The sequence below is a fragment of the Astatotilapia calliptera genome, chromosome 23, assembly GCF_964374335.1.
Source record: "Astatotilapia calliptera chromosome 23, fAstCal68.1, whole genome shotgun sequence".
In the NCBI taxonomy this organism is placed as follows: domain Eukaryota; kingdom Metazoa; phylum Chordata; class Actinopteri; order Cichliformes; family Cichlidae; genus Astatotilapia; species Astatotilapia calliptera.
This window is the reverse complement of record NC_137443.1, coordinates 35,816,283-35,888,371: the sequence shown is the minus strand read 5'-3', so window position 1 is coordinate 35,888,371 and position 72,089 is coordinate 35,816,283. Positions and strand designations below refer to the sequence as shown.

At 40.4% G+C, this 72,089-nt stretch overlaps 1 protein-coding gene and 3 long non-coding RNA genes across 4 annotated transcripts; 1 reads left to right on the top strand and 3 right to left on the bottom strand.

Annotated features, from left to right (window-relative positions):
• Window positions 1-30,186: 30,186 nt before the first annotated feature.
• LOC113016580 (uncharacterized) lies at window positions 30,187-37,799 on the bottom strand. The gene is made up of 2 exons (XR_003271261.2): window positions 30,413-37,799; window positions 30,187-30,330 (listed from the first exon to the last, which is right to left on the bottom strand). It is a non-coding gene; the product is annotated as an uncharacterized LOC113016580 (long non-coding RNA).
• Window positions 37,800-51,627: 13,828 nt separating this feature from the next.
• slitrk1 (SLIT and NTRK like family member 1) lies at window positions 51,628-58,439 on the bottom strand. The gene is made up of 2 exons (XM_026160105.2): window positions 56,870-58,439; window positions 51,628-56,727 (listed from the first exon to the last, which is right to left on the bottom strand). The coding sequence occupies exon 2, from the start codon at window positions 56,665-56,667 to the stop codon at window positions 54,562-54,564; it is 2,106 nt and encodes a 701-aa protein (XP_026015890.2). The 5' UTR covers window positions 56,668-56,727; window positions 56,870-58,439; the 3' UTR covers window positions 51,628-54,561.
• A 3,754-nt stretch (window positions 58,440-62,193) lies between these two features.
• LOC113016459 (uncharacterized) lies at window positions 62,194-68,121 on the top strand. Its single transcript, XR_013905054.1, has 6 exons — window positions 62,194-63,637; window positions 65,946-66,017; window positions 66,184-66,360; window positions 66,550-66,657; window positions 66,776-66,983; window positions 67,173-68,121. It is a non-coding gene; the product is annotated as an uncharacterized LOC113016459 (long non-coding RNA).
• LOC145424097 (uncharacterized) lies at window positions 64,676-65,931 on the bottom strand. Its single transcript, XR_013905055.1, has 2 exons — window positions 65,674-65,931; window positions 64,676-65,291 (listed from the first exon to the last, which is right to left on the bottom strand). It is a non-coding gene; the product is annotated as an uncharacterized LOC145424097 (long non-coding RNA).
• Window positions 68,122-72,089: the final 3,968 nt, after the last annotated feature.

Sequence of the window (72,089 nt, the reverse complement as noted above, 5' to 3'; positions counted from 1 at the left end):
CTAAACAAAGTGTAGCATCAACCGTGATTCAGTAAAGATGTGATCCCACTCCCAACAACTGAGAAAGCCACAGCTATGCTTCTGGGGGAATTCAGAGGAACATGGGAAGTCCAGGTTATGAGATTTTTTTGGTTCTGCTTTGGTCACTCTTGGGGATGTGCTAGTGATGTTGAGAAAGTTGGCCACAATTGTCAGTACCAGCCAGCCAGCCACTCTTAGAGGATGAAGTGTTTCCTTTAAGCTTTGATTCCGAGGCCAGTCCTGGAGGGCTTCTCTGTTCTGCACACATGCAGCCTTACCTCTCTGCTTTCCAGTGCACCTCAGTAAACTGAGAGTAAAGCTGGTTTGTGGGACACCTTATAAGGAGCTGCCAGTACCTGCTGCACATTTCCAGTGTGTTGATCCATCTGGCAGTTAATCACTGATCAATACATGCATGTGGTACATAAACAGATTTTGAGAATCTGTTGTGTTTTCTGATCCTTTTTAAATGCTGTAATTTTTGCAATTACCGTATTTCCCGGACTACAAAGCGCACCTGAATATTAGCCGCACAAGCTAAAATCAGGGGAAAATCCTGTTTTGTACATACATTAGCCGCACCTGACTAAAAGCCGCAGGTGTTTCAATGTTGACTTATCATATGTAAGAGAATATGCACAAAGGGAATTGTCAGGAAAGAGATGGCTGTTTGGAGACACACCCCTTTTATTAATATTTTGAAAAACAAGTTATGGGTACATATTTGCACAACTTTTTTGGTATATGTACAAGTAGCGGTAATTACAAGTACGAAACATGTACTGTGCTTCATAAATGAGTAACAAATGTAGTACATAACAATAACCTACAGCACACCAGAAAAATAGATTCGGACTACCTTTTAGGCTCAGGTGCAGTGACACGGCTTTAACAAGAAGAAAAGTCAGTCATTCACCACCATCTTCCTGCGCACGAAAACCACCAAAGTCCTCTCCTCCAGTGTCGGAAACGAACAGGCTCAGGGTGGCTTCGTCATCCACTCTCAGCTTCTTTCCTTCGTTGTCACTTTCAAAACTAAAGAAATTCTCGTTGTCAGTGTCAGAGTCGAACACCCTCTTAAGGGCCGTGGCGGTGTCCTCCTCTCCATCATGCAGCAGTCCAGCCCTTCGAAATCCGTTGGTGATCGTGGATGTTTTCACACTTTTCCACGCTGTCAGAATCCACCGGTGGAGTTGAGCATAACTTGCTTGTCGCAAGTTTATTGCCGCTTGTCATCCACGCCTCCGGCTGAACGTGTAGCGCTACTTTGAAGTTTGTTTTTCGCGCTACTTGTACGGCACTATGTTGCCTGGCGGACGGACATGTGACCAACATACCACTCTTGAACCCCAATACTGTGAGTCTGATCACATGCCCTTCCGCCAGGCAACGTAGTGCCGTACAACAGTGGAACAAACAAAACAAATCGTCTTACGATATGACAAAAATCATGGACAATCCATAGAAAAGCTGCACCTGACTAAAAGCCGCAGGGTTCAAAGCTTGTGCAAAAAGTAGCGGCTTATAGCCCGACAATTACGGTATATACTTATAACAAAAAAAAAATTACGAGGAAATGTAAATCCAGCTTCCTTGGGTCTCACATAAGGAAGATGTTTCTTCTGAAGTGACTGGGTGGAATAACCTAAGGCTGAAAAATAAGGCCCACATTGAAATCCTGAAACTGTAGTTCACTGAATGACCACTTGAGACTCCCAAAAGTGAGTAAATTCGCCCATATCGAAGTGACCAGCTTTCAGCTGATATAAGCCTGAATACAGTCAGGTATTTTAAAAAAAAAAATCACCTTTGATGTTTTTAGCTAATTCATTCCTTTGTAACAACTAAGCAACTGAAGTTTTTTTGTACCATAAAGTTTGAGGGCAGCTCACCTCTGCTAATTCATGTCACTGAATGGAACTTCTCTGCCATTTGTGTTTTGGTCACTCTCCTCTTTGACTTCTGCTCCCACAACCGAGACCCAGACAAATTCTAGAAAATGAAAGAATGGAATGAAAGACATTTGTCATCTGACTATTGCAAGAACCAACACCCAAGGATAACTTGCTTGTAGATTTGACACATAGGTCTTTGATGCCCCAAGAAGGAGAACAGCCTTACATATTTAACATCAGTATTGGGAACATCTGGCCTCTTATTTTGTGACCCATGTTACCAAGATTCTTTCTAGCCATAGGATGCTATCATTTAACCAAGAATCTGTTAAGATGAATGTACTCCACTAATCACTAATCTGGAGTTAGGAGTAGGATTAGGGTTGGGTTTTGCCATTGTCGTCAGCCACACATACCTAGACTGGTTCGTGACCATCAGGCAACATATATAACACTATATAAAGCTTAACTCTAACCCTAACCAAGAGAATATTGGCTAACTGTTACTAGGTATAAGTCAAAATAACCCCAAAAATATTCTGAACAATATAAATGGCTTGTATTTATATAGCGCTTTATTAGTCCCTAAGGACCCCAAAGCGCTTTACATATCCAGTCATCCACCCATTCACACACTGGTGATGGCAAGCTACATTGTAGCCACAGCCACCCTGGGGCGCACTGACAGAGGCGAGGCTGCCGGACACTGGCGCCACTGGGCCCTCTGACTACCACCAGTAGGTAACGGGTGAAGTGTCTTGCCCAAGGACACAACGACCGAGACTGTCCAAGCTGGGGCTCGAACCGGCAACCTTCCGATTACAAGGCGAACTCCGAACTCTTGAGCCACGATCACCCATATGAAAAAGAGTGGCAGTGAATGATGCTAGCGGAGTTTACAGACTTTCAGACTAAGCATGTCCCCCGCCCCATCCTGCCCTCAGTGTCCTTCGAAGTCATTCTCCCTCTATGAGAAAAGCCATCCCCTCTTGGGCACCTGTATATGTATGTCTCCCATCTGTTTTGTAAAGACAGCTCCCTGCTTCCATATTCCATATTTTGTCATAAAATAAATAGTACCTTTGAATCTGCTTTTCTTTTAAACATGTTTTTTTTTTTTTTGCGTGACTTTAGCTTACTGCAAAGACATAAAACAGAGTATATTGAGGTTATGGTGACTGACAGCTTGCATTTTATCTGCCATTGAGCTCCCCCAGCAGCACAAGTGGAAGCCCCGATATGCACAGTAGCTCCTCAACAGAGACAGTCTTTATAGATTGCTTGCCTCTCACTAGCTGCTGTCAAAATTCCTATATTTTTTATACCTATGCAAGTACAATTTTAGTTCATATTTATTGTGTGAAGACAGTGCATATGCTCCTTAACACACCCAAACATCAGCACTTACAAATATCTTATTTCAATTCTATCACCAATTGAAAGTTAAAACAGCTGAATGTGGAGCAGCAGTGATAAAAAAAAAAGTGAAACTTGAACAAAATAAAAACAAATGAAGTAAACAAACTGGGAGCAATGACACCCTCAGAGAAGCAGATAAGAGGTATGGAAAAAATCCAAATGAAAGACAGTGAGTGTCCTACATTGGCATCTTTGTGCTTTGGCTAGGAAAACAACGTTTCTACTCTGAGCAATGTAACATTTGAAAGCTATTATCTTTGTTGTATAATGATGGTAGATAAAAGAGTGAACCTCTCATAGACTTATCTTTATCTCTTTTCAGTTTGTTTAGACACAGTTTCAGATAAAACTAATTTAGACACAATGTTGTTAGTGATTAGCTGTTTTAGTTGTCTTAATTAGGAACAGCAAAGTTGATGCATTAGTGAAATCCTTGCTGCAGCTTATATGTTTCCTCTTTCAACAATGTGACAGCTTCTGTACCTTTTACACAAGCAATGGCCATGAGAGAAAGTAGGGGGAAAAAGCACTTGATGCCTGTACTGCTATAGATCTGCTAACATTAATGTCTTTTTTAATTACACAAGAGGTAATAAGAAATCTTCCATCTCTATTTCCATGTATGTGGTAATATTCCTTAGAAAAACCAAAAGCACATTACTCCACCTCTATATAAGTAAGTCAAATGTCTTTCTTAAGGGAGGCAGTCTGAACCGATAGGGATATTTATATTCTCTCTGTTGGTGAAATAAAAGGCTAGAAGTAAATACAACTGGAGTTCCAAACACTTCACTCACCCAAATGCCCTCTATTCAAGAGGTTTTGGGGTGGGTTAGAGAGAGGGTGGAGCTCCTGGCTCCCACCTCTGTCCTTGGTGCGTCCATTGATAGCTAGTTATTTTGTTCCCCACTCATCACAAGAGAGCCATGATCACTGTGATTTACTCTTGGCAGGAGACGGAAACTGGCAAACAAAGAAAAACAAAGACATATCAAAGATGTGCAATCATGGTACAGATGCAGCTGGGCATTAGTCAAAACAATAAATTAATAATGGGATTCATAATTAGGAAATTAGACACCACCAAAGCTTTGCTAAATTAGCTAGTTCTGCCATATAAGCTAAAGATAAACTAATGCAGCTATTAGTAAATAATATCTAATGTATGCAGAATTGAAGTATTGTGTTGTGTATGTCAGGGATGTAAACAGTAGAAACATAATCTAAAATGTGGCAGAAACTTAATACAAATGCCAAGCCTTTTATTTTCAGACATTACTCAAATACAGGGAAAATATTTACGGTGAAAGAAAGATATTTGATGTCCACATCAGTTTATTAAAACAAGGTTGATCTCTTTAACTTCAGTCCTTCAAGACCCCTTCACTGTCAATAATCCAAGTGTTGCCAGAAAGGTTATTAGGCAAGCCATATAGCACTTTATACTTGTTTTTTTAAGTAAATATTAAAAAAAGCAATATACTTAGAACATTTTGTGAAAGTACAATATAATTGTAATATGATTTGATTTTTTATGGCTTCAGCCTGACAGGGCTACAGACCAGGTGGCAACACCCTGGAAACTTCTGTTCATGAGGCAAAAATAAACATTCAATGTCCAGTTGTCAAGTGGTTGCTGGGTGCTGAAGCTGTCCTCCACTAAAAGCATTGTAATTCCTTTAGTTGCTAGCAGATTAGGGGGAGTTGTCAAGTTGTCTGCAAACACTTGCTAACTGGTTGTGAAACTTGAAAACATATATACAAATGGGAAATTGAGACTATTGAGTCTAAGTAAAAGTTGCATCTTACTTGCTTTCTTCAGTTTCACTATCAATCAGTTAGTGCTTTAAAATAAGTGATCATCTTCCATGTAAACTAATGGCAGCTGCGGCAACCTGTTAGTAACCAAAACAATTCGACTTGGATTATGACACTAAAAAAGTACGTATACAAACTTTCTATAGCAGTGACATTGAGTTTCACATAGAACATAATCACAAGAAGTGTCATAAATCTGCCATGCGTAGGACATAAATCTTTAACCAAAGAACACCTTTGTAAAATGTTTCTCTAAATGCCCTTTAAATGGATCTTACTCTGCAAATAGTCCTCTCGGGGCATTTTAGTGCTGTTGAAAAATTCTAATGAAATCAAGCTCCCTGTTTCGGACAAACATTAGTCCACAGCAACTAATATTGCTTCATTTATCATGCTGTACCTTTGCAAAGTGTATTTCCTCAAAGTGGTTTCTGCTCCAGTGTTTCATTCAGATGGAGAAAGTGACCAGCTGGGTTACTGGCAGTTTAATGTTGCATGAATTCAGGGGTTCAGTAATGAATGCTTGGCTGAAATGGTCCTGGACAGAAAAAAATTATTGTGACAAATAGACCTTTCCCCATCGTCTGCTGTGACACAGTGACCACTGCAGAGAACAGACTTTTGCCTTTTTTTAATATTATGTTTCCTCTTGGGCATTGGGGGGTGGTGTCACTGTCTCAGGGGGACACACTTCATAGAATCCCAGTGACACGCAAAAGAACTTTTATCTATTTTTGACATTTCTCTTTGTTTCAGTCCTTCAGCATGCCTTTTCTTCCTTTTTCTCTTTCTGTCACTTGCTGTTTATTTCCCGTGTTTTTTCTTTCCGTCTATCCTAGTGTCATCCTGAAATGACTCAGCCACTCAGAGGACCTATCCTTTGTCATTGTTTTCCAGTGTGCCATTTTACTATAGATGTCTGCTTTGAATACGCACTAGCACTGTCAGTAAAAGCTGACAAGCATTCAGTGGTAGCTACGTTACATCGGGGAGACAGCTGTCTGCTGTACAGAATGTATTTCTGTGGATTATTTGCACTTTAAAGTCTTTGGTAGACACGCTTACATATCCTCAGTGGCCTTCCAAGTCGATGGCCCATCCATCAAATATTCTCTTTCACCTTAACGCTACGGGACACTGATAAATGCTAAAAGAAAGGGAAAATGTTAACGTATGATAGCAATGCTTATTCTTTTTATAGATAACAATTCACTTGATGTGGCCAGACCCAGTTGAAATATAAGATTTACATAACATGTAATCATGTGTAAATACAAATACTAGGAATTTAAAGGCTTTTGGTGGTGTTAATAGGAAGGGAGGTGGGTAAGGTAGGTAGTTCAACTGAAATCCCTTAATTACTGGATGGAATGCCATATTCTTGGTTTCTAGAAGGCAAATTCATGTCACTGAGGGTGTCCTAAAATCACCTAACTATGTAACGTAGATAGGTTAGTATGCACATAAGAGATTTTAAAAAAAAGAGAGAATTTTAAAAGCAATCCTAAAATGTACAGGTAGCCAGTGGAGTGAAATTAAAATGGGTGTAATGCGCTCAGACTTTTTTGTTCCAGTTAAAAGGGGTGCTCCAGCATTTTGCACAACCTGCAGATGCCTAATGGATGCATCACTAACCCCACAATAAAATGCGTTGTAATAATCCAGCCTAGATGTAACAAAGGCATGGATTACTGTCTCAAAAAGCTGTTTTGATAAGATGGGCTTTATTTTGGCTAATTGCCTCAAATGAAAAACGCTAGATCTTACAACAGCTCTCACCTGGCTTTCAAGTTTAAGATCTGCCTCCATTTTAACTCCCAGATAAGTGATGATTGGTTCAACATACTGTGCCAGTCAACCAAGATCCATAGTAGTGGTCTCAGAAGTGCCACCAAAAACCATCACTTCCGTTTTCTGCTCATTAAAATGTAAAAAGTTCAAAGCCACCCAGGCCCTTATTTCAACAAGGCATCTGAGCAGAGGATCTACTGAGAAGCCATTTATCTTTTTAAGTGGGAAATAAATCTGGGAGTCATCAGCATAACAGTGGAAAGAAATCCCATGTTTCCTGAAAATAGAGCCAAGGGGTAGGAGATATAGGGAGAGAAGAAGAGGGCCTAAAACTGAACCCTGTGGGACCCCACATTGAAGAGAAGCAGCAGAGGATATGTCTGTGAAGGTTCTCAGTCATCCAGGTCATCGTAGTCAAAGGAGCTTGCAAAGAAAAGCGTCTGGACTTCTTTAAGTTACTTGAAGACGTTTCACCTCTCATCCGAGAAGCTTCTTCAGTTCTAAGGTCAAATGGTGGAGAGTCCCAGATATAAACCTAGTGGGAGTAACTCCCCACAGAGGGACAAAAGGACCCCCTGATGATCCTCTAATCGCCTGAGCCAAGGTGTGAAACTGGGTGTGGGTCCCAATCAGCCAGAGTTTCGGGTGAGTTCATTGTGAAACCTGGCCCCACCTTATCATGCGAATTCCTGAGGTCAGATGGCCCAGGATGTGAGTGGGCGTTAAGGCGTCTGGGAAGGGATCTCAAAACTGGATTATAGATGGCAGAGAGTTGGTGTCGTAAACCCCCGCCTCTGTTCAAAGATGGTCATAGATGGCTTCTTTCACTCCTCTTTCAAACCATCTGTCCTCTCTGTCCAAAATGTGAACATTGGCATCCTCGAAAGAGTGTCCTTTATCCTTAAGATGCAGATGGACTGCTGAGTCTTGTCCTGTGGAGGTGGCTCTTCTGTGTTGTGCTATGCGCTTGTGAAGTGGCTGTTTGGTCTCTCCAATGTAGAGGTCTGGGCATTCCTCACTGCACTGTACAGCATACACCACATTGTTAAGTCTGTGTTTTGGCGTTTTGTCTTTCGGGTGAACCAGAAGGACAGACGCAACAACATTGTCATCCCCTATGTAACCGGTGTATCAGAAAAACTCAGGAGAGTTTTCTCCAAGCATGACATCCCGGTGCATTTCAGACCCAGCAACATGCTCAGACAAAAACTGGTTCACCCGAAAGACAAAACGCCAAAACACAGACTTAACAATGTGGTGTATGCTGTACAGTGCAGCGAGAAATGCCCAGACCTCTACATTGGAGAGACCAAACAGCCACTTCACAAGTGCATGGCACAACACAGAAGCGCCACCTCCACAGGACAAGACTCAGCAGTCCATCTGCATAAAGGACACTCTTTCGAGGATGCCAATGTTCACATTTTGGACAGAGAGGACAGATGGTTTGAAAGAGGAGTGAAAGAAGCCATCTATGTCCACTGTGAGTGACCATCTTTGAACAGAGGCGGGGGGTTTACGACACCAACTCTCTGCCATCTATAATCCAGTTTTGAGATCCCTTCCCAGACGCCTTAACGCCCACTCACATCCTGGGCCATCTGACCTCAGGAATTCGCATGATAAGGTGGGGCCAGGTTTCACAATGAACTCACCCGAAACTCTGGCTGATTGGGACCCACACCCAGTTTCACACCTTGGCTCAGGCGATTAGAGGATCATCAGGGGGTCCTTTTGTCCCTCTGTGGGGGGTTACTCCCACTAGGTTTATATCTGGGATTCTCCACCATTTGACCTTAGAACTGAAGAAGCTTCTCGGATGAGAGGTGAAACGTCTTCAAGTAACTTAAAGAAGTCCAGACGCTTTTCTTTGCAAGCTCCTTTGACCAGCAGAGGATACAAACTCACCAAATCAAATCACTTTTTTTATTATCACATCACATGTGCAGGTACATTGGTACAGCACATGTGAGTGAAATTCTTGTGTGCGAGCTTCACAACCAACAGAGTTGTGCAAAATACAATAATGTAAACAAGCAAAATACAAGAATGGCTACATCTGAAACTAATAAATATATGTACAATATATAATAGTATATGCATTTCTGGATGTGTATACTAAATATTTTTCTACACGTGTGTGTGTGTGTGTGTGTGTGTACACATATTTTACAAATTAAATAGAGTAAACAATAAATAAAATATATAAAAATATACAGAGTTGAGACATGTGCAAAACAGTGGCATTGCTGTACAGTATGGAGTGCATAATGTTAAAGTTCCAGTAGTGAAGGTGAGGTGTCTATGACGTGTTCAGCAGTCTGATGGCCTGGTGGAAAAAGCTGTCTCTCAGTCTGCTGGTACGGGACCGGATGCTGCAGAACCTCCTTCCTGATGGAAGTAGTCTGAACAGTTTATGGCTGGGGTGACTGGAGTCCTTGATGATCCTCCCCGCTTTCCTCAGGCACCGCTTCCTGTAGATGTCTTGGAGGGAGGGAAGCTCACCTCCAATTATCCGTTCAGAGCACCGCACTACTCGCTGGAGAGCTTTGCAGTTGTAGGCGGTGCTGTTGCCATACCAGGTGGTGATGCATCCAGTGAGGATGCTCTCAATGGCACAGTGATAGAAGGTCCTGAGGATGCGAGGGCTCATGCCGAATCTTTTCAGTCTCCTGAGAAAGAAGAGGCGCTGCTGCGCCTTCTTCACTGTTTTGTTTGTGTGTACTGACCACGTAAGATCCTCAGCCAGATGTACACCAAGGAACCGGAAGCTGCTCACTCTCTCCACAGCAGCGCCGCTGATGGTGATGGGGGTGTGTACTTCTCTGCACCTCCGGAAGTCCACTATCAACTCCTTTGTCTTTGCGACGTTGAGGGTGAGATGGTTGTCTTGACACCAGTGGGTCAGGGCGCTGACCTCCTCCCTGTAAGCTGTCTCATCACTGTTGGTGATAAGACCCAGCTGCTCAGTCCTAGATCCTGCAGTTTCCTGTCCAGCTTCGAGGGAACGATGGTATTGAATGCTGAGCTGTAATCTACAAACAGCATTCTCACATACATGTCTCTCTTCTCCAGGTGTGACAGGGCAGTATGTAGTGTCAGGGCTATGGCATCATCAGTGGACCTGTTGTGGCGGTATGCGAACTGTAGAGGGTCCAGTGAGTCGGGTAGTGCAGAGCAGATGAAGTCCCTGACCAGCTTCTCGAAGCATTTGCTTACGATGGGGGTCAGGGCTACAGGTCGCCAGTCGTTCAATGAGGAGATGGTGGAGGATTTGGGTACAGGGACGATGGTGGCCATTTTGAAGCAGGCTGGGACTACAGACAGAGAGAGGGAAAGGTTGAAGATGTGCGTGAACACTCCAGCCAGCTGAGCTGCGCATGACTTGAGGACGCGGCCGGGAATCCTGTCCGGACCAGTAGCTTTGCGTGCGTTCACCTTCCTGAAGCACCTCCCCACATCCTCCTCAGACACAGTGTGCGCACTGACGTCATCCGCGGTGCGCACACTGTCCGGTCTCATGGTGTTCGCTGTGTCGAATCTAGCGTAGAATACGTTTAGATCCTCACACAGAGAAGCCGTGGTCTGCGGTGTGCTGGTTTTCCCTCTAAAGTTTGCGATCGTGTTTAGTCCCTGCCACATACTCCGAGGGTTGTCAGACTGTTGCTCCACCCTGTCCCTGTACTCACGTTTGGCTGCTTTGATCGTCTTCCGGAGTTGGTAATGTGCGTGTTTGTAGTCCGATGTGTTCGCGGAGGCAAAGGCGATGTTTCACAGAGAAAGTTCGCTCTGCCAAATAGGATCTAAACCACTGCAGTGTGGTACTCCTAACATCCACCAACTGCTCTAAATGGGAAATTAAAATGTTATGATCCACTGTATCATAACAGTGGATCATAACTGTTATGATATGGCAGCAGTTAAATCTAAAAGCACGATAATAACAGTCACCTGAGTCAGTTGCTAAAAACACATCATTGAAAACTCTTAAAAGGGCAGATTCGGTACTATATAAAGCTTTAAAACCAGATTGGAAAACTTCTAAAATACCATGTTCTTCTAAAAGGACATTAATTGTTTGTAAACTACCTTTTCAAGAATTTTTGAGATCCTGCCATCAGGCATCGATTCTAGGTGGCATCTTTGCTTTGATCTGTTTTTATGCTTTCTTTTTAAGTGCACATCAATAACACACATCCATCTTTGTAACATTAATTGCCTCCATCCATCTCTTTCACCTAACAGTATTGCCATCGTTGTTCACACCTTGGTTACGATACCTTGATTATTTTAACTCTCTTCTTTTTCGTCTTTCTTTCAAGTCCATGCACTTCAACTGGTCCAGAACTCTGGTGCTCGTATCATCACCAGAACGCTTTCCGTTAGTCACAAGTGTCATTCAGCAGCTCCATCGTCTTCTGGTTAAATATCATATTGATTTCAAGATTCTGTTCTTCACCGTTAAGGCAATCCATAACCTTGCTGCAGTACCGCTCTAAAATTTCTGCATGTCAGCACACCCATTGATACTGTCAGGTCTTCTTCTTCCGCCCTCCAGCTTACAGTATGTCCGTTCCCTAATTTCAAGACCACGGGGTCTAGAGCCATCAGTTGCTCTACTCCTCGCCTTTGGAATTCCCATGCACATCCGTAACACTAACTCTTGTCTTGCCAGGTATTTTTATTTATTCTTATTATTTTTAACTGTTCTGTACAAAGTGACCTTGAGTGTTTTGAAAGGTGCCTGAAAATACAGTCTGTTGACAATTAGCATTTGAGTTTCAGTGAACTGCTATCACGACTCCACTTTACTTACAGTGTTGCTTTACAGAAAATGGTTTTCTCAAGCATTAGCAAGACCTTTTGTAAAACCTTTAAAAAAATCATAAAATTAACTGACTTTGTAAGTGTCCGACATGCCTCCAAAATTACCCTAAACGCTGCTGTTAGTTGCTCTTACTGTGGTATTTAATCAGTCCATATAGTTCCCAGACAATTAAACTTACCCGTATAATTGTCTTTATAGCCCCGTTCTCTGAATGTCAGAAAATTGCCCCCCTCAAGCGTGCAGACTTCCATTAAATTAAACTAAACAATGTCCGGAAATGAATCAATCTGCATATAATATGAATCGTTACTGTGTCATCGTTGATGCTTGACTATTGATCTCACTGTAATTACATTCCCCTCCAACTCCCCTCAGGAGTGAAGACGCACAATTAGAGAGGACAGGTGACAGTGTGAAGCCGTGTAGCTCAATAAAAGACTCCTTCCGCTGGGTAATTAAAAATCATAGCATGCCCAAAATGGGCAAAATCAAGGTCTTTTCTTCTCTTTTCACTTCTTCATCCATAACCCCTGGAGGAAGCAGATAAATGTTTGACTTTATTTGGAGCTAATTGAACAATTTCAGTCGGATAAAAGTGTTGTTTTCCCACCTGCTGTGAAATTGGAATTGTCCTCACAAGTGGTTCTCGTCAGGGTTGGACATTAGCTGCCAACTCACCAAAAGTAACAGAAAGGACCCTGGAGTTTGAGATAAGAGAGATGGGGGAAACAGGAGAGAAGACAACTTGCCTGTAGCACAATTCCACAATGCAAATCTGCAAAATTCAAACCAGTGCGCTGATTAAAGCTTATAAAAGTAACGAGCAAATGGACAGTGGGATAACCCATTTGTGATATGTGTGATTGTTTAATAGTTTGGAATGTTATTCATTGATTTTAGGGTTAACCATTACAGTTCATCAAGCTGTATGATTGACACCAAGCACCGATTTTGTTTAGATAGACCAAATTATGCTAATAGAATTTGCATCGCATCATCACTCCCAATGCACACACCAATTTGCATGATGATCTTTTCAATATTGACTTTTATAATTACTGTGTTACATCCAAGGCTGTGATTGCATGACAGCACGACAAAGGCTGCAAGGAGAAAATGTCAGCGCATTCTCGGTAAACAGAGCAAAGCTTCTGAATTAATGCAGCAACGGATGGAAGGAGAAATCCTTGTCCAAATCTCCCCACTTTTATTCAGTCGTTGTACAGAGTACATCTTCTCCCCACAGTTGGTCCCTTATCTCCCGCGCTCTCTCTCGTTCTTTTTCTTGTCCATCTCTGACATTCGAAGTGAACCAAATAAGCCCCCCTCCGATGTCATGAAAGCAGGAGCAGTAATTTGTGAGGCACCCTCCTTTCTCTTTGCCTTCCTCCCCCTCTTTCAGTCTCTCACTTTCTCTTCGTGTGGCTGGACGTGTGCACTGCATTGTTATTTCATGATGACACCAAGGGCAGTCAGATAAGGTGTGCAACAGCAGCAATATTCCTTGTTAAGGAGTAGCTAAACAGTAAAACTTTACTGTATTAGCTCTCTCTCTCTCTCTCTCTCTCTCTCACACACACACACACACACACACACACACACACACACAAAAACAGAAAACAAAAAAAGACTCAGAATGCATGAAAAGGATGAATACAAAATTCCAACACCAATCTGCTTTCCGGGCAGACAAGTTTGTCCCGCATAAAAGATTTAACCTTGGTGGGTCTAAAGATGTACACAGGAAAAGAAGTGGCATGGTATTCTAGAGAATTCTCTGTTCTGTGTTGTTGATTCAGCTCTTTCTATGGTGTTTGGCAACCACAGACATAAATTTGATTATATAGAAGTCAAAAGAAAAAAACAAGCCTCTGTCTTACTAAATCTATGACATTTACACGTATGGCCTCAGTCAACAATTTTAAATGTTATTCACTGGAACATGACATGTCCATTTTGTGAATTATGGTCCTAGGGTAAGTGGCAAGGAAGGTCTTACCTTGTGATTGGCATGTTGAAGCAGTGTTCCTTTATTGGTCAGTCAGAGCCACTCTACTTGCATCCCTTTCCTGAAAACCTACATGTGAACAGAAAATCGCTCAGCTTACTGCTTCACAATCGGACTCCTCTGTCTTTGCTTTAGATACGGTGCTGTCAAAAACTGTTTTTGCCCCCGTTCTGTCACACTTAACCACACCTAATGACCAGTTGGACCACCCTTAACAGCAACAAATGCAATCAAGCATTTGCGATAACTGGCAATGAGTCTTCTACAGCGCTATGGAGGAATTTTGGCCCGCTCTTCTTTGTAGAATTGTTGTAATTTAGCCACATTGGAGGGTTTTCGACCATGAACTGTGTTTTTAAGGTCATGCCGCAGCATCTCAATCGGATTCTGGTTAGGACTTTGACTAGTCTCAAAGGTAAACTTGCTGGTGTGCTTTGGATCATTGTCCTGCCCAACTTCACTACAGCTTGAGGTCACGAACAGGTAGCTGGACATTCTCCTTCGGGATGTTTTGGTTGACTGATGAATATATGGTTCCATTTACCAAAGCAAGTCATCCAGGTCATGACACCGCAAACACCCCCAGACAGTCACACTACGACTACCATATTGTACTGTTGGTATGATGTTTCTTTTCCGAAATGCTGTGTTAGTTTTATGCCAGATTTAATGCGACACAAACCTTTCAAAAAGTTCTGCTTTTGTCTCATCAGTCCACAGACTATTTTTTCCAAAAGTCTTGGGGGATCATCAAGATGTTTTAGGGCAAATGTGAGATGAGCCTTTGTGCTCTTTTTGGTTAGCACTGTTTTTCTACTTGAATGCTCCCATAGATGTTATTTTTGCCCAGTCTCTTCCCAGTCTGAATCATGAACCCTGACCTTAACTGAGACATGTGAAGCCTGGTTTTGTGACCTCCTGGATGAGTCATCCATGTGCTCTTGGAGTAATTTTGGTCAGTTCGCCATGTGTGGGTAATGGCTCTAATGTGTTGCTTTTAGCCTGCTTCACTTTGTCAGACAGGTTCTATTTAAACGATTTCTTGATTCAATAGGTCTGTCAGTATTCAGACTGTTTTTAGTGAAACTGAGCTCAGCGTTCCAAATTTCCTAATGCTCCAGGTGGAAGACACAAATCAAAGAGAAATACAGAAAGTGCAGTTTGATGTAAATCTCCAGGGCAGTGTTTTTAGCTTTAGTTTGCTGGGTACAGGCATGTTGGAAAAGCTTTAACAGTGGGTACTGGCTGTGCATGCGCTGTATGAGCTGTCTATAAAACCCTTTATATTGACAGCTGAATACAGTGAAAGGACATCAGTTGCTACTCCAATGTTACATCAGGCAGCATGGAGGATCGTATGTGCCAGCCTGACAAACCCTTATTGACTGCACTTTCCACTTCAATGCTTTCAGATGTGCTCTAGTTGAAAGTCTGAAGCTATTGCCAGGAAATAAATTGTGTGAGAGCGTCACAGTGTTGACGACCTGAGGGTTTGTCTTTGCCATTGTCTATATGTGCATTGTGGTTCCTTTTTACTGTTCTCAATATTTACACTGCAGCGTATGCAAGTAAGGGTCATTTCACTTATCCCCCTTTTCTAAGTTTTTAGCTATAGTATTAACAGGGTTTTAGAAGGTAATCAGTTGGGCTACCACACTGAAATATTTGTAACTGATTGCTGAAGTGTTTTGTAGAGACTCTTGTTTTCCTGCAGAGTTTCTATGCTGAAAAGGAAACATTTAAAAGCTCTAGAATGTGTACTGCTAATTACTCACTGTCAGCATGCTAGCATGGCAAATGATGGTTGAAATGCTAATCATTATCAGAATCAGAATCGCATTTATTGGCCATGTATATGCACAGACACATACAAGGAATTTGGTTCCGGTAGATGGTGACTCTCAAGCACAGCAATGTATATCTCAACAATGTAAGCAACACAATCCCCCCCCCCCCCCCCCCCCCCCCACACACACACACAAACATATTATGTCTGCAATATATCAGGATAATGTCAATCATGTTTTTTATACAGTGCTATTGTCATTGTATAAAAGGTAGGCTAATGTTAGCAGAAAGCAGTATCTAAACAAACTGCAGTCACACAGAGTAACCAGCATGGTTGTCATCTTGTTTGTTTTTAAAATGTCAACTTAAAAAGCTGTAGTGCTCTGTGATATTTGCTTTCCGAGCTAATATGTTTTGTTTACTAGTTGTCAGTTTTAACCTGTGAAAGAGTCTCAGTCAAGTGAATCACTGAGTGTTTCTTTCTCCAAACCGATGGCATATCACGGACATGCAAATGACATTAACCATCTCTGATGTGACCAGCAATCAATCATCTTCTCTCTTATTTATGTATTTATTTGGCAATTTTTCATGGAGACGGGCCTAATTAACATCCACCACCACCACCACCACAGGAAGGGAAAACAGCTTGTGGCTCTCCTTAGAATTTACATGCAGGCCTCTTCTCACAATGCAAAATCTCTCTGCTAGCAAAAACTGAAGCATGCCTCAAGGGTGTCAAGGCCCTTAAGGCAGTGTGGCATAATATCAAGACAAGACAAAGAACCCAGAACCAAACATTCAAAAGACCCGAGCCTTTTAGGAGAAAAAAGTGGATCTCGCCAGCACTGAGGCATCGCGAAGAATGGGAAAACTGTGGAATCATCACACTTAGTTAGCCTACACATGCAGCAAGACTTGGTTCACTCATTTGGTTCAAATCAAATTAGCTTTAATGTCTCAAATTTCTGCAAAGTACCTAAATCATTTGGTAATATTACAAATTGTAATGTACTAGAATAATAAATAACAGTGTGTTTGTAATTGCCTTAGCAAACTAAACTATCTTCCTAATCTATTGCTAAGATTATCTTTTTAACAGTTAGCTACACAAAGTGTGCTTTATCAGAGGATTAGTATATATTTTTGCGTCAGGAACCAAACATATGGTGTAGAGACTGCTTGCAAATGCCAGTTGCTAGGGAAAATGTGTATTCTATTGCAGCCAGTTAGAGAATAGTCACTAGCTGAAATCAGTCACCAAGAGGTTGGTGCACCAAAACCGTCATTGTGAGTTCTTCGGTTTTGCTAGTATTGCGATCCAAGAGTGGTTAGAAAACGGACATTTCATGAATCTGTGGAAAATCTGTAAGGAGTATACTGATTTAATTGTGTTTTATTTTTGGATACATTTTCAGTGAATTGTTTTAGTTTTACTATTTCTGGGAGGTTAGAGCTCAGACTGGCTCATGATGTCATCAGTAAGCACAAAAAAGAAAAAAGAAAAAACAACAACAAAACAGTGCGAGACAAGAGATTATATGCTATGCTGCATGTAAACTTTGCCTTCAAAGTAAAGGTTGTGTCTGACTGATGAAACCGACACAATTCAAAAATTCCAAATTCTAATTTGAAGGCAAACCTTTTCCTTTTCTGATTTGCACTTCTCAAAGTGCTTTACAAGTAGTTAGCATATTTAGCAAAAGTTTGCAACTGTGGCAATCTGCTACCAATGCAGTCACAAGGTTTTTTGGTGCAGGACCGTATACCACTTTACAGCCACCTAGCGACTGCCAGCAATCTGCACCAGCCAGCTGTTAATACAGGTTTTTCCCTAGTGACTGATGGTTGTAAGGCAATCGCTTAATGGCCTCTAGGTCTCTTTGTTTGAACTGTTTAAAAGCTAACCAACTCTTACTAACTCCATCAATATGAGGATCTAAAATAGCTAGTCATTTTGTCAGTGTTTCAGCCCTCAGTTGTATATTGTGGGTATACTGCTTTTTAGAGTACAGGGAGTGCAGAATTATTAGGCAAATGAGTATTTTGTCCACATCATCCTCTTCATGCATGTTATCTTACTCCAAGCTATATAGGCTCGAAAGCCTACTACCAATTAAGCATATTAGGTGATGTGCATCTCTGTAATGAGAAGGGGTGTGGTCTAATGACATCAACACCCTATATCAGGTGTGCATAATTATTAGGCAACGTCCTCTCCTTTGGCAAAATGGGTCAAAAGAAGGACTTGACAGGCTCAGAAAAGTCAAAAATAGTGAGATATCTTGCAGAGGGATGCAGCAGTCTGAAAATTGCAAAGCTTCTGAAGCGTGATCATCGAACAATCAAGCGTTTCATTCAAAATAGTCAACAGGGTTGCAAGAAGCGTGTGGAAAAACCAAGGCGCAAAATAACTGCCCATGAACTGAGAAAAGTCAAGCGTGCATCTGCCAAGATGCCACTTGCCACCAGTTTGGCCATATTTCAGAGCTGCAACATCACTGGAGTGCCCAAAAGCACAAGGTGTGCAATACTCAGAGACATGGCCAAGGTAAGAAGGGCTGAAAGACGACCACCACTGAACAAGACACACAAGCTGAAACGTCAAGACTGGGTCAAGAAATATCTCAAGACTGATTTTTCTAAGGTTTTATGGAGTCTTGATTAGTGAGTCTTGATGGGCCAGATGGATGGGCCCGTGGCTGGATTGGTAAAGGGCAGAGAGCTCCAGTCCGATTCAGACGCCAGCAAGGTGGAGGTGGAGTACTGGTTTGGGCTGGTATCATCAAAGATGAGCTTGTGGGGCCTTTTCGGGTTGAGGATGGAGTCAAGCTCAACTCCCAGTCCTACTGCCAGTTTCTGGAAGACACCTTCTTCAAGCAGTGGTACAGGAAGAAGTCTGCATCCTTCAAGAAAAACATGATTTTCATGCAGGACAATGCTCCATCACACGCGTCCAAGTACTCCACAGCGTGGCTGGCAAGAAAGGGTATAAAAGAAGAAAAACTAATGACATGGCCACCTTGTTCACCTGATCTGAACCCCATTGAGAACCTGTGGTCCATCATCAAATGTGAGATTTACAAGGAGGGAAAACAGTACAGCTCTCTGAACAGTGTCTGGGAGGCTGTGGTTGCTGCTGCACGCAATGTTGATGGTGAACAGAACCAAACGCTGACAGAATCCATGGATGGCAGGCTTTGGAGTGTCCTTGCAAAGAAAGGTGGCTATATTGGTCGCTGATTTGTTTTTGTTTTGTTTTTGAATGTCAGAAATGTATATTTGTGAATGTGGAGATGTTATATTGGTTTCACTGGTAAAAATAAATAATTGAAATGGGTATATATTTGTTTTTTGTTAAGTTGCCTAATAATTATGCACAGTAATAGTCACCTGCACACACAGATATCCCCCTAAAATAGCTAAAACTAAAAACAAACTAAAAACTACTTCCAAAAACATTCAGCTTTGATGTTAATGAGTTTTTTGGGTTCATTGAGAACATGGTTGTTGTTCAATAATAAAATTATTCCTCAAAAATACAACTTGCCTAATAATTCTGCACTCCCTGTATGTTACAATAAACATTTTCTAGTTTCTCGCAAATCATCACATATCTATCATATGAGCACCGATATAGAACCCAAGATAAAACACAATTCATAAGTCAACTTAATGAATCCATGCAATAAACGACTATGAGCTCCAATCTAGAGATTAAAAATATAATAGCTGGATTATTCAGTAATTGTTTCCATGGGGACTCTATCAGTCCCTGTGACAGCCTAATGGATTCACAAATATTACACTGTGGATGACCTCTGAAAGTTTCCATTTGTGTAGGTGATCCTGCATTTAAATACAAAGCTCAGATACGTGCACAAATATAGACGCATGCATCAGACTGTTATAAAACTGAATAAATGCGTCTCTCAGGTCATTAAAGATGCATTTGAGTGATCGTTAAGTGAATACAGAAAGGCACTAGTGGGCAGACAGTGTCCTGTTCTTGAAATTATCCTGTCAAAATACACATGCAATTAAAATACTAAGAAGCCTGCGCCCCAGGACTTGCCATTGTACGACTGCATATCTGTCTGTATGTGGAGTGCAAGTGTGTCTGTTTTTATCTCTATTACTGCACATGTGGTTAGGTCCATGGTGCTGAATCACTGTAAGTGATAACACTACCAACCATGTAATTTCATTTTCCTTTTCCATGTCTCTGCATGCGTCTTGGTGCATTTCTTTATCTGAGAGCCCATTATGTGCATGAATGCAGCTGTTCTTGTTTCTGCACTGATGTGTGTGTGTGTGTGTGTGTGTGAATGTGTGCTAAATGAGAGCATTTTAATGTGTATATATACACATGTGTGCTTGTGTGTGTGTGTGTGTTAAATGCATAAATAGGGCATAATGCCAGCAGTGCACCACAGTGGAAGTGGCCATGGCTGTAGCCGTTTCCCCTAGCTGCCTTCCTGTCGCTAGTAATTAGGCTGATGGTCTGTGTGTCTGAGTGTGTGTGTGTGTGTTTCTCCGTGTGCATGAGTGCATGTGCACAAATGTGCCCATATCATGTGCCTCTCTGTATAACCGCCTTACTCCTTATCTTATCATCCCTTTCGCCGGTCTTCTGTATCTTTTTTTTTCTTTTCAACCAACATGGAGGGAAAAAAGACCACCGTAAATAAACAAACAATAGCTCTGAGAGCTCCGTCTGCTCTGAAAGACACGGAGTGAAAATCGATGATGTGACATCACAGCAGCGCCTGCCTAGAATTATAAGTCTCATGCTAAATACAGATTTAGCTTATTCGTGACTCAAGGCTTTTGAAAGAGATTAGCTTTGGTGTTTTCTTCACAGTTTGACTTACTAAATTACTAGCTTGAAACCTTGTGGGTTATATTTTGCTGAAACCCAGTAGTGGTTTTGTTTTTGTTGTAGATATGTCTCAGCATATTACAAAAACAAGAAAATGATGATGTTGCATGTCCCCATGCCTATGAGGAGCTTCGTCTTGGATGTTTGAAGAAAGACAAAAGTGCATGTCTGTTGAAGTTCCAGTTGGACAAATATCATCAATAATCCTTTGTTGTTTTACACATGCAGGTTCAAATTTCTTGATGCTTCTGCAATAAATCCTGACAAGAGTCAGTCAGAAACAATTAGGATTTCTTTTAGGTGGTGTTATTTGTCTCTACTCTAGGAGACTGTGTTGGAAATGAAACTGACTAGAGGGTTAGAGTTGAGATCCTCTGAGGATAAGGCTGGCTGTTTTCTATGTTCTCCGTACTTATTCGCAGAGACCAAAACAACGAAGTGATGCTACTAACAAGTATTGTGTAAGAATCTAAACCCTGATATAGATTGGCTGTGGCTTAAAAGGTAGAAGTGGTTAGTTATTTGATCCTTGCTCCTCCAGTTTTCGTGTCAAAGGGTGCTTGGCAAAGAGATTGAGTCACAAAATTCTCCCAGTGCATCAATTATTTGATGCGTGATAAATGCACTGGGGGAAAAAGAATAAAGAAAATGTATGTCTTCAGTGTATTTGTAGTAGCATTAGCATTGATTTGAATGCTAATGCTAAAAAGGATACCTAGGAAAACAGAAATTGCAAGCTCAGATCAGCAACACTGCTGGCCCGTTGAAGAGGAGAATGATGCCAGGGCTAAATCTCCAAAACAGCAAACCTTTAGTTTAACTAAAGCTGGACTCCAAAAGAAGTTCATGAGCTTGCTTGCTATATGCCGAAGTCACTATGACATCAATACAGGTTGATCCAAATATCAATAGTATACCACCGCTGGTATTTGTATCATATGGATGCTAGTGCAATAGGAACAATACTTTGATTTTGTCCCCTAAGTTTAGTATGTAGCTGAATTGTGTTAAAGTTTTACTTTATTATTGTTTTTTCTAAAGAGAAACATACCTAAGACAAGTGTAACCCACTCCTGGGTAAGTACACCTCACTCTAGGTTCGGGGAGGAGCTGGACATGAGTGCGAATAATCATAACACACAGAAATTTCAGTTAACTGTGACTTTAGTTTCAACAGTAACAGTTTCACAACATTTTCATAGAAAAACAACTAGAAAATAAAATTAAAATAGAAATAGAAATAAAATGCATTGTCCTTAATTATTGAAATTGACCCTTTGAAAGTATTTGTTAGGTTGCAACCTTATAGTTCGGTTTGTTCCTCAGAGTTTGTAGAGTAGAGGGTCAGTCAAGTCAAAACACACATTGAATGAGGGAATGATCTGCAATGATCTGTCAGTCAGAAAAAAAAGGGGTCCAGTGAAGTTTCACACTTAGTGTTTTTATAGTCTAGAGTGCACTCTTTCTATCTGTTCACTGTTGCCAGTTGGAGTGACTGGTGGAATCCTACCAGAAACCAGATAAACCATTGGCCGTCTGATTGGTTGTGCAGATCTGGGTCCTGGAAATCACACTGGGAGGCTCGCCATCAATTGGAATCACTGGTCTTTTCTCGTCGAGCTCAAAGCTCACTAAAAGACCTAACCTGTATTTTAAAAACAGGTTTATAGTCTCTGATCTATCACTTATTTCAACATTCAACTTAATCATAAACTCAACAACAATAACTGAAATTTGCAATTACTTACATCCTGAAAAATTGTGGTACTCTTCAGTTAACAGATTAAATTGTAACTCATGTTAGAACTTCTGTCTAACCAACATAGTTGCAATAGACACACACTTAACACAATTATTAGACAAATGAAATACAAATGTTAACGCTTAAATTTCTTCAGAACATATGTTACACTAAATTTGGCACAAAAGCTATCAAATTGTATTTGTTCCCTCATAACACAAACACTCATCATTGACATGACACAGTAGAGAAATATGCATTAACTACTATGATTAGCATCATTGTCATGATCATTGAACATAGAAGGTAAATCAGTTAGCTTACTGAGACACGTGGAACGCTATTAACGTAGCCACCACCTCTGCTGATTTCGACAGTTCTGTCTAACATTCAACTCACTATTGAAATGTTAGCCGAAAACCTCTGAACACTTTTTAACAACTTTTACGAAACTTTGCTTCCGTAACCAAGACAGTTTCTGCTGCTAATCAAGATAGCGTCTGATTTTTTCTTTTTCCTGGAGTGGCCGGTAACAATACGCCATGTAAAAACACAAAACTTCCTGTTAACCTTCAAAATAAAAGTTCCTGCTCGGCACAGCAGGAAGTGTGGAAATAAACAAATTTTTTCACATTATCACCTCTTGCGACAATAAAATAAAAAACAAATAAAAGACTTGATTCTTTTATTTGCAACTATTCTGCAATTAAACAAATACATTATAAAGCTTATCATATTTTTACCCGTTTCTCCAGCTGGGTTACACAAGCACTATGAAATATATCTGAACTTTTTTGTGTTTACTCATGTCTATCTTATTTCTAGCCTGTAGAACTCTCTAAGTTCAGAATTTGTCATTAATCACGATGCACTGCTGTGTAAATGAACTCTGACAATACACTTTTCCTAGTAGGTAAAACTCTAATATAAGAAATTACTTATAGTTCAAAAGGCCTATCTTTTTATGCATGAGGTTTCCTGTTGGTGGCAGTGCCTTGACGTACCACTTGTGTCAATATCGGCTGCCAAGAGAGAACTGTCCCATTTTCAGAGGCCTTCACAGTCTTCATTAGGATGTTGGAGTGGAATCATAGTGGAATAACTTTGCCAGCCAAGGGTCCTATTGGGACCTTTATATTTATGTTATGTTTCTTGCTGGTTTGTTTCATTTTCACTTGCTGTTCTGAGTTTAGGCACTACAAATTGCTTGGTTAGGTTTAGGGATAAGGAATCTGTTTTGGGATCAAATACGCCTCTTCACAATAGTAACCCTTATATTAAACATGAGTTGAGAGAAACAGACCTGTCTCGCTAATGTCATAACCCAGGATGTCAATCTCCACCACCTTCTGTGTAAAGAAAACCGTTTGAATGCCTTTGCAAAACTGCAATGAGTGACACCCCCAAATAAAATGGGATTTACAGTGTTTCATTCCCTAGTTTCACAGAGCTGTCAGCATGAACATCAATGACAATAATACAATACTGACAATAATAAAGGAAAATGCGTTCATTTATTTCTTTTATTATTATTAATCATTATTATTATTAATGATGATCCTATGATTTCTTTTAGGACAGTAAATCTGGGCAATTATCAGGATAAAATAGTGGCCTAGAGGCATCAGAGGGCTGCCAAAGAGAGACAGACAACCATTTACACTCACTTGCACACCTATGTCCAACCTTGATAAACCAATTAACCTAACTGATTCATGCATTTAGACTGTGGGAGGAAGTCAGAGAACAGGGGAGAACAGACATATAGAAAGGCCCCAGGTGGCCAGTGGCTATGAATCCATGACATTCTGGATGCTAACTACCAATCGGTTTTATTATAGTTGACTTGTGGACTACTTTCTCGTTAGTTTTGCTTGTGCTTAAAAATGCTAAAACCAAGCAGGTTTGGCAGACTCAGGCATATTCAGGGAAAACAAATAGCTCCAGACCATCCATCATCTAACTCCGCCATTGGCGGTCCCAAGCTCGGATGAAAAAGGAGAAGGGTCGAGTGTGGGGTTACCACTACAGAAAAGCTAAACAGAAAAACAGAGACTAACTTTCTGGAAGATGGAGGACCCCCAGCCGCTCAGGAACAAATGATGCTAGGTGGTGAAAGGCGAAAGGAAGCCACTGAACCAATTCTACTTTTGACCAGGAAAACCTATAGAAGCAAAAAAGTTGGGCTACACCTGGACCAATCTGGAAAGAATGGCCCAGGACAGAAATCTCTTGAGATCTACCTTGGGCGGCCCATACCCTGGGAGGGTTAATGGGCAGTAGTTGTATTAGCATCCATCAACTGTGACGAAACTGAAAGCTCAGGGAAAGTCCAGTTTTACAGGCGTTACCATTCCAAAATAGTTCTTCCAACATGGATGTAAACACCCTTAAATTGCAACTGACAGTCAGCACTTTAACCTTGCAGTCTTAGTTTTATTTTAAAGCCAGCAATGATGGAACACAGAGCTATTACATATCTCACCCATTTCAGCCTCACCCTCAATCTACTAATGGTGCCATTGTAGCTGCTGGCTTTCAGCATAAATACACTGATGGGGCTTTTAGTTCATAATGCCCATTTAATTCTGATAAATCCTTCTTTTTTGGGCATTATGAAATGTGCCTACCTTTATTTTTTAACGGTGACTCATTCAGTTTTTTTTCTTCACCCCAATCAAGATCTATTGAGTATCTCTGAATGACTTCATTTTATTTCTCAATGCTAATTGACATGCAGCCTCATCCTTGCTGCCGTGAGACGGTTTTTGGATGGTAGACAGTCTGTCATCTGTGTTCAGCAGGTACTTGTCTGACTGTGGAGGGAGAGCTGAGCAACACAGAGAAGTTCAGTTCTAGAACTGTCAGATCAGTCTTTTTTTTTTTTTTTGAACAGGGGTGGGGGTCGGGTGTGGGTTTTCAACAATGCGAGTAGTACATAACAAAGAATTCTGAAGGCTGCAACTTACGTCATTAAAAAGCTCTAACTAACTGCAGGGTTTGATTACTTGCTAGGATATTTCTCTATTATATGAACATATTAATATTAATATATTCATTTTAATATTAATATTCTAATATTAATATTAATATTTTTGGTTTAGTTCTATCCACCAGTTTCGTCTTTAAGATCACATTACCATACCAGTGAAAATGCACAGCAATTTATTCTTTTTAAAGCTATTTTTAAGCCTCGAATGTCACTTGAAAAACTTCCAAGCCTGACACCGCATGCAAGTTTGACACACAAATGTTTCTTAGTGTTAGTGCCAGAACTGCAAGAGAAATGAGCTGCACACAAATGTGACAGTACCCTGGTGTGTTGTGTAATATGCCCAGAGAGTTTTATCCCTTTCTTTCCCCCCACCAAACACAGCAATTTCTGCTGTGTTAGGGCCTCTTTCACGATTCAGACCTTTTCATTTGGCAATTCTGCCACTGCACAGTACACTAATTCAAAGTGCTTAAAGCTTGTTTATATTTCTCTTACTCTTTTTTTGCAGTACATGAGGAAGACAGCTTTTTGGAAGCAGTCATCATTACTCGTGGAAGACACCGAGTTAGTGTTACCCAATTAAACTACTCGGTTAGATTAAGAGCTTGGCTTGGATTGAAATGCAATGGTTGTGTCTTTGTCTTGGTTGCTCCTGAAAATGTACGCAATTGCAGTTATGAAAGATTCGTCCAATTTTAATCTTTAGCCTCAAAATCATACTGACTGGCTCATTTACACAAATAGACATTTTCTTGACTTTCATATTTTTCCCATGAGACTGCGCTGGTAGAGATGAGGCTGTCTGATGGCTTAACGACTCCATGTAAAAGAACTGGAAATCTGCAAATACTTACCACACTTTTAACAAGGACTTGAAATATATTGAAGTTTTACGACTGTGTTGCGTGTGTGTGTGTGTCTTAGCGCCCAGGTCCTCCTTGAACCACTTGAACTGTCCACTCGGCTTGAGAGTATAGGGTTGGGAAAGACATCAAGCTGGAGGACTTAATTGGTCCATAGAGGGCTTTGCTAAGAACGGAGGGAGAGCGAGAGACAGAGGAGAGAAGAATGCATCTGACAGAGTGGAGGCGAGTGCGTGTGTTGGGATGGAAGTAGAGAAAGGAGCAGACAAAATATGCCAATAAGAGAGGGGAAGTCTGGGGATGGAGCAGTCGTGGGGAAAAAAACAAAGAACAGAAGGTTAAAAGAAAAGGGAAGAAAGATGACAGACAGTTGGAGGAAGTGAGACAGGGCTTGTTGGAGAGCTGGTGAAAATGGTGTCGAATAGCAGTTGGGGAAGATTGAGAGATTGGGATGAAATGAAAGCAGCTGTAAAGGGAACTGAGGGGGAAATGAAAATGGATTGAATGGGGACACGAGGGGAGAAACAAAAGAGAAAAGATGAGCGATGGTAATCGAGAGGATGCATACAAGCCTCCAACTGATGAGAACAGAGAAGAGGGAAGTAAAGGGCTTTCATGTCTCTCGCCGTGCAGCGATTCAAGAATGAATTATAGTCTAGGCAGAGAGCAGGAGAATATTAACCTGACACTCATCCTGAATTCAGATTTCGCTCCTCGCCATCATTCACTCGCAAACTGCCATTCGCATGCTAGCTTTCAAACAAACCACAGTATTTTTGAAACTCGTCTTGTCTAGTTCATCTTAATCTTTAAGAACAAGGCCTTTCAGAAATGTGTGGGCTTTCAGAACCCTGGCTGTGCAGCTGAGAGACCACAGTGGGAAATTTCTTTCAGGCATTCGCTCGATGAGGAAGCGGTACATCCATCCGAGTCGAACACTTAGATAAAGGAAACCTCAAGATTCTGAGCATTTGACCAGATTTAAAAAAAAAAAACATATTTTTTTGGATACAAACTCAACACTTTACCTAGAAATCTGATTATGTTTGCCTTTTTAAATGACCTGTAAGGCATGTTGCTTTTTTTAGTATTTACTACTGTTCTATCGCGCCTTATTTTCAGCGATTTCCGCTCTGTGTTTGACAGCTTACTCCATTTCTCCCAGGTCATGTATAATAACTGCTCATTCATGAATAAGGCTCTTACAGTATACAGACACCCACCACTTTGTTTTCATATAATACATCTGGCAGTGAAATGTATGACTGTATAATACACATCACAGTCTTTCCACCTTCGTGTGAGTCACTTTGTAAGACCCCTTGATCATTTCGGGCCCTCGGCTAGAGGCTTTGTTTAGACACACAGTTTCAATTAAATTTTCATCTGGGCTTTCTTACATTGTTTTGATGAACCAGAAAACACAGAAAGTAAGGGCAGAAGAGACAGTTACCCATTACCATTGACAGCACTTTCACCTACCCCTAAGAGATGCAGGACTAAGTGGTTCACCCAGGAAAAGTTTCAGTCAATGAATGATACAACTCTTTATTTCTGCTCCGTGTTCCTGTAGTTCGTATTTGCCCTCATTGCAATGTATTCTGTTGCTCTGAGTTTACCGAGGCTTCTGTTCTTCTAGAAGCATATTTTCCCAGATAGTTTTCCTGTGGATTATTTTAAATATGTTTTGAACAATCGCACAAAAAAGACTTGACTTTTGTTTTTATCCCAAGTCCTGAGTTTTGAATTTGGATTAGTAAACCTGCTTGCTACATGGCATAACATAATACCGCTAATATCTAGTTAAATGTCTCTTAGCAAGTTACACCTTGACCAGACAACTTTGGTAGCTATTGACAAGCTTCTGGCATAATTCTGGCTGAATATTTGACCACTTTTCTTGGACAGAGTGTTGGGTTTCCTGGCACAGACCTAGTTTTTAAGCATAGTCTACAAATTTTCGATTGGGTTAAGAAACTTCCAGAAGCCCTAAAGGAGGACCTAAACAGTTCAGCTTCCTTATTTACAAGCTTTCTCTCTGGCTCTCAATGCTCTGGTGACAGGGGATCCACAGACCCACATATGTGGCTTTCTTTGTCTCCACAGTGTCCACACCAGCGCTGTCTCTCTCTGCATCAACCTGCTAACCATATACCCAAGCATAAGGTGGCAACAGATTGCAATGGCATCAAACTGCCAGCAGAGGAGTTTCCACCTGCTCTCTAGCCTGAAACAGATTATGACCAACAGACAACATGTCTATCATTTATCATTTTACAACCCTGTGACCCCTAAAGCCCCGTATTCTTTTCCCAGAGTTAGCCACAAACGTCAATTAAGCAGCAACGGCCCTCCTGGTCCTCACCACTGACTCAGAGATGGCCTTGCCCACAATCATGTCACGGCAGGGAAAGAATAACATCTGGCTCTATAAGTCTCCAGTTCCCCCACAAATCATTTGGGAGCTCCTCGATGGTATCCCTTGATGAGCTGTTTCAACTGTGTTTCCATAGCAGCACAGCACATCTTTTGAAGCACTTTGGAAAGTTGGGAAGATAAGCAGGATCGATCTTGTAAAGTCACGTCTCAGACTCCAAAACAATAAAATGCTAATCTTAAGAGGAAGCCACTTATAACAACTGTTGCTGTTGTATTTCCACATACACCTGTTCCTACTTCCTCCACATCATCCCTCACTGCTTGAACTTTCTCTCGAGGCTGGAGCCTGATAAGCTCCACGACTTGTGACAAGAGCCAGAGGCCAGCATTCTCTTGGCCCAACCAGCCCCTGGCGTCAGCTTACAGGTTGCTACTGTTAGGGTGGTGAACAATATCACAGCTCTTCCTGCTCTGGTCTCAGAAGCACATATTCTTTGTCAGAGCTGTATAAGTTAAACATATAGCCTTACAGTGTACATTTTGTACATTTTATGGTTTCAAATTTACACACAGCATAACACTGTATAGGAAGTGGAAGCCACCTTTTAATGGCCATGGCCTAGAGGGCTCTTTTTCATGTGCTTCACCCAATTTCAGCTTTCTTGTCTTTTTTCCTGCATACAGGTTTTCAGTTACTGTGTTCAGTTACACACTTTACAATTATTGTGTTGGACATGGATTCTTTGTATACCAAAATTATTCTAGAGTCAAATGTGAGGCAATGTGTCTGTCAACTAAAGCTTGACTAAAACTGAGTCATGCGATAGGACAATGATCCCAAGCACGGCAGGAAATCAACAAAAGAGTAACTGAAAAAGAAAAAAATCAAATTGTTGCAATGGTCAAATGGTCAAAAACTGGACCTCAGGCTAACTACAATGCTGTGGAAGCTGTGCATGAAACCTCATTTGAACTGAGGCAATGCTGTACAGAAAAAGTGTAACAATGTGATAGACTGATAAAGTCATACAAAAAATAATTAGTTTGAGTTATTATAAGTCCTGAAACATAAAACCTTAAAACTGAGTGAGGGTGTACTTCATTTTTTACAGGACTATTTTTTAATACAGTCTGTACAAAACTTACCCTAGCCTGTCCTTACATGTAGTTATTGACATTAACTTTGTATATCTATATCCATATCTGCCTAGTGTCTAGGTGTTTCTGGTAGTGTTGTGTGATACTGCAAATTTTAGTATTGATCCACTAACAAGTAAATAATGGGCCAGTATTGCTGATACTAATACCGATACTTTTAACTTATAAAGGCATCTTATGTAGGGGAGAGCAGTGAGTCATGACATGAATTTAATTTTTGAAACTCGGCATTTGGTAGATCTGGAGTGTACATGTTATTTAAGTATACTATGGACTATAAATAAAATAGACATGACAGTCAAATGTATATGTTTTAATTTCCAAAGAAATAGTTAATTTAAGACAATTCACAACTTTGGTACTGGTATTGGATCAATACTTTGTTTCTATTCTCAAAGTTTGTATCTATATTATCAATATTTGGAGCAATCCACCACCACTAGTTTGTCAGCTCACATGTGGATAGTCTAGCCTAGATTACAATGTCCACTTTATATGTTGGTGTGAAGGAAATATTAGCTGCCGTTGTTATATAGTACATGTAATGAACCGATATTCCGTGCGCAAGCTGGACCCAGAAGCAGAACACACACACCAGGGTAGGAGGGAATAAAGAAAGCAAATTTATTATAACTAAAGGTGTCCCGTGAGGGTAGCCGAAAAAACAACGTATGGAACCAGAAGAAACCGAGGGACTGGGGAGGTGAACTGCGCAGGGAACGCCGAGAGCGGGGCTGTGAGAAGCTGCAAAACAAAAAAAGAGAAACAGATTACTGGGGTGCGGAAAAAAGGCAGCATACGAGGGAAGGTGGAGTATACGTCTTACGGAGGTAGCCGGGCTGAGTGAACCAGAGGGGGGGGCTCCAAAAGGGTCGAGACGGCGAGGCTGATAGTGCTTCCGAATCTCAGGCGGACAGGTGGACAGGCAGGTGGCTCGCAAAAACGCCGAGTTGTGATCTGAGTACACAGGGTTAAACAGAGTCAGTTCCAATGGACAATTTGTCATAAGGGTTTTTTTTTTCTCCCACAGGTGTACGTTACCGCTGAGAGGCGACTACGGACTGGCGTGGAGCAGCAGGTAGGGCAGGATTAAATAGTCCACCTGGTGATCGCTTGGGATGGGATGCAGGTGTGGGGTTAGCAGCCACGCCCGTGGGCGTGGGCATCCCAACAGCACCCCGGACGCCGGGCCGCGGACCATGTAAGTACAGGCTATATAGAATTCTAAATTCTGTCTTTTACACAAACTGCCTTGCACATCTGCATCCTCTAGACTTTATAACTATATGATGTAATCCTTTTTCATCTTAAACTCTTCATACAGTGCAGTTATGTCTCATAGAAGACTGTGCTACATAGCCATCGGAATGATCCGGCCTTTTTTGTAGTACAAATAACATTTATCTTTAAAAAAGCCTCTCTATGGAAAATTTCAAGGTGCACATGCTACATGAATCGGCTGACATTGATTGTAACATCATAAAACCAGCTGCACATATCTGAAAAGGAAAAAAAGAGAATGAGAGACTGGAATGTTAGAGAAGGAAAAACATTTTATATAGAACACACACACTCTGTACTCCCAGCCAGTCAGCGAGCCAACCAACAAGCTAGCTAGCTAACAAAGCAAAGGAGAGCGTGGGTTGTCATCCCTGTGTTTCTGTAGCTCCACAACCATAAATTAAGCCCCTGGGAGCAACCAACAACCAGATAGGGAGGGATAAAGAGTGGGTGAGAGAGAACAAGGAAAAAGGCTGAGAGAGGAAAAGCAACAGAGCGAGTAAGGGAGTCAGAAATGAAGACAGGAAGATGGGAGCAAAGACATGAAGCCTAGAGACCCAGTGGAGGCCCCAAAGACTGAACAAGAGAAGGAGTGGGAGGCAGAAACCCGCTCTCCCTTCCCCTCCATCCCCCTTCTGCCAACTGTGCAAGCGCTTAAGGCTTTCATCATCTCTGATTTTTGTGGGGTGATTTTCTGATTTGAGATGCATCGCATCAGTGACTGTGGATATTGTAGAGATCACAAAGCCTGAGACACATAATTTGTAAGGTTTGTGGCGTGTAGAGCAAAAAGAGGGAGCACAGTCAAAAAAAAACTAGTTCTTTAACCTTCAGTACATCTTTACTCAGAACAGTCCAAAATGGTTGACCTTCAATCTCAGTGTCATATCAAACATGTGAGGGCTGAATGTCAGCTGTCAGGTAATGTGCAAAAAAAGGTGCTAATTGTCTCCCCCTACACACAGAGAGACATATAGTTCCTACCTTGCCCCTGTGTAAAAGGCCTCCCACACAGGGAGTGCTTTAGCATTGTTAGAGAGGATGCAGTCATCCATCATCCAGCCATCAAGGGAGAGACAGTGACAGGTTATAGATTGGCTTGCTCTCTCTCTTCTCCCTCTCTCTTTTTTTTCCTTCAGAGAAGGGACATGGGACAAAAGATGTGCTCCACATAATCAATACCCAGCCTTCTGTCCATCTTGGGGAATACAGTGGTACAGTGAACACTGAGTCACACCTGCAGGCTTTTTCCAAGGCTTTTTTTTTCTTCCCTGTGACCAGTGTTAGTTGTAGCACATTATAAAGTACTGCACAAGAGTAGTCAGATCACTTTTTTATTATAACCAGTAAAGAGAAGATTTCATTGCACACTGTGTCCCTCTGACTCATTACTGTACAGTTAAATGTAACCAGTCCCATGGTGCATTGTTGCACATGTAAAGATTAGCTATCAAGACGCAGAGAGGATGTGTAAGCATTTGTAGTATTTTACACTAGGCTAACCCTAACTGTCTATCAACTGCGAAGAGCTTTGTTTCACCTTTTAAAGAAGCATTTGTAACCTAAAGTATGGTACCATAGCACTCATGTTGAAAGCCTACTAAGAATTGCACCAGTGCTACAGCTCCCAAATCACAAGAGCTAGCTTTTAGCTAAAGCTGTCACTCTGATGCAAATTAACAAGCTTGTGAGGAAATGCTATGCAATGAGGTAAAGTCAACAGAGTCGGGGATACACATTTTTCCCAAGTGACTGATGGCTACCAGATAGTGGCCAACTGGTCTCAGCTCCTGTGTGACTGGAGCATAAAGTGGACTATATACATCAAGTCATATATACGCAAGCTAATAGCTGAAGGGAATTTATTTTTTGTGAAGCTAAAGCACTCTAATGAGTTACTTTTTAGTATCCTAATGAATAACCTTTCAGTGACAGCAATCATGTATTGTGGCATGGTCGTTTTATGTGAAATTACAGGGCCATAATCTATTTATTATTGTTATTATTGTCTACTATGTTTTACTTTTTTGTGATGGGCACAGGAAACATGCCAGTTTAAAATTAATTGTACTTGTATAACAACTATTCTATTCTAGTCTCTCCTTTCTGGACAGAGGCCTGGCACACGGTCTGACTGAAGCAATCAATATGAAAAAAACAATTATACTAAAACTCTGAGAAGCTGTGTAAAGTGTAAATAAAGTCAGAATGTAATGATTTGCAAAGTTCATTGACCAACAGTTTACTCACAATAGAAAAAAGAACACTTATCAAATGTTTAAACTGAGGCATTTTACTATTTCATGAAAAATATCAGCTAATTTAGAATTTGATGCCAACAACATGCCTCAAAACAGTTGGGTCTTGGGTAACAAAAGGCTGGAAAAATAAGTAGTACTGTAAAGAAACAGCTGGACAAACATTTAGCAAATAAGTAAGTTAACTAGCAGCAGGTAAGTAGCATGACAAGATAAAAAAAAGTTCTTAAAAGTAAAAACGGACAGAGGTTTTACCAATCTGAAAAAACAAACTGCTTCTAAAAATTGTGGAACAATTCCAGAATAATGTTCATCAACATAAGATTGTGAAAACTTCCACTAGCTCAGTATGTATATGTATCTACAGTACATAAAGTCATCAAAAGATTCTGAAAATGTGGAGAAATCTCTGCACGAGGAACAAAGCTGAAAATCAGAAGTGGATGCCCGTGATCTTTGTGACGTGACACAGCACTTCAATGAAACAGGCATGATTCTATCATGGTCATTGCATGGCCACAGGAACACTTTCAGAAATCATTACCTGTGAACACATCTGTGCCGCTCACAAATGCAGGTTAACACTCTATTGTGTAGATAAGTAGCTATATTTGAACATGATCCAACAATGCTGCTGTCTCCTCTGTGTCAAAGCCCATTTAAAATGCACTCAAAGTGGAAAACTGCTCTGTGGTAAGACAAATTGAAATTCTTTTTAAAAGCATGGACAACGCTTCATCTGGACTAAAGAGGAGCGGTACAATCAAGCTTGTTATCAGCGCTCAGTTCACAAGCCTGCATCTTTAATGTTATGGGGGTAAATCACTTTGGTTTTCTTTCTTTTTTCTATCTTTCCCTTGCAAATGCTTCATCACACTCACAAAGTTCATCCTCATATCAACTATACATTTCAGTGACTTGTATTTACACCCCTTCTTCTGTTTGTACCATCTGTTTCATTGTCCATGCCTTGCTCTCTTGTGCCTTGTACTACTTTTGAAAACAAAGCTATTTCAGGGTAGGTGTAACGGTACTCCTGCCAGCACTGGGGGAATTGAATTATAGACATATGTCTGTTAATGTGTTTCAGCATTATTGCTGCTGTTATTGTCCTTTAGGGGAGCAGAACTGGACACTAGAGCAAGGGCTGTTGGAAAAAAAACATTATTACTATGTGACTGTAAAGCCCCGTGAGGAAAATTTGGGAGTTGTGATATTGGCTACATAATTACAGTACAGTGACCTGACTGAACTTACAAACACCAAACTTTAAATTGCTGTTGATTCACGGCTAGAGTTTGTATCCAGTCCAAAGTAACCTGAGAGTATATACAATATTCCACTCTTGTACAGTCTAACAACACAAATCTATAGCAGTTTAAATCATAGACTGGCCTATTTGGTTTGCTTCCATATAAAGATCACTTCCTGTGAAAATAATGTGACTCCTGCAGAGATTTTCCTCTATAGCAAAGGTAATTTTCCAGTGTCAACAGATTCATTAAAAAAGGAAAAAGGAAAAAAAAAACCTGGCCTATTTCCTTGAGATAAGAAGATAATTATACAGAGCCTGGCATCCATGACAACAATCTTGTCGTCTAATGGTTATCATTTATGAATAAAATGTGACATGTAAGACTTTATTCTAAGAGAGACGTTATCTAAGATAGATACAGCCACTGTGATGTTTACTAAACAATATCAGTGATATCAATGTGAGTATTTTCACTACCACCGTCTTGGTGCTTCAAAGTAAATGCACACATAAGGTGCCAAGTGGTCAGTCACAAGGTATATTGACCAAGATGGGGACCATAACTTACAAAATAAAAATCATGCTGTATTCAGTAAAACTTAAAACCATCAAATGAGACAATAAACTTGTGAAAAAAGTCTTAAGGTCAGAGAAATAACAAATGTATTTATTTTTTCCTCTCTGACTCTTTTACAGTCTGTACAGTCTGCCTTTTTTTCATTCAGATGAATTGCCCCCTGCTGGTCATTTCAATAATTTCTACATTTGCTTCATAGTTCAGAATCCTAAGCTCCATCCATCTTTTGTATGCAATCTGTGGGCGACTAGCTGCTACAGCGGGACTTGTTTTTAAATGAGTGGGGCTGATCTGAATGTTATCTCAAACAGAAAGATAGTGCAATGTCAGCCTGTGTCAAACTGGGACTGAGGCACAATCTATTGTGCTGATCTGACATTTTAAGCTTAAATCAGTCACTACACTGCTGATAAGATGTTGGGTGCTCACCTTCATTTTTTTACTTTAATGTGGTCATAATTCTGAGATACTACATGCTTGATTTGGCTGTCAATGTTCCTACTAATATGAAGAAAACAGATGAAATAGCTGTTGCTGCTTGTTGTGAGTCTTTCTCTATGGAGACATGGAGAGTGACGAGGGGCGAGAGGCTTTTTATTTCAGTAGCAACAGTAATGTGCTTCATTACTGGGAAAGAGAGAGTGGCCGTTTTACTAATCCACCCTTCCATGTTATAATGAGTGTTGTGCTTCATACATTACTCGACTATTTTATTTTCAATTCTGCAAAGGCTTGGAAAGAATGAAAGCATGCCTGTACCCTTATGAATGCATCATACATCAATAAAACTGTCATTTATGAAGGATCTATGATGATGAAGACTGAAAAAAGAAATGAATGGCAAAAGTAGCATACTAATATTTTTTGACACCCCCCCAACCCTGAAGTTTTTTTAAATTGCATTAAAGTGTGTTTCTTAGGAGTGATCAAGGTTTTATAAGAAGCGCCAGTCTTCCCTCGTACTTCAGTCCCATCTAGCATAATACTCTGGTCAGATCAGAGTATGTGCAACTATCTTTTAGGTCAGTCCTGGTCCTTTGGTTTGGTTCTCTAAAATGATGTGTCATCACTTTCACTTAATGTTCTAGCATCCACCAAGTCTTTGGCAACTAATCTAAGGCTGGGGTATGGTTTGGAACCGCTTAATATAAAATACCAAAATGTGTTCAGAGTTTGTTTGAAATGTATCTTCTGATTTCTAGACATTAGCCTACTTAGCATGTAGCTAAACCACAACCCAACTCAAACCCTAACTCTGGGGAGGTTGCCAGTGTAAATTCACTCTCCAAAGCTCCTAGGATGTGGCATTTGCTAATCATACCGTTAAAATGTGAGTCCAATGAATTTAAAGTTTTGAATTTACAGTTATACAAAAACCTCATTTCATCCTTGTTAGTAGCTTCTCTGTAGCAATTAGTCCAAATAACCTGGGGGAATGACAACAAGCAGAGGTAGGTTTGCACATGACACAGGTACTTACTGTTTTACTGTTTTTTCTGTAGCATAAACCTTAAATGTATATACTTGGAGCAAATCCTAAGCTAGCGCTAAGTCATAAGTCAATGCATATTCTTGCTAATTAACAGCTGAGTAATGAGGTAAAACAATCCCATCCCCCCACTGTGAAGCAACCACACTACAGTGCGAACTCATGATTTACAATAACAAATTTGTGTGTTAATTAAGCCACCTTATCAGTAACTTTTTTGAAGATGTATGGTAACAGCAGCTTGCCATCACATGTGGATTTATTAAAGTATTTGTTTTGTTTCATAGAGTGAATTGGGTATGAAAAATTAAATACAATATAGGCTTGCAAAATCTAAAGATCTGTTTGTTTCATGAATGAACCATAACTAAAATTTCCATTTCAAAACAATTGCACTGTAAGTTCACGTAACAGATCTTCCACCGTTCTATACATACCTCACGCAGAGATAAACGTAATTCAGTCTCACATTCATTCTGACTCACAGTGCGGAAGAGAAGCGTCTTTTGCCTCTTATACATACGATATGGTTTCCATTTCCTGCCACTGCAGTTTTCAAATAAGAAATATAGGTGGGGGAGCTGGCGAGGTGAGGCACTAGAGTAATATACATTATGAAGTGTTTTCAAACTGAAGTCTAGATTGCTCTGTTTCAACCTAACCTCGCTTTTTCTCTCTATCATTTGCTATCTGTGCATTCCTCCTTATCCCCCATCAGTGAATCCAATCAATGCTTCTTCCAACAACACTCCCCTACCCCCACTCCTACCTCTCCAGGTTTTCCTTGTGTCTCAGAACTGGCGACAGCTATTCCCACAGGTCTTCTCCTATTGCTTGTATTTGTTAAACACTGATGCAGGCTGGCTCGACTCACCAGACCAGCTAACCACACTGGCTGTCAGACAAACATCGCTTTCTGTCAGAACTTTGGAAACAATTTACAAGTTGGACAGCCAAAGCATTGTAATTACTGCAAATATTTTAAATCTCCTAAACCCACAATTTATACATACAGATTATCATATGTAAATGCTGTTAAAACGTTCTGTGTAGATTTCTTGATGTAGATGACTAATTTATAATAAGTTACATAATTTCATGAATATATATAGTTTGTGTTGAAATGTCTTTATTTGAAATGTACATGTGTAAAGTGTAAGAGCTAGTGTCTCATGAGAATATACCAGACATGTGCGCTAAATGTGGAATCATTATTTTTGAGCTCAAAGTGTCATCCCAGTAAACATTTCAACAGCTGTAGTCTTTTCACAGTCATGGTTGAGAAACACTTCGAAACTGAAACTTGAAACAGAGTTGTGGATGTTGCCACAACATTGGTTCGAGCTGTCTTCACAGTCACCTAGATGTTGCTGGATTTATTAGAAAAAAAACTGTGCTCAAGAATTTTGTTTTAGTATATCCTTATTAATTGGCATAAAGTGAAATGAAGAAAATTTGAACGATCCTCAACCTCTTTCTTTTAAATCCCTGACTTAACTTACTGAGCCAATCTGCTTGTTGACTAATCCAGTAAAATAAAATTTAAATGTTAAAAACTTTAAGTACCTTAAAAGTGTTGTTTTTTTTAAGCAGGCACTGGCAATTCTAGTATGTGCATATTAACAAGACATTATGTAGATGTCTACTTACAAATGTGTTAACCATATTAGTTGTCATTCTTTTAAAGAATCGAAGACAAATTGGTTTAATTCCTTTGTTTTCTCATTTTGTAAGAGAATGGCCCTTACAGAATGGATAACACAAATTGTGTCAAAAAGTATCAGTCAGCATTTTCTTTTTTCTTTACATGAATTTGTTAATTTTCCTTTCTGCCAAGTATGTAAAATAACAAAAAGAAACACATTTTTGAAGTTTTTGCTAACAGCATCCGTGATCCAGTTCTGATGCTCACGTGTCCATTGTCGGTGTTTTCGGCAGTGGACAGGAGTCCGCACTGGCACCCTGTCTGGTCTGCAGCCCCATATAGAACTAATTGATGTGCACTGTCTGTTCTGACACCTTTCTATCCAAACCAGCTTGAACTTTTTTGGCAATTTGAGCTACAATAACTGGACCTTATTCACCCATGACCCTTCACCAGTGTGCCTTCCTTGGACACTTTGATAGATACTGAACACTGCAATGTAGGAACACCCCACAAGATCTGCAATTTTGGAAATGCTCACCTAGCCATGTAGCCATCACAATTTGGCCCTTGGATGTGGATGGTGCATGTGGGGTGCTTACCTGGGGAACACAATTTACAGGACTTAAAGGACCTGTCGCTAAGCTAACATGTTGGCGCGGATACCACAGCAAACCTTCAGGTTGCTGTGCATTGATGGGTCAGGGATGCTTTGGCAACAAAAGTGGAACCAACATAATATTAAGCTGGTGGTCAAATGTTAGGCCTTTGAAAACAGCCACACACACACATATATCTTCTCCATTCTCTAATTTCATAAATTTCATCTCCATTGCAAGAGTGTCACAAGCTATGTCTCTCAGCAACATGATTCTACTGTGGACCTGTTACATTTTGCAATTACAGAATTGGTTTTGTACGATGTAATGCACCTCCCCCACCTCAGCCCACCAACTCTGACCTGCTACCCTTTTGCTTGCTGCAATTCGAGCGCTGCAAACACAAAGCAAGATAAAACCTCATAATCTGCTTGTAGACTGCTGTCACTACAGCTCAAAATGTGCGGGCATGTGTGCACATGTTTGTGTGTGTGGGTGTGTGTTTGTTTCCATAGATGAAGGGACAGCTCCAGCATTCTTTGTATGAGAGCAGGCTAGAAGGCCCAGGGCATCTGTTGACCCAGCTGGCATTTGCTGAGCGGTTGTAGTACGCCAGGTTAAGGACAACATTTATCCAGCATGCATTTGTATCTGTGTGTGTGTGTGTGTGTGTGTGTGTGTGTGTGTGTGTGTGTGTGTGTGTGTGTGTGTGTGTGTGAGAAAGAGTGTGAAAGTGTGTGTTCGTGCACTGCCGGGTTATGTCAAGGGTAGGATTTCTACTGTTTCTCAATTCTGGTGAGGAACAATTTAAAAAAAAGAAAAATCTGTAAACGTTATTTAACTGCTAGGGCCAAAAGAAAAAAAAAAAGCGGTTGGCAGCAATAACCAGAATTCCTGTGCGCCAAACGATGGATTAATCGCCAGTAACATTTTCTGAAACAGTTGCCCAGTTTCTAGTCACATGGTTTTTGTGCAGCAAACCTTTATTCCCTCATCCCTTGTGCATGAGTACTATAACAGCGCGCCGTCGCCCGAGGTGCTAAGCAACAACTCAACATTCTGTCTAAACCTAAATATGAGAGAGACTGCAAGAGAGAAAGAATATGCTCTTGAGTTGGAAAAAAAGTCCTTTAGGCAGTGAGAAGATTGGAAAGCAGAACTTTTCTTGGAAAGCAGTCGCAAAGCAAAGATGCAAGTCTTTGCCACACATTGTTCTCTTTTTCAAGCACACGCACAAAGATGCAAAAATGCAGCTTTAACCTATGACAGCAAAGAGGAATGGCGGCGCATCTGGACAACTGGTCTCATATATTGTTTTATAGAGAGGAATGCTCGATAGCTGATGTCCTCTTTTTCATGTTTGTTGTTGTTAATGGGGATGATGATGTGTTTGTTGCGAGCTGCCATGGACTGTCAGGCTAAATAGAGTGGGTGTAAAGAAAGTCAATTTCTTCCCTAACCCTGTCTTTAAGAGCATATCGATTTGCCAGTCATCAAAGAATGACAAATCAAAACACTGCCACCTGAGCTCACTCAGAAAGAGGAGCAAACTGTGGAGCAAAGGTGAAAAAAAAAGAAATGCAGATGATTTTTACTGTAACCCTTCTGCACCATTCAGCTTGTGTTTCCAAAAACCCAAACAGATTTGATTCATCAACCTGTTTCTCAAGGAGGCTCTGTCATGTAACATTGGTCAAGGTAGTTTATTCTTTCATGACTCACATGCAGTGTAGTTGCCATTTATGTCATCTATGCCTGCACCGTGCTGTATCATTTTTTTGGCAGGGAATATGAATTGCAGCCATCTGTTTGGCTGCAGACCGTGTATGACTTAATCTGCGACACTGATCAACATATTTTGCAGGATCTGGAAAAAAATTAAATAGTACTATATTTGACTGAAGGGGTAAATTGAAGGATGGCCTCAGCACTAGGTTGATAACACAACCGGGGAGGAGTCACTGCCCCAAGTGGAGGGGTTTTAGCGAATTTATTGACAGCTTTGAGAGTGTCTCATGAACGAGACACTTGAAAAGCTTTTGACATATTTCCGTACTCTCACCTGTGGCCACAAACTTTGCTTAGTGACAAAAAGAACAAGATCGCAGATTCAAGTGTTGGAAATGGGATTTCTCTTACTGGCTGACTGGGTTCCCCTTAGAGATAGGGTGATGAGCTTAGTCATGCTGGAGGGGTTCAAAGCAGAGCTGCCACTCCTCCACACTGAAAGAGGCCAGCTGAGGTGGTTCAGGCATCTAACTAGGAGGTGGTCATAGGCAAATCCAACACATGCTGGAGAGATTATGGACCTCCAGGATGTACAGTGTGGTTGGATGGATGGATGGAAAATAACAGCAAAATCTAATGCCTAGGTAATGAAGATGTTTGCTTATCATTAATTAAAGCTGTATTATATAAAGACAGCGACATTAGGGTTTCATTAACAAACACATAACATGGTATATAAAATGTTAATGTTTGCTATCAGAATGGATCTTATCACCTTTTTTTTACAATACATAAGGGAAATAAAATAATATCACAAATTACAAAAACAAATTATTAAACATTATTAATAAGGCGTAAGCATTAATAATCATTTCAGTATCAACATTAGAATAAGTAACTACAAAAGTTTAATTATCCATTTAGATTTTATTAGACATAATAAAGTGTTATGGGCAGTTCTTTCTGAAGTACGAATTATGAGTTTACACAACCACAAAACCTTTTATGGTATTAGTCAGTGTCCTGACAACACAGTAACACACAAATTCACACGCACACTTGTAGTATTGTCATCTCAGTCAGCAACAGCTTGTGCACAAAGGTAGGCTGGAATAACCAGTCCAGTTTAGAAATGTCGTGTGCTAGATTTCAGTCTGCACTTCAGATGGCTCTTCTGATTTTCAAGCTGCTTCATTAAGAAAGTCAAGTTAAGCATAATTCATCCCGCTGCACAGATATTTCTGATTTGGTCCACCTGAATGTACACTGAGTTTTACAACACACCTGAGCTATTACAGTCACTGTGGTTTATGCAAATAAAAAGAAATAGTGATGTTAAAAGGTTACATAAGCATATTTAAGCAGGTTACTTTCCCAAACGAAAAAGACACAAAAAGCATTGGTCGAATAATATTAGACCAAAAGTGGAGACTGATTATTTGGAGGCAAAAGAAAGGGCTGGATCGCTTCTGTTTCATTATATGTTGAGCTGTTACCTGGTGAACGAGTGTTCTGTTTTCCTTTGTTTATATTGATATACTAAAAGCACAAATTAGAGCATAAAAATTCACCGTAATGCAGGCGTCCCCCTAGCTCACCTCCCACACTCCACACTTCCTCACATCCCTTTCAGTGCAAACCTAAAACAAACCTACATCCATGGTGGTCAGTAGCCCACTGCTGACACCGACATATCAAATTCTGCCATGTGCCTATCTAATGGTAGCAAAGCCCCATCTGTGCTGCTCTCTGCAGTGATGCAGCTTTGTTTCATCTTTTATCTTTTCACTCTGCTTTGGGCTAATGTCTCACTAAAGTGGAGTTCAAAGTTACCTACTAGTAGCTAGAGCCACTGAGCATGCTAATGTGGCTGAATGCAGTTTGAGAGGAAAAAAAAGTGAACTGTACAGTATGTTGTTTTGCAAATGGTGCATTTAAAAGCGTGTTGAGATTAATTAGGCTTTCTGTAATTAACATGTCTGAAAGGTTATTCAAAAAACACTTCATTATATTCCCTTTGGAAAACAAATGAGTCGTTTAACAAAGGCAAAGCAACCTTGAAATGACGCCGCTTTGGTAACAAAGGATCCTATGTGTCTGTCAAGTGTAATTGCGCTACTTTGCAATTCATGAAACTTTGAATATGTTCACACAAAAAATTGTGCACTTGTGTGACGCTAACCTGAAGCAGCATTTGGAAATTACAGATAACGCAGCCGAGCTTCATTTCCATTTTTTAAATGTGTTCCTGTTGTTTGGAAAATGCTGAAGGAAAGAAAACCTCTAGAACCGAACTCACCAAAATCCCCATTTTATAAGGACAGACATCATAAGAACACCCTCTATATTGTTTTTGAAAAATGTTGAGAAAAGTTAAAAAATAAATAAATAAATAAATAAATGCAGGGCCACAATTTACAAATAACAATTAAAGAAATACAATTAAAAATGATGTGTTCATCTAACGACATTATATTAAGTTTACTACTTATATTTTCTTTGAATTTAATCAATGACAAAGTACAATCATCATAAGTAAGTTAAGTTAATACTGTTGTATTAACTTCGATGCCTCATGGTTTGAAGTGTTATACAAGGAAGAATTTCTGCAGCATTTTAACTCTAATGTTGTGCATGCTGCAGATTTTATGCTAATAAGCTAACATTTCAGTAAAGAAACAGTTTAGTAAAGAATCAATTAAACATTTATCAGAATTTTTTCTCATTTGCAAGTCTGAGTCCATATTTATAAGTTCCTAAAATCAAAATTTTCTAATACAGCTTGTATTGGCTTTCTAATGCAGCTTACAGCTAATATGAATGCTAGAAGTTGCTTACTTTAAAAACTATATGTTGCTTGTAAAACCACAAATGGAAAAAAGCTGATATACTGTGTAAAAATGTAAGTAAGAACAGAATGCAGTAATTGCAAATTTCAACATAGAAAACTGATCTGTGGTCAGATTAATCAAAATTTGAATTGGTTTTGGAAAGTTTGGATTCCATGCCCGCTGAACTAAAGAGGAGAGGTTTGTTATTAACAGCCCAAAACTCTGATGGTATGATGGTGCATCAATGCTAGTGGAGCTAGTAACGTTAAGTATGTCAGCAGTCCAGACATTATACCAATTCAAGCTATTTGGCACAACATGAAATGAAAGATATGATTGAAAAAAAACGATGACTGTTGAGTCAGACAAAAATTGGAAAATAAGCTGTTGGGTCTGCGTTTCAGCAGCCCCGCTGGTTCAGAGTCTTATTCCCGTTAACAAAGCAAGACGAACAGCTCAAACGTTTTTTCACATGATCACCCCGGGACTTCAGTCGAGATCTGGGTTGGGTCAGAAGTAGTTGAGTGGCAGATCTGAGTGTTCTAGCAGGAGTATGTGGTTTGAGTTGTTCACTAAGATAACTTGGCACTAATTTATTAATAGTTTTGAAAGTAAGGAGTAATATTTTAAATTGAATGGGCAGCCAATGCAAGCTAGCTAGAACAGGAGTAATATGGCAAAATTTCCTGGTACCAGTCACTGTGTGTGTATGTGTATGTGTATGTGTATGCATGTGCATGTGAGTGTGTGTGCGAGTGGGTGTTAGTGTTTGGGGGTGTGTTTATGTGACCTCCTGCTCACCAAAAGGGTCATAAAGGCAGAAAGTTTACTAAACAAGAAAACAGAACCTTCACATAGGATGTGCCTATAATAAAACACTACAGCCTCCCCCACCATTCAACAGGATGGGGAGGGCACTAGAAACAGGAGAATGTCTTTGATCATATAGTTTGAACCAAGACTTACAAATTTAAGCAACACAATGACAACATTTAACAATTTCAAGCTAACATAAGCCTCTTTCTAATGTCAAGAAATTTTTCACTTCAGGTCCCAGACATTTACAGACAGTTGTTAAGAGAAGAGGTGATGTGTTGCTGCCATCAAATTCAAAATTAGCTAATAGCATTTTTCTCCTAAAATGGTACATTGTCTCAGTTTAGATTTTTTTCTGTGTTCTATTGAGAACAAAATATGCGTTTGTTGGATTTGAAAATCATTGCATTCAGTTTTTAGCTACATTTTACACAATATTGCAACTTTTTCCAAGTTGTAGTGGTAAAAATTGCTTATACACAAATGACTTATCAGGTTGTTCTTTGCAGGATGACATTCTCTTCACTTAATACTCCAAGAATGAGATTTGGAGTGATCTCTCATCATTTTGAAGTAATGTACACCAAGTCTCATTCTTTCACTTTAAATGCTTACATTTTAAGTTTATAAGGCAACAAAGTTGCAGTTAGTTATGTCAAAACTGTATGCAGTGTCTGCATTTCTACAGCATACTTGCAGTGTACTTTACTAGGAATGAAAATGTTATGTAACTGAATTAATGTTGTGTTTAGAGTCTTGGAGACCTTTACTGGACATTGTTTTATCACCTTGATATTTCATAGAATATTCTTATATTATGAAAATTGCTTGTTAATGTATTTTTTCTTCCCCTGTGATATGTTATCTCAACAGAAAATTGCCTCTCAAATTACTTCTGCTCAGGGTGTCTAGGAATTGGGATTGATGAATACAGTGCATTTTACACACTTATATCAGCAATTGGTGTTGTAGTACTTTTCACACGGAACTACCCACTCAAATGCCAAATAAATCTATTTGGATTTGTGATATTGAATTCAACACTTACCCCTATGGAGACTAATTGACCATTTTCTTCTTGTCAGTTTGTGATTATCAGAGATGCAGACCAGCAATGTGGAAAGAATAATCCTTACTGGCAGTTCTCTGAAGGACTTCCACATCACTGCATGTCAGCTGCCAGTCACATCAGTAGGACCTCCATGTGTAACGTTTAGTGGTGATTTCAAATCCTTTAGGTCTTTCTCAACGCACATGAATGTCAAATCAATACATTACCTCCCTATAATTTCTCAGATGAAGGTGATATATTATATATATTTGTTCTTCTATATGTTACAGCAGATGGCTTGCCCTCCCTGGTTATGCCAGAGGTTTCTTCTTGATATAAAGAAGAGCTTTTCCTTACCGCTGTCACCAAGCGCTTGCTCACAGGGAGTCATTTGATTTTGGGGGTTTTCTCTGTATTATTTAGGGTCTTTACCTTACAATATAAAGTGCCTGGGGCAACTGTTGTTGTGATTTAGTACAAATGTGATATGATATGATGTGACATATAAATTGAATTTAAATTAAATTAATCAATTAATCACCTATGTGCTGTTCTAAAAATGTCATAGTGTTACTTCAGGGGACTACAACGTCATGCCTTGCTACAATCCCAACAATCTCAGTACCCATCCACATCACTTGATGTTTCAGCTTCCATGCATCCAGCTTGCAAATGTCATATAGGAGAAGGTATTTCTTTATCCTGCCCACAGTTGTTGTGCATCTGCAAGCCGCTTTGCAGCCAACCTTCACTCTAGTGCCTCCTTCCATGCTGTTTTGACTTAAACGATATTATGACTGTTATCACTGATGCCTGTGGCTGTCCATTCAAGCATGAAAGAGCTCCAAAACACAACCAAAAAAATTTATTATTTCAGTCAGTCCCACAACAGCACAGATGAGGTTAGATATAGAGAAAAGTATATGTTTTTAAATTTACGGCAGTGGCGTTACAGAGAGCAGTGGCCACAAAACATTAAGGCTAAGTCGGTTTTTCAACCTTTATCATGTTGTGTCCTTGGTTATTTTGTTCTCCCAATGTCTCAGAGCTCACAAAGCTTTTGTAGACAAAGATGTCCTGGTCTTTGTGTGTACTGTATCATACTTTTGCTTTTGTTATTCTTGAAAGCTCCAGTAATTACTGCAGAATCAAACTGCCATAACTTGAAACAGCCTCTGAGTTTTTCTCAAAATGAGCTGGATTTTCTTTTACTCTGTGTTCGTATGTTTAGAAGTGGGAAGGAAAGCCTTGTCCATGGTTTTTGTCTTTTCGTTAAAAGGTTGCATTTTCTGGTTGTAGAAAGAGAATCCCTGGAAGAAGGCGCATAGAGCATTGCATTGCATATCATCAACAGCACCTTAACGGACAGCTATGCAGAAATAGCAACATAAAACAAATAGCTTTGCTGCATTTCTGGACTTCAAGAGGCACTTAAAGTGTGCTCAATAGGCCAAACTCCCTTTGGCCCAGCTACAAGCTGTTCTCTGACCGGCTGGATGATTTTAAAAAGTGACGAGGGCAGATTTCCTTGAGTTCAGACCAAAATAGCTTCAGGAAATTAAAATTCCTTTGAGCCTTCGAGGTGGAGTGCGTGCATGTGTGTGTGAACCTACATCCTTTTGCTTATATGTGCAGCACGAGGTGTGCTAAAATAATGCAGAGATAGCAGAGACATTTTGGCCTAATCTGTCCTTCTTTTTGCACTTTAGGGCATTGGCAAGAGACAGACAAGGCCCAAAACTCATGAGCCAGACTTTACATGTATTACAGCATGTGTTGTGAGGGCTGTAACATTTGGTCTCCCAAATATTCACAATAAAGCACCTCACATTAGCTGGATCTGCATCTGACTTGAAACAACCAGGCTCAACATTGTCAGGACCAAGATGTGCCAAAGCAAAAGTTAACTGCAATGCAATAAGGTTAGAAAGTCTAATCCAGGGGTCTCCAACTCCAGGCCTCGAGGGCCGGTGTCCTGCAGGTTTTAGATGTGTCCTTGATCCAGCACAGCTGATTCAAATGGCTAATTTACCTCCTCAGCTTGTGTTGAAGTTCTCCAGAGGCTGGTAATGAACTAATCATTTGATTCAGGTGTGTTGACCCAGGGTTATATCTAAAACCTGCAGGACACCGGCCCTAGAGGCCTGGAGTAGAAGACCCCTGGTCTAATCCATCCTTAAAGGCCTCCTTTGAGACTGGACATCCTAACTTTATGATTGCAAACAAACCCTTATTCCATATTATGCTTGTAGCTCCCAAATGAGCAGCGTAATCAGATCAGGTACAGCCACATAATGCTTGAAATGCCAGTGAGGGATGGGTGCGCGTGTGGCTCCTAAATCAAATCAATGAGATAATCAATAAGTGGAGGCTGCAAGAAGAGGATTACTTAGAGCTGGAGGACACACTCGGTAGGCCATTCACTCATCTTGATTAAAGGTCCCACTTGGTGGTTTGACGCGGGCCAGTTTGCAGTGGGTTGACACCAGATCTGGGTCAATTATGAGTAGACATCCTTTTAATTACTTAGGATGTTTGCACCATAATCTGTCTGTCAGATGTGGGAATGTGAGTAAGGCTTGAAATATTTGAACCGCTTATGGTTTGATTGACTTATCTGCCCACATTTGAACGTATAGCGCATATCACTCCTTCAAAAGCATGCCGAGTTATTACTTGCTTTGCTGCTATTTGGTATAGCCAAACTTTGATGCACCACTCCACACTGCTTCAGCTCCAGTTTAGGTGTCACAACAGCAAATACACGATGGTAAAAGACTGATTAGCCATTTTGAAAATAAGTACATTGACCCAGGCAACAGGCAAAACAAATTTTTACCCTCTAAAGATTTTGCTTTGCTAGTGTAATTAAACTTGAGATGTGTTTTTAGGATGTGTTTGCATGCTGAAAAGTATATTAACAAGCTCAATGATTATAGGGGCTAATTCCTACATGTCCCACAGCTGTGCTTCCATTCATGTAAAACACTTGCACTCTAGTGTATTCAAGCTAATACTAAACTCAATCACTGGTGCAAGCACAACATTAAAGAATGGCCATTATTCTATAACTACTGTGGCTCACAAAGAACGGCTAATAAAAACCAGCCACTGAGACTTATAAGCTAAGTGCTCTGCAGCGGATGGGCTAATAATAATATCTGGGAGTAACACCAAGAAATCCCTGCGGATAATGCCAGATAATCACTGCTACACACCCCTATGGGATAGCAGGAAGGGTTGCAATGGCTGCAGAGTTTGGAAGTGCAAAGCTCCTGGCACCTCTTCAGAGCAACACATGGGAGTTCCATCAAAGCCAGCTTCAAAAGCTAATGCCCGAGCTTAAAATCTTTTTTTTTTGGGGGGGGGGCTAAAAACCTAAGCGAGTGCTGACACATTGGATTTGACCATTGGGAGTCACATAAAAACTAAGGCAAAAACACTATAACTCAAATTGAAAGGGTAGGCTGGCACTTAGTTTTTTTGATTGGAATTTTGTTTTTTTAAATCCACAACCTGTCATTTGTGATTTTGCTTAAATCTGAGGCGAACAAAGTGACAAATATGCCAAATGACAGACAGTTTTGTTTCCAGCTGGGATCTTGTGGTCACAAATTAAAGTTGCTACCAATGAGGTAATCACTTATTTTGTAACACAATCACCATACAAAAACAGAACAAAAAAACCCAGCAGATGTGCTTGAATTGGCACCAAAAACAGATAATGTTAGAAGTGGGTGTTGAAGCCTTAATGGGATTTTCAGCTGATGAGTAACCAGCCAAACCAGCCACATTTTAGTTACCTAGGAAATGTAACAGTAAATTTAAAACAGCACATCTTCCAAATACCAACCACATGCAGTATGTTCTCAATACCGAGAGGATTAAATAGCCCCAACTTAAACCAAAGCGAGACCATTGAGACTTCCACCAAAGGCTGAGTGTTATGAGGTGCACAGATGATGTTATCCCTGCTGAAAGTGTTGCATCAACTGCCAGCTCCTCGGGGGGAATATCACACGAACTACGGCAGGCCTGCTGGGCCACAACAGTGTTGGAGTGCTGTGTGCCCAGCGTGTAAAAGAGGCTACAACACTCCGCTGTGTTTCCAACAGCTATCATCCATTGCATTAATGAATGGGTCCCAGTGTTGTTCACTGAGTCACACGGGACTGCGGCACAGGATCACCTAACAGTCTCTAAAGTATTCACACAGATGGAGTGTAATGTTTTGAAGACGTTAGCTAGGATTACACACAGTATAGCGCTCTGCATGAGGTACTGCATTCACACCATCCATTAAATGTAAAATTTGTATTTATACCATAGATAACATTAGCTGAAACAAATCCCCTTGTGTTCTGAATCATAAAAGCTAAACAACAGCATGTGGGTGAGAGATATCAATTTAAGGGAGTCAAAAGACAATTGTAACTGAGAATACTCATATTTATAAACTGTGTCATTATCTATATGTTATTATACATTTTTTTCATATAAATTGCATCATAATTATGCAAATTAAAACAATTGCTGTAAATGTCCACTTTATATTTTTCAGTACAAAAACTAAAATTTTCAAAATTTCCAATTTAGTGCAAGATGTCAGATTCCATGGTGATTTTTTTATATCAGCAATTGCCAAATTAACGAGTATGCTAATGTTAAATTGATGTAAGGTTAAAGGTGATAGGGGCGATCGTGGCTCAAGAGTTGTGAGTTTGCCTTGTAATTGGAAGGTTGCTGGTTCGAGCCCTGGCTCCGACAGTCTCGGTTGTTGTGTCTTTGGGCAAGACACTTCACCCGTTGCCTACTGGTGGTGGTCAGAGGGCCCGGTGGCGCCAGTGTCCGGCAGCCTCGCCTCTGTCAGTGCGCCCCAGGGTGGCTGTGGCTACAATGTAGCTTGCCATCACGAGTGTGTGTTTTACCAAAGGTTAAAACATCTACACAGCAGAAAAGACAAAATAATACATCATAAAAATAACTTCCACAAAACGTTTTCCTTTTTGTTTGTTGGTTTGTTCAGTACTTCTACCAAGCTTTCCTCTGAGATGCCTATACTGAGCATGTGCATACCATGTTTATAGTAGTAGTTTGTACAGTAGGAATGAGTCCTAAAATCAGGAGATTAATTGGCCCTTTGTACTTCTTGTTACTTCTCTGGAAGTCCAAGATTGTTTGTTTTTGAAAGCCTGAAATAAGGTCAACACAAGCTTTAAGTGTTTTTATGGAGATTTTTTTCATTTGCTACAACATAAAGCACATAAATAATACCCCACTTATAGATTTTGAAGCTAGTACATTTTCCAGAGAAGGTGTTTGCTAACACGTTGTTAAATGGGACTACAGACGTTGTTGAGGACATTCATTGTCAGCACACCAAACACAGGAGCATAGTGGTTAAAGTCATGCAACTGTGACGTCATTTCTTTATAGGTCAGCTTTAGCTACTTCTTGCTATTAGATTTACTCTTCCAAAATCATAAGGCTTAGAAAGAAATGTGTTACTTACAAATAGAAGTATCATAAGCTTCCCCATAGAGCATGTTTTCTCACCAAAACAAAAAAAACATTTGAAAAAGAAAAAAAAAACATATAATCAAAATCTCAACCTTGCAACTACAACTGCTCTGGTCTACCTTATTCAGGTATCAGTCATCTTCAAATTTTCCTTTTACTACCCAAATAAATCATGAACCTAAATTGTTGCTTTGTTTGATATTGTGTGATATTAGAGCTGTAAGTTCAAAAGCACATGAAAATGTGTGATTGTCTTTCTAGGGATTCTAAAATGTAAAAAATATAGGGTGAATTAAGGGCAGTTTTGGAAAATATTTGAATTTATGGCTTTAAAATAATTAATTTTTACATAACACTGATGATGAATCTGAGGTGGAATGGCTGTTATGTCGTTTTTCAAGGAGAAGTACACCATTTCATCTAAAATAATCCCCAAACCATTTTTGTAACATTCAAGTGATTATTTTGTATCAAACATTTGAGCACTGCCCCACTGTTCAGCACATTAAAAGCCTAATTCCAAAAAACAAAATATAAAATTGATTTTTTTGTTTGTTTTTTGTGTGTCGTGTTTTTTTTCCATCATATCGATGTTCCCATCAACGGTGTCTGTTACTTAAACTTGTGTGGTGTATGACATTTAGTGTTAACTTCCTGTACAGTGCTTGACTGCATAACTGGCCTATACCATGACACTGATGCAGGCACACTGTTTTAATTATGTGGGTTGAAAGGTAGAGCTTAGCAAAGAAAAAAAAAGTAGCTTTCATTCTTACTCATGAGTGGAAGGACCCTTAACTCACCCTGATAAGAACAATGATTATTATAACAATTTTTACAGTAATTAAGAAGAAACCCAGAAGCTGGTGCGCCTCAACATGCTAAGTATGTGGAAATCCTGCAGCATGTAAATTATGCAAAACTACAACAGATGATAAATCAACCTTGTCAATAAACCAGCTCCAATAAATAAAAACCTAAAACCAAATACTTTGTTTTTTTACTCAACCTCAACCACACTTTATTTAACAAAATAGAAGCAGGTCAAATATCGCAAAGCATATAAATGTAACTTTGAAACACAGCGTTTGAAAGTTATGACAAATCATCAGTGGACTGTGGCACAGTAAATACTCCACAGAATAGACACATAGTTACCCCCAATATATCCCCTCCCTGTGATTGGACAGGAAAACCGAGGAAAGGGAAGCTGGTGGAGGTGGTGGCGTGTTTCGGGGGGGCAAGGACGAAAATGGTGATGAGGGTGGTGACTGGTTTGTCACAGATCTGCTGAGATGTTAGTCTCCAAGGTCAAGCTGCGTATGATTATGTGGTTTGGGGTAAAGAGGGGAGGGAAAGTAAGGGCGGCTACACGTACATGCAAATGGTCACGCAGCTGCTCTCTCGCGCGCGCTCTCTCTGATTTGTCTTCACACATGCGGGCTGCATGACCGTGCACGCGCGGTCCTGCACGCACGCACAAAGGGGGCCGACAGACAAAAGAAAAAAAAGCAGGAAAAATGATTCAGCACCATGAACAGCGCTAGCTTGAATTGTAGGCCTACTTGTGGGGGGAAGAAGAGGCAAGGTGAGGGGCAGTATGGGGGATGTAAGCCCGTCTAAACATCGTCTCTGTACACTCTCATCGTGGCCATGGTAAGTTTTGACCGAATTAGCCTGAACTCGTGTCGAAATTAAGCATATTGGGGTGGGTTTTGTAAAAGAAAATCAGTTGGCAAAGTGAAAACCAGTGCTAGGGTTTTACATAACAAACATTAAGTCAAAAGACAAAAATGCTAATTGCACATTCCTCGCTTCTGTTTGAGCTACTGCAGAGTTAAAGAATTGACTTTCTTTTTTTCAAACAAGCCCCAGCTATCTTAATGCTTGTTTGTTGTTGTTTTTGTGTTGTTGTCATTGGGTTTTGTTTCGTTTTTGTTTTTTTGTTTGTTTGTTTGGGTTTTTTTTTTTTTTTTGGGGGGGGGGGGGGGTCATCCTTCTTCTTTGTTTTAAATTCAGGTAAAGCAATATAGGCTATAAGCAGCATATCCCATGACAATAGCTGAGCTCTGGGAAGAGAAAATAGCAATAAAACAGGTATTCAGTCATGGCATTGTTGTCATGAGCTCACAAAAACCATGCAGCCCCTTCAAGAAGAGTAGCTCAAGTTCAAAAGTGAATAATTTGAAAGCAAAAAAAAGACATCTTGCTTTATGTAGTTACCTCTGCGTTATGTTTGTATGTAGGTACCTTTGTTTGATTTCTTTCTTGCTGTAAAATGCTCCAGCTTGCCTCACTTCTCTCCCAGCCCCAAAAAACAAAAACAAAAAACCCCGCCTCTTTCAAGCACGTTTTGTCCTAAATACAGTGACTTCTCCTATTTGGACAAGATTAGATGGCTTTACAAAAGCTCACAATATAATGAAAGTGAATCATAGCCATAAGCTTTTATGTGGAGGAATACATTTTTTTTCCTGACATTAAAAAACAGCGTTCTATCTATGTCAGTCTACCTTCGCTGTTTACATCGAATTGCATTAGCTCAATTGAAAACACTTCTTTGCTTTTGAAAAAATATGACAGTATAAACCCCCCACCCCCATACCCCCAACTTTTTAACTTGTTGCAATGTTTTTTTGTTTATTTATTTGTTTTGTTTTCTTCCTCTCACCCAAAGCAGGCTATATTCATTGACACATAAATAAAAAGAAGAAGAAGAAGAAAAAAATAAGGTTAAAAAAAAACACACTGTTATTTTTAGCTACATTAACTTTGCAGCATAAGCATCTGAGTGACGTTAATTGGTCATGCTCATCTGCATGTCGGAATATCTGAACAATTGGCACACCATAAAATAACACAGTTTTACATTCATAAAGGAGATGATGAGTGCGCAGACGTGGGTTTCTTTTTCTTTTTTTTCTCTCTTTTTGTTCAAAATCTGCGCCACTTAAGTATAAATAACCCCAAATATTCATCGACAATCAAAAAAAAATGATAACAAACAGAAAAAAAGAACATGCACTGACAGCTTCACTTCCATCACACTCCTCTTCCTCCTCTTCATCCCTCCTTTTATGTTTTTGTTTCTCCAAACAAGTTCAAAACAACAAATACAAATCCTAACTGCAGGTTCACAAAAAAATAGAGAAATGGCACTTTGTAATAGTCATATATAACTCTTAATATCTATATATAGTCGTCATATTGATATAACATGAGAAGGGGTCGAGTTGGCTCCTTTTTACGCTTGTTTGTGGTGGTTATGGTTTCCCCTCTCCGTCGCGCGCCCGTCTCTCTGGCTGTGTGTGTGTGTAGGTGTGTGTGTGTGTGTGTGTGTGTGTGTGTGTGTGTGTGTGTGTGTGTGTGTGTGTAGGTGTGTGTGTGTGTGTGTGTTGAAACCATGCGAAATATCTTCATGCAGATTATGATACATCGGGTCCGAGTATTTACATTTACATTCATGCGCTCGTGCACCATTCCCTCGGGGACGGGTCCTCGGTCCTTGAATCCACACACACGCGCTCGCTCTTTGAATTATTATTATTATTATTATTATTATTATTATTAATAATAATAATAATAATAATAATATTACTGTTGTTATTCTCTCTCTCTCCCCTCTTTTCTGTCTTGCAGAGATCTGTGGTCCGATTGCGGCAAAAACAAAATAAAAAAATCCGACTACTGGGAGGGAGAGAGAAAAGGGGAGGGATGGGTTGTAGCCTTTTCTTTGGGGGCGGGGGGGGGGGGGGGGGCTTGGCATATACATATATTACAGAGTGGGGTGAGGAGGGGCAGGGGGGCTGTGCAAGCAGCAGCAGCAGACTTGGTTCAAATGGATAAAATATAAAGTTCGTATGTGTATCTGTCTCTTTGTGTGTGTGTTTGTAATCCAGGGAAGGGAGGGGGGCATCTTTCCTTTTTACGCATCGTTTGTCGTGGAGAGATGCGTGCTGCAGTCGAAGCCCCGGTGCGCGCCCCCGTCCGCGTGATAAGACCCGCTGTGCCAGTACGAAGAGTCGCACACAGTCTGCAGGGAATTGATCTCGGACGCGGAGGAGTTTCCGTCCCTCCGCTTCGACCTCTTTCGGTTCCGCAAAATAAACACGAGCATCCCCACCACGGTGAACGCGGACGTGACGAACACCAGCAGCAGACCGGGCACGAGCACCGAGATGGAGACCCTGTTGGGCTCCAGGTAGGAGTTCGAGCGCGTCCCCGAGTCCTGCGCGAAAGTGCTGTTTTTGGACAGCGACGTCGGGGAGACGTAGAGCTTGGGGCACAGCAGGTCGTTCCGCACGTAGCGGAAGTCTCGCTTCCAGAACTCCTCCGGCGACTCGCACTTGAGGTCGCTCACGATCACGTCGGCCCCCAGCTTCTCCGTCCACTGCTTGAAGGGCACGATTTTGCACGAGCAATCCCACGGGTTCCCGTGCAAATCGATCTGGATGATCGAGTTGAGCTGGTCCAGCACGCCTGCCACGGGGAGATAGGGGAAGTAGTTGTTGTGCAGGCTGATCTTAGATAAAGAAATCCCAAGGAAAGCATCCGCGGGTAACAATTTGAGCAAGTTGTTGTTGAGGAAGAGAACCCTCAGGTTCGGCATGGGGCTAAACGCGCCCGCAACTACGAGCTGGATGTCGTTGTATTCCAAACTGAGATATTCCAAATTCACGAGGCCCACGAACATCTCCGTCACCAGCGCGTCCAGGTAGTTCTTATCCAAGTACAGCCACCTGAGCTCGCTCTGGTTTTGAAACGTGCCGTTGTCGATCACCTTGATGTTGTTCGCGCCCAGGTCGAGCAAGTTGAGGCTCGCGTAGCCGAGCAGCTGGTTTTTCTTCACCGCGTGGATGTTGTTTTCTCTCATGTTGAGCTCGTGAGCGGCCAGGGGTTTGGGTTTGAGGTTGGACAGGTTCTCGATCTTCTTGCCCTCGCAGTTGACCCCCAGCCCCTGCCTGGAGCCCACCAGCTTGCACTTGCACGGCTCGGGGCACGTCACGTTGCGCAGCTGCTGTTGCTCCCTGTCCACACCTGCCGCCACTGGAGTGGGTTTCGTTTTCAGCTGCCAGTTCTCACGAGATTTAGAGTGGTTCTTGTTGGACCCGTGGCCTCCTGGCGTCGGGGGCCTGCTGGCATTTCCGCTGGGCTTGTAAGGCGTCGGGTGCGTGTCGCGGGCCATGGAGGTCTCCTCTTGGGTGGGAGGGGCCACCAGGCTGCTGTCCACGCCGGCGCTCTGCGAGGGGCACAGATCCGCCTCTGACGTCTCGTTCAGGTCGCTGCCCTGCAGCCTGGTGGGAGCCTCGCATATCACCCTCCCAATGAGCGCGTTCCGCGGTATGTTCTCCAGCCACTCCTTGAGCGAAACCAGGTCGCAGTTACAGTCCCACGGGTTGTCCTCCAACAAAACCTCCGCAATGCCCGGGATCTGCTCCAGGATCCCTTCATAAGGCAACGTTTTGATTCGGTTTCCGCGCAGGTCGAGATGCGTAATGGGCACATGTTGAAACACGTTCACGGGCAACGCGCTGATGAGGTTGTCGTTAAGTATCAACACTTCAAGTTTATTTAGGTCCCTGAAAACGGCGGGGTCAATATCCCTCAGTAGATTAAAATCAGCTTGGAGATATTCCAAGTCGTCCAAGCCCAGAAACGTGCTCTTCCTGAACGATCTGATCTTATTGTTATTGATGTGCAGCCGCTTAACCAGCTGAAGTCCCAGGAAGGCGCCGGGCACGATGTCGTGCAAGCCGTTGTTTTCCAAATGCAGACTCACGGCGTTGTAAAAGTTGGCGAACTCGTTGGGAAAGAGCCTAGAGAGAGAATTCCCGTGTAGCAGCAAGTGATAAAACTGCGAGCTGGGGCCGGTGAGCTGCTGCAGAGTGGTGAAGCTCCTCTTTTCGCAGTCTATGTGTAGGTCTCCCTCCACCTCGTTGCAGGAGCATATCTGCTCCTTGCAAACGTCCCTTGTAACGTTTCCCCTGGCGAGACAAAGAGCGGCTTTCAGCAGGACGATCCAAAGCAGCATTTTTTCAACGTGGACGACTCATTCCCGGATTCAAGACGCGGCGCGAGCTGGGGGTCTGGTCTGCATCAGCGGGAAGGAGGGAAGCAAAAAAAAAAAAAAGGGGGGGGGGGAGAAAAGAGGGAGAGAGAGAAATACAGATATTTACGGAAGGGGGGAGAGAGATAAGGCAGTCTTTTTATCACACATCCATGCTGCGTCTAACCTGCTCTCGTGTCCACTCTTCCAGTTTTGTTTCCTCTCTGTTCCCCCCACGAATCCAAAAACACAAACATAAACGTCTCTTTCAAGTCGACCGAGTCCTCACAGCCTCGCAGGGTTCGGGGATATAATCGGAAGAAAAGCGGAAAGAAAAGAGCGTCAGCGGAGTCCGGCTCATCTTTTCGTTTTTTTCTTTGCTTTTTCAGGTCGTTTAACACTGACCTTGGCAGTGATGGAGAGAGGGGGGAAGGTGGTGGTGGTGGGGGGGTAAAAACGAACAAATCCGTGGCTTTTTCCTCCCACCGGTTGTGTTACTGAGCGCTGCGGCGGCGGCGGCGGCTTCGTCGGGAGCTGTCCGCTCTCCCCCCGGTGCTGAATTCACTCCCAGCGCTGGGGCTTCACAGGCGGTCCCACCACTGCAAAACACCGGCATCCCCCCCTCACATCCCTCGGCGTCTCGCCTGGCTCGTTTGCGCCGATTTTTTTTCCTTCTTCTTCTTCTCCTCAACACCAGTACCAACTACAACCTCTCTCTCTCTCACTCCCTCTCCTTTTCTCCCCCCTCTTCTTCTTCTTCTTTTTTGTGGCAAATTCAGGAATCACAAAAAGAGGAACGCGGAGACTGCGTTCATCCTAGCGCGGTGCTCTAAGAAAGATCTGACACCCTCTACTGAGCTGTAATGGAAAAAAAAAATCCGTCGACTGACTGAGGGAATGCTGAGGAGAGAGAGAAAGGAGGGGGGTCGCTTTTCGAACCCCCTTGGAAGAAGAAGAAAACTCACTTTTGTTTCTTTCTTTTGCTTTTAGGGCTTTCGGTGTTTTCGAATTTTCCATCCAGCGGCACAAAAATCAAACACGCACAATAAGATGCTTCTTCCACGAGAATTCTCACAGCTCGCAGCTACACGGTGAAAGTGTCCAACCCGGCATCGTCAGAAAAATACACGGGTGAGATCTTCACAGTAAGGATCGTGATAGCTCAGCCTTCTTTCTCAGAAAGAAGAAGGAGGCATTAGTTTGTCCCTGCAGAGCCTCCACTGTCACAGTCCGGACTTTCGACCCGTTGCTTCTGAGAAACACTGTTGAATGCAGTAAAAACAATTATCCGGTACAGGCATGGCTCAGCCCGCGCAGGGAGGGAAAAGAAAGCAAAAAAAAAAAAAATCAGCAGAGAAACAGTTGACTATACAACAAACGATGCGTCAGTGTGGAACCCTATATGCGCATGTGTGCGTGACGTTCTGTATCACCCCCCCCCCCCCCCCCCCCCCCCACACACACACACACACACACACACAGAAATTCCTTTACAAAAAAAGTAGAAAGGAATAGCAACAAAAACACGAAGCCAGGAGTGTTTTCAGCATTTTCTCATCTACCATCGAGTTATATTACACTCCACTGTTTAAGATTATTACATCAGCTGTAGGAGGGCTTGGGGGGAGGGGGCGATGTTGGGGAGGGGTGTGGGGAGCACAGGACAGTTGAGGTAGTTATCCCTCCACTCCACCACCACACACACACCCTCCACCCCATCCCCCTCCCCCTCCTCCATCTGCAGTGCTCAGTTGGAATTGAGAGCGTGACAGAAAATGGGCATGCTAAGTTACACCTCCTCTGTGTGTGTGTCTTTCTCTCTCTGTCTCGCATTCTCTGACACCATTTTTTTTTGTGCAGAGAGGAAACAATGCAGACGCACACACATGTGCAATGAGACACCAGCCCAGGAGTCAGGAGACTCCAGCAAGCCTCACAAATAATCAGCACATCATTAGGGCCACCTACATGTGGCTGGAAAGTGTTCCCATTATGGCCAGTTGACTGCTTATGGTTCCTCCCTGCCCACCTGTCTATCTGTCTGCCTGTGTTTTGCGTTGTTTCTTTTTTTTGTTTTTCCTGGCGTTACTTGGTCTGCATACGTGTTGGTTTGCCCATCTCCTTCATTTCCTGTCTTTTTGTTTCTTCCTGTCTGTCTGAACTTGCTGGTATGTCTCTCTCTCTCAGATCTCTTTATCGGTGGCTTGAGGAGAGAATTTGCTTTACTCAATACCCACTGTTACAAAGTGCTGCCACATATGTGACTTCCTTCAGTATTTGGACTCGTGATATTTGAAGTGATTCAAACTGCTGACCCAGAAGTTCATTTTTGTCCTCTGTGGGGGACATGACTCTGAGACTTGTAGGTCAAGCACCTTTTATGCAGTTTGGTTGATTTCTTCAATCCTGTCAAGAGGACAGTGTGGCATTACCAGAGCTTTCTGGTAATGCCACACTTGTGGCGGTGTAGCTAACACAGCATATTAGCTTTCTTTTCAAAATGGCAGACATTGCAGTTTCCACATTTTTTAACAGATGCTACGTTTCTGATGCTAAACCCAAATTCTTTCTTCCGCATCAGAGTCTTAAAATAATTGCAAGTTTCCAAAATCTTACTAAAACAAATTTAACCCTCTCAAAGCGAGACTTTTATTTAGTGTCCCTTGCAGTGGACAACAGGATTCACTACCTCTCATTCTCAACCTGTGCCCATGATTCAGGAAAGGAAGGGTTGAATGAGGCACAAATTACTTTATTCAGAATTGTGGAAGGGTAGTCAGACTTTGAGCTTTCAGAGATGAGGTGGAGGAGGACCAGACATAAGAGCAGGTAGGTGGCAGCTTGGAGGAGGTGCCCACTGTATAAGCTGTGCCTCTGAAGTTGTGGCATTGGGTTTCCCTGACACAAACTGCTATGAAATCTCATACCTTCAGAGTTGCAGCTTATACCTTACTTCTAATCCATAATGGACTTCAGAGATCATCATTTTGCTCCTTCCTACAAGCTCTTCAAGTGTTGGTATGTCCTATTCTGAGGTTTGATACCAGAAATCCAGATGAAAACATTACATCACATCCTATCATTCAGTGATCAAGCAAGACCCCATGTCCACTGCAAAAACAGAGGATAAAAAGTGAAAAAAAAAAACAATTTTGAAAAAAAAATACTGTAGCATGTTTCTTTCAACCATATTAATAAAGAAAATTCAAAATATGAAACTTTTTTTTCTTCTGGATCTCAGGAGGATAATTCTCCTGTATCTCTTCCTCTCCCCAGCTACATTAACCCCTCTAGCAGCAACCACAACCTCAAATATGATCAGGCAATATTTACTGAAGGAGAACGACACACGGAACGAACAAGATCCAGGCAGCTTGGGGAAGTCTTTGGTGAGGATGGGTGTCCTAGTACTGACAAGAGGAGGTGAGACACCAAGAAGGGGAAAGGGAAATGACAGCTCAAGAAATTTAGATAAATTATCTCCAGTTTTTTGAAAAAAAAAGTGCACTTTTTGCTCCAACATATCATTGCTGCAGTGCAGAATCAGATATTTGAGACAGATCATGTCCATCAGTGAAGTTCCTCACTAAAGCAGCACACCCTTTTACGTAAGTTTGCTAAAGATTTGAGTCTTTCCTGTGCTGTGGAGTAAGCAGAGCTTTGCGTTTCTATCCGTCCTCGCCTTCATCCCAGACTCTCCTTCACTCTTAGGGCACGTCTGTTATGTTTAATGAATGTTTTGTTTGCCATCTTTCAAATAGGCGCAGAGTCCTGCTGTGGGGCCGATCAAACCATGCGAGCGATGTGTTCAATCCAAACTAAGTAACTGATTGTCAGCTCGGGTCCCTGGCATGCAAAAAGCAAACAGGCTGAGGGCGGACGGTCAGACGGCCAAGGCAAGGACATATCACTCATTCACACTAATTAATTGGATATATGTGTGTGTGTGTGTGTGTGTGTGTGTGGAGGGGGTGTGCATGTGGGTGGTGTGGGGGTGTTAATGTGTAGGAGGGTGTTGGAGAGAAAATTCCTACTGATTTGTTTTGGTGCACATGAAGTGCGCTTCCTGAAAGCGTAAAAAAAAAGAAAAGAAAAAAGATCACCTCCTGCGTGCATGCATCATATGTAGCGAATGCCTCCTCTTATTTACAGCAGGTGGGTGGACTAGTACAAACATAGCTTAGTTACGCTCGAGCGTCTCGTTTCCACTAAAGAAAACAAAGAGATAAACAATTCTGACTTTACTTTAGCTTGACTCAGTCCTTGTAGGGCAGACATTTAGACTCTGATATAATCCCCCAAACAGGATAAATCATATTTGTATCAGGAAAAAAAAAGCCCTCATCTTGAAGTCAAAACTAATTGGATTATGAATATGAATGTATCCCAAGGAATAATTGCATGGGGGTTTCAGCATTATGATGTGATGCAGATACTGTCGGGTTGCATTAGTGTGATGCGGGAACAGATGAGCTCATACGTCACTTGCATACACAGTCGCCGGGGCTGCAGTGCAAGTCGGGCTCAGCATCGCATGCAAGAAAGGTGAGGACGTGCTTGTGTTTATTTACTATGACTAGGGTCAACCGTGGGGATAGGCCACATTAAAACCTAATGGGCTAATCCCAGTTGTTTTGCCATAAACAGCCATGAACCACCATGGCTCCCTTGGCTCCTGTGCATTTGCTCTGGTCCATCCCATGGCTGCTCGATTTTAAATTGTTATGTCTCTTGCACCATTCCACAGCTGTTTAGGGATTGTTGCTGTGCACTGATCTGTTTGGAGAGGCCACTGTCATCAGGGAGCACCAGTGCAATGTTCCATTCAAAACACTTTTTTATTAATTTGTATCATACTTTTAAAATTGCAGAGTTGCAGAGTTAAAGATACCTAGAGTTTCACTGGTAGTGACGAGGAGGGATTGGATTTGTACTTTTAGCTGTGCCTTTAGGTGAATATTCCCTTTGTCTGCTCCTGGTGCTGGGTGTTTTGGTACTGCTGACTCTACTACGGTGGCCCTGAAGAATCAAACACACTGCAACTTAAGAAAACACGAGAAAAGAGAAAAATGCTGCAAAAACAAAAACAAAAAAAATTAAGTGTTTTTGAGGAGACAGGAATGTGATAGAAGTGACAAGAGAACGATAAACAATTAATAGCAAACTTGTATCTACAGTATTATATGACTCATGCAATTAAAACACACATTACCTGGCATATTTTTCTCCCGATGAACAACAATGAATCCTGCACTTTTTACGAATGTCCCAGTCCCATGTTTTGTTTTTTGGGAACAGCTTTTCCCAAAAACAATTGCTCCCAATTTCTTTTTATCTACTTCCTTTATGTTTTATACAAGTTTCTTTGTATTTATTTCTATTTCCACTTTGCTTTATTCAATTCCCTTTATGTTTGAGTTTTGTGCGCTTATTTTTTCTGTTTCCTGGTGTTTTCTTAAGGTGCTATGAATTGGAACTGTCAGGACCACCATACTTTACAGACAACACACACTATGTGAGATTAGAATTTCAGAATTGGATGACCTGTTCCCCTGTCATATTTGATACCATTTACCTGCAAATCATTATTCCTGCTTAAGGGCAAGTTTTGTATCATCCTCGAAAGTCAAACTTCCACCATATCATGCTTTGAAACAGTCCTGAAACCTGTCAGTATGCTGGCCTATTCTCAAAAGGCACCAAGGCAGACATCACTGGAACCGCAGTGATGAAATGGAGGTAAATGTCATTTAACAGCTGTTAGTAAATATGAGTAAAATGTGCAAAGAACTCTGCCAAGTGGCCTTTAGTGGCTCCAGAGGGATTTGCATGAAGTCTGATATACGGCTGTAAGTGAGGTCACCCTCTCCTGACATCCTTGCATGCTTGAGGTTAGCATCTTGGGCATCACATTAGCAGCTGCTAGCAAAACACATCCAAACTTGAGTGTGTGCATGTGTGTCAAGAGGAATTTTATAGTTTAATAGGTCAGATGTACTTTAACTACTCTCCATTCTTTTGACAAGGTCTGGTTTTCCTGATGAGAGTTCTGAGATACCTTTCATACTATTATTGACATACAGGGATAACTGTTATAGAATTTGCCTTCTAGATAATTATAGAGCTTCATGAAATCCCATAGTTCAGAAAGCGTATTAGCTATTGCTTTTCAAATGCTTCATGTAATTGTTGTATACATGGCGCAATTCCCACAGAGAAAAACCAACAGTGAAGCCAATCAATAGCTTTCAGTCAGGCAGTGATGCTGTGCTACAAGATTGCTTGCAATTTCCCACTCCCATTCTGAAACTCATATCTGATGAGTATTTCTAACTGGCCATAATTGGCAATCACATACGATTTGTCGTGCAACGTGCAGTGTCATACTTTGAAGTGTTTTATGGTTCCCTGAGTAAATGTATTTATCAAAAAGACGTCTTTTTAAATAAACTTTGATGCATTTTTCATACCTGCTTAACAGAGACCTTTCTGAGTTTAATCCTTCCCCAAGAGATACTGCGTATTTAAAGAATCCAGGGATTTTATCAGGCTGAGACAGTATTTTATTTATTTTTTTGGAAAGTCCACCTGACCTTCCCTCGGGCTTGTATTTCAAGACTTTTTTTTTTTTAAATCTCAGCTGATGGAGACATTTGTGGGGTGTATGAGCTGGCCTGGTGCAAAATCAACAAAACCTTGCTGTTTTATCTAAACTTCTCCCTTTAGCGGTTTCCAGCAAATCATCTTGTCAAACAGCAATTACGATCTTTGCTTTTAGCGTCCAAATCGGAAGCTGAGATTTTTCTTTTTAATTTTTTATCACTTTATTCTCTAGACTAAACATGTGCCGCATCAGCACTGCCCCCAATGTCCTCCAGATGTGCATCACCAGGACATGCACTTTCTCCCGAGGCTTCAGAGGCAGGAGGCTTTGAGAGACTGAAATACTCTTCAGGTAATTACAGAAAGGTCAGCAACCATGTTAAGCTTGTTTTCACATCAGCATGTCGAGCTCAGTGTGTGTGGACAGCATTCAAAATAAGCCATGGCTGTTTAGGGTTTGTGGTGATTCATGCGTAGGGAGTAAATATCTTTTCATCACAGAGTAGATTAGTTGAACAGGAGGAGGACGGCGCTAATACAAAATTAAGTGCCATCTAATATTATACCAAACCTTAGATTAAATTTTTTTTTCTTAATGCAGTGCCCTTCTCATAGAGTGTAACCCATATTTTTGTTTTTACACTTTATAGACATGTTCTAAACATATCTATCTTACTAACTATATAACAAGTGAAGGTACCACTTTACAATAAGGCTCCCCTTATAGATGCTAATAAATAGTTTATAGCTATATTATTAATTAATTTGTAAATGCTTTATAAACCATTATTAATGGTTTATTATGCATTAGTTAAGGGTGAGAAAGAGGAAAAAAACTGACCGGTTTCTTGCCAAATAGTGAGCCAAATGTGTTCACCTATATATTTCATCTAGAGTTGCTATATTAAACATTTCAGACTAAGTTACTATCCTGTAAGCACAATCAGCATTTGTAAACATATTTTTTATCATATAAAATTGTACTTCAGAAATGCATTATAAATATCCACAACTATCAATCGGAGCTTTGTTGTAAAGTGTAAAGCATAAAACCATTTATTAATGAATAATAAATATTTATAAATGCCAAATGGGAGCCTTATTGTAAAGTGTAAAGCATAAAACCATTTATTAATGAATAATAAATATTTATAAATGCCAAATGGGAGCCTTATTGTAAAGTGTAAAGCATGACACCATTTATTTATGACTAATAAACATTTATAAATGCCAAATGGGAGCCTTATTGTAAAGTGTAAAGCATAAAACCATTTATTAAGGACTAATAAACATTTATAAATGCCAAATGGGAGCCTTATTGTAAACTGTAAAGCATGACACCATTTATTTATGACTAATAAACATTTATAAATGCCAAATGGGAGCCTTATTGTAAAGTGTAAAGCATAACACCATTTATTAATGACTACTAAACATTTATAAATGACAAAAGATAGCTTTGTCGTAAAGTTTAAAACATGTCAACATTTATTAAGGACTAATAAACATTTATAAATGCCAAATGGGAGCCTTATTGTAAAGTGTAAAGCATAACACCATTTATTAATCACTAATAAACATTTATAAATGACAAAAGATAGCTTTGTCGTAAAGTTTAAAACATGTCAACATTTATTAATCACTAATAAACATTTATAATTGCCAAAAGTGAGTCTTAAATGTATAATGTCACCATTTATAACACTTAGACCTAAATTACAATCAGTGCTTGAAATAACATTTAACTACTGTCAAAAATGGCAATGTATTGTAAGAGTAACACATGTAACATTAAATGTGTTTTTTAAAACACCAAACAGTCACCCACTCCAAAAAAAGTTCATGCCAGACTGGTTCAAACTGGAAATATTTTTTGTATGTCCTTAAATAAGCGTCCCAGTGGTCCATCAGGGTGTCGCGCTCCAGTTCCTCCTTAAGAAAAGTCAGTTTCTCTCGCTCCTTGTTAAGAAGGGCAGTTGCAGTAGGGGCAGGATTAGAAGAAGAATCTAAAGAACAAACAATTATTAAATTACAATACTAAAATTATTTATAATCGAAACTTGGGAAACTCAAATAAAATATTGATTAAAAACGGTTACAACTTGAATTTATAAAAAGCCACTTTGTAAAAATTATGTTATATACACATGTGGTGGTTCAGACATTTCTAAAACAAGGCAAATAATTCTTATGTGTACTGCCTTACCAGGGTGTTTAATATAAATTTAATGATGCACATAAACAAAACTAAAAATATACAACTAAGTGATATCAATCGTTTGGAATAACCAATAGTAATAGAGCTATTCACATGTTATGTTATGTTAGTTAGCCACTGTAGCTAGCAGCCAAATGGCTCGGTAGCTAGCTAGCTAGCATTATACTCACCTTCATGTCTAACTGCTGACGTCGTTGGCTTAGTGCAATCTAGATCATCCAGTCTCTGCTTTTTGTATCTCTTCGAATGTGTGCTAACTGTGTAAGTCGCAGACGCACACAAATTTTGTCTGTTCGTGCCCCTTTGGCTTGACCTTCCAGAGCGCTCCACTGCCTGTCGCGCTCTGAGAGGAGGGGCTTTCCTTAATAAAGTTAACTGTGATTGGATGGTTGTATAAGCTCCTCTGCGTTTAAATTAAATTTGTTTTCCCTCCCTTTGGCAGCAGAACATATTTTTTTAGCATGAATCCAGCGGGTTAGATCTACATAACAAAGTCGGAGATACATTATAACAGGTGAGACAATCCTCTTTTTTGCGTGGGACTATTTTTGATTATAGGGCTTGTTTTATATAGCATGTGAAGTTCTTTAACTCTGAACCGATTTGCACTAGACTCCCATAGAGTATTTTACGGTGTTTCGAGGTGATAATAAAATAAATTACTCATTTTTTTCCACCAGAATGTCTTTGGGAATGAGATTGCGCGCCAGAATAGAAGGAAAACAAACTAAATATAAGGCACTAAGGCTCATTAAATGGCTGCAGAAGAAACACCTGCTAAAAAAGAAGCTTAGATGTCCTGTTTGTCACCATAAGATGAAAATGATTTCCGTGGTGAAGAAAGACCAATATATGTGGTATGTATAATGCATGATAATGTAGTGCATGTAGTAAATATAACAAAATATTTCGGTTATCAATGCAAGAGGGAGCATTAACCTCTTTTCATTATTATTTTCTTCATACTTAATTTTGTGATTATCTTTTTAATTAATGCTCTTGTTTAAGGGTCCATTTCTTTACTTAACTCATTGATATGTTCTCAGGTGCTGCAAAAGAGCAAGTCATAGGAAAGTTTCCAGAACAATTAGAACTGGCTCCCTCTTTGAGAAATCAAAAACATCTCTTTTCAGTTGGATGAAGTTCATTTACAGGTATATGTAGATGTAGACATTAATAGCAATGCACCTTTCATAATTGAACACCAATACGAGACTTGTGAAATAAAATTAGGGCCTCAGTAAGTAATAATTGCCTCAATTTCTATCACAGATTTTCACAAGGGCTCAGGCTCAGACAAATAGATTTGATCGATGATGAAGTGGCTGGCAGCTCCAGAACACTAAGTAGCATGGCAAGACACATTCGACATGTTTGTATACGTGCAATTAAAAGACACAGAATAAACAATGGACACCGTCTTGGTGGTGACAGAGAATTTGTGGTTATAGATGAAAGCTGTCTCCGTCATCAGCGAAAGGTTGGTAAACTCTCAGACAGGTTTGTTAGAATCAATGCAGATCTGACTGTGTCCTCTAAACATGGAAACCTTTACCATAAGTAAAAAAAAATAGTAGAAGCAAGCATCTTTTTGAATGTTTCTTTGTAGATATTTAATTTCATTCTTTTTCATTTTAATTCTGTTTAATTTTATTCTTTTTGTTTTCAGTATGCACGTGGACGCTTTGGAAATGCATGGAAAAGGAAGAAATGGGTATTTGGAATGATGGGAATTAAAGACAAAAGGCGAAGGCTCGTGTTAAAACTTGTTGAAAAACGATCAAGGCGCCACCTTGTTCCTCTGATCAGACAGCATGTTAAGTTGGGTAGTGCCATTATCAGTGATGAGTGGAGAGCCTACAAGAATGTTTTGACAAACATAGGGTACAGACATTACACTGTAAATCACAGCAGGTGGTTTGTAGATCCTCAATCTGGCAGTCATACACAGCATATCGAAAGGGCTTGGATGACCATCAAAGGACATGTCCGTAGACTAAGAGGAAATCGCACTGAGAAGTTGCTGGAGGAACACCTGATGGTTCTTGAGTGGTCATCTTGGCTTGGTTCGCGACACCCTGATGGACCACTGGGACGCTTATTTAAGGACACACAAAAAATATTTCCAGTTTGAACCAGTCTGGCATGAACTTTTTTTGGAGTGGGTGACTGTTTGGTGTTTTAAAAAACACATTTAATGTTACATGTGTTACTCTTACAATACATTGCCATTTTTGACAGTAGTTAAATGTTATTTCAAGCACTGATTGTAATTTAGGTCTAAGTGTTATAAATGGTGACATTATACATTTAAGACTCACTTTTGGCAATTATAAATGTTTATTAGTGATTAATAAATGTTGACATGTTTTAAACTTTACGACAAAGCTATCTTTTGTCATTTATAAATGTTTATTAGTGATTAATAAATGGTGTTATGCTTTACACTTTACAATAAGGCTCCCATTTGGCATTTATAAATGTTTATTAGTCCTTAATAAATGTTGACATGTTTTAAACTTTACGACAAAGCTATCTTTTGTCATTTATAAATGTTTAGTAGTCATTAATAAATGGTGTTATGCTTTACACTTTACAATAAGGCTCCCATTTGGCATTTATAAATGTTTAATTGTCCTTAATAAATGTTGACATGTTTTAAACTTTACAACAAAACTATCTTTTGTCATTTATAATGTTTAGTAGTCATTAATAAATGGTGTTATGCTTTACACTTTACAATAAGGCTCCCATTTGGCATTTATAAATGTTTATTAGTCATAAATAAATGGTATCATGCTTTACACTTTACAATAAGGCTCCCATTTGGCATTTATAAATGTTTATTAGTCCTTAATAAATGTTGACATGTTTTAAACTTTACAACAAAACTCTCTTTTGTCATTTATGTTTAGTAGTCATTAATAAATGGTGTTATGCTTTACACTTTACAATAAGGCTCCCATTTGGCATTTATAAATGTTTATTAGTCATAAATAAATGGTGTCATGCTTTACACTTTACAATAAGGCTCCCATTTGGCATTTATAAATATTTATTATTCATTAATAAATGGTTTTATGCTTTACACTTTACAACAAAGCTCTGATTGATAGTTGTGGATATTTATAATGCATTTCTGAAGTACAATTTTATATGATAAAAAATATGTTTACAAATGCTGATTGTGCTTACAGGATAGTAACTTAGTCTGAAATGTTTAATATAGCAACTCTAGATGAAATATATAGGTGAACACATTTGGCTCACTATTTGGCAAGAAACCGGTAAGTTTTTTTCCTCTTTCTCACCCTTAACTAATGCATAATAAACCATTAATAATGGTTTATAAAGCATTTACAGATTAATTAATAATATAGCTATAAACTATTTATTAGCATCTATAAGGGGAGCCTTATTGTAAAGTGGTACCCAAGTGAAACATATATACTTGTTAGGTTTAGGTTAATTTAAGGGTTTAGCACTTAGTTGTATTGTTTTAAATGTAGGGGTAAGAATCCTGGGAGTACATTCATCTGATTGCAGTTAGAAAGTTTAACAAAGCGATTGTGTTTATATGTTGCCCCTCCCCTCTTCACAAGGGGTGGAGCAGGCTAACTGCTAACAGAAAAACTTTTTGCTAAAACCTGAGAATGATTCATTAAAATGAAGTCAAACATAATACTGCACCTTACTGTCACTGGCACAAGTCAAAAGCAAAGATCACGTTGAGATGGGTAATGAACAGGTAGACAGGCATGGAGAACAAAAAAGACCAATGACATCTGTTCCACAGCATTTAATGAACAACTTCAAAGATAATTTACATCGATGAAGGCTGCATACACTCAAATCAAGTAAGTTTTCCTTTCTTTTTTCTGAGGCTCCAGGGCAGATAGGTTTCCAAAAAAGAGGCCGTGAGAGAGTGGATCCAGCAGGTTCACAAGTAAGGACTTCAGCAAGCACATCAGCAGGACTTTCTACTGAAGAAGAGTAGAAGACAAGCAGGTAAGTATAGGTAAAGTTTGCAAAATGGTTTGGAGCTTAGCTACCATGCAGAGTAGGATAACAACCCGGTGACAAGTGGAGAGGAGAGTTGGATTTAAGTGCTGCCAATGACTGGCGATAGAAAATGGGTGCACCTGCCAAGTCCTACAGAATCTAAATCAAGTAATTTGTCACTGTCCTCACAAAGATAGCCAAAACATACATGCATGTTTGCATATTTGTGCCCCTCCCCCTACACACAGAGTGGAGCAGCCAGCAGTCAAAACATTTTGCCAAAATAAGCTGGCACTGTACTTACTCAAGTCCCCATAATATACTTCCCAAATTTAAAGTAGTTCAGCTAAACAGTTATCATAATAGAAATTGAACAGATGGACACACAGAGATTTCTCACAAGTAAGATTTTAAAAAAGGACAATTGGAGGCCAAATTACTACACAAGGCAAGCGAGGTCTAAGTTAAGCCATAAACAACATAGCTATGATAATCAGGTCTAAAATATTAGTTTTACTGAATATAAGCTAGTATTATTCTTTACTAAAGACCGAAGGTGTTTCTATTCCTGAAGATTCACATTGTAGTGACTTCTTCTGAATCTCTTTGTACACCTCCTCTTTGTAATTATGCAGCAAAGGTCTTGCAGATGTGTCATGTAGAGAAAAAGATTGGTCAAGTGCAGACTGGAAGTCGATACAGCTATTGGCAGGGGCGGCAGCAGGAGCAGCTCTCCCGATGCATTGATCAGTGATGCCATATGTAGGAATCAGCAGAATGTTTGACTTGAAATCCATACACATCTATCCACAAATTCCAACCACCAACACAACACAAGTCACAGCTGACCTGCTGAAAGTCTAGCAATCTAAGACTAAGAAAGCATGTATGTTTGTGAATCAGGAGAAGAAAAAAGCTTTCAGTTATCATCTGCTTCATTGAAAAGCTTTATTAAGGATTTTTTACCATATGACAAAATTGGTCTATATATATATATATATATATATATATATATATATATATATATATATATATATATATATATATATATATATATATATATATGTGTGTGTGTGTGTGTGTGTATATATATATATTAGGGATGCACCGATACCACTTTTTCGGAAACAAGTATGAGTACTTGCATTTCAGTACTCGCCGATACCGATACCGAGTACTTAATAAAAACATGATTTAAATTTGCAGGTAACAGCTTTAGTCCTATAATTTAACAAAAAACAAACAAACAAGGGACAGAATAAATAATTATAAAAAAACAAAATTTAATTTTAAATTTGTTCGTCTGTTTCTCTGTTTAGAAGTCTCACTAGCACAGTCACAGCTGGGATGACATCAGAGGCTAGTGCGTCGTAGCTGCTCACTTTTTTAGTTAGTTCCTCAAAGGGGGCGAGGATGGCAACAGTCGTCTCCATAAGAGCCCATTGGTGAGCGGTGAGATAGTCAGGGAGTTCATGCTCCGACACATACACGCCCAGCACTCGTTTTTGCTCAATGAGGGACTGGAGCATGTAATACGTGCTGTTCCAGCGCGTCTGTACGTCCTGCTGCAGTCTCTTTATTGGCTGGTTGAGCTGTCTCTGAATGTCCTCGAGGCGGGAGTAGGCTAAGGCGGAATGTTTAAAATGCCCAACTATTTTCCGTCCCACTGCTATAGCATCAGCTATGCTCCTCTGTGCTAATAAGCATGGGTAAATAAGCGTGGGCAAACTCTTTGTACTCGTTGCTGTGTTGGGATTTTAGGTGCTTGATTCAATTGCTTGTGTTAAATGCACTACCTTTCGAGCCTCCTCTGGACAATTTCGCTGAGCACAATTTGCAGTCCACCTTTGTTTTCACGCCTTCGTTCACTTTGAAATAGCTCCACACAGCTGATATGTCTCGCCTCGCTTTCTCCCCGCTCTGAGCTGCAGCCGGGGCCTGGGGGTGGGCACTCGGGGCCTGGGGGCAGGCACTCGGCACCTGTGATTAACCCTTACATAGACAGGTCTCAGACCGTGGTATCGATCCTCGGTATCGGGGGACTTTTAACGAGTAGGAGTACTTTAGAAAATGTGGTATCGAGGCCGATACCCGATACCGGTATCGGTGCATCCCTAATATATATATATATATATATATATATATATATATATATATATATATATATATATATATATATATATATATATATATATATATATATATATATATATGTATGTATATATATATATATATATATATATATATGTGTGTGTGTGTGTGTGTGTGTGTGTGTGTGTGTGTGTGTTTATTTATTTATTTATATTTGTAAAATGAGACAAACATAGCATATACTCCGTACTGTTAATGTATTCTTCAGAAATATGAGTATTACAATATACACATCCTTTTGGAGGAAGATGCATGTAAACACTGTTTTTTGACACAAGCACTAAAACAGGCCCAAACCATGATAGTACCACCACCATGTCATGGAATAAGGTTCTTTCACTAGAACGCTTTTGAATGTTTTCTCATTTAAAACCAAGGTTTCTATTTTTGTCACACCCGCCCACAAGCAAACTGCCTTCTGGCTCATCTTTAG

Excerpts from the sequence above, each read along its gene's own strand:
- slitrk1 (XM_026160105.2), bottom strand. The coding sequence starts at position 56,667 with ATGCTGCTTTGGATCGTCCTGCTGAAAGCCGCTCTTTGTCTCGCCAGG.